Here is a 72,089-nt window from a genome sequence, read left to right as displayed (position 1 = left end):
GAAACAGATCTGGAGACCCCCATAAAGGAAAGCTTATGATGAATCGCTAGTAAACGTCACGTTGCTATATTGTATACGTCTTAGAACTGCATCCCGGAATGTTTTACATAAAGCAATTTGAATTATACGGCTTGCGAAGTCTCACGTAGGAGTAGCTTTATGAAGTTCAAGCAAGGAGGGTCACTCCGCTGCGAGAGCTTAGAGCGTACAAAGCGTCAGTCCGAAGCATCCGCCTCCTTACCGCGGGTTGATGGCGACTGTCTAACTGGGCTGGTCTTTTTTAACCGCTTTTTTAAATGGGACAGCTTCAAAGGTCCCGTCTTCCATCAAATGTGGGGTTGCGTTATAAGCGAAGTCACGGACATTGTTGGTTTGGCAGATAATAGTTGGCAGGTTAAATGGCCGAGCGTGCCAATGACTTGTCGTTAGGTTGAACTTCGCCAATAAATCGGACATAATTTACTTAAATATCATGCCAAATTTGTTACTGTTACATTAATTACCCATGAAATAGATTATTGGCAATTCGTACAGATACGCTATGATGCCAAACTCTGGCCACTCATCCTGTCGACGTATACTTGCGACGCACTCTGCCAACGTGTACAGTGGCGTCACTCATGAGTCAAGAAATGCCTTCGCATTAGAGATAGCGAGTGAGCAGGGTACTTCTCTGTATCGTCCGTTGAATCGTGCTGTGTCTGGCGGGCAGAGTTGGAACGGGAGCGAAGACACCGTAAACTTGGACACGTTGAATTATGTGTGTATACCCTACAGCGAAACCAAATTGAAATACTGACTAACAGTTAAATGTTTGCATGTACACCAACGAGAGTCTCCAAGGGGAACCAACAAACGAGTGCAGTTAAATGTTTTGCGGCATAATATCAATGGTAAAGCTGAAGTACTTGAAAAAAAATTCATAAGCTTTGATGTCTGACAAGGTTATAGCGCAGCGTCGTCGTCAAACGTGCTGTTAGAGGCGCTAACCGAAGTTGGTTGATGTGCGCCAGTACGATTGTAGTAGCTTGCAATAGTCTTGAGAAAAGGAATCTTTCAGTCTTGTGACTGAAAAAAATGTTTATAGATGTCGATTATTACAGTTTTCGCAGCATGAAGGAAGCCATTCTTTCGAAGCATATAGCTAAGAATGTGGTTCGCATATTTTTAACCCTGTAATATTGAACTTCGTGGGGCTTAGTAAGCTTAACGAGGAGATAAAAACTACAAAAAATGCAGTATCCCAGCATATTGCAAATAGAGGCTGAAAGCTCTGGCTGCATAAAATTTAAGAATGTACGGATAGCCACTTGTTAACACCATACGTTTCAAAAGGGATTAATCGGCTTCCTTTCAAGCTCAATACAGCATTCAAGATAATATGTCCAGAAAAACACCTTTAAGTGTGTTCAGAGGTCCTGCTCTCTTTAGAAAAAAATGTCTATTCATTACTTTTGAAAATAATTTTTTTTTTTGCATATATGACCTGGTCTGACTAGAGGGAAGATGATCGTTAGCGGTCATATAGCTTAGGGGTGAATAATGCGCTGAAAAATCAACTACATAAGTTATAGGTTAAGTCAATCTATAACACAAGTTATCGTAAAACTTAACGTACAACATGCATTGCAGGTTAAATTTTAAGCTTGCGCACGGGTAAAAATGAAGAAGTTCGCACAAGTCAAAGGTTTCTCGCTTTAACATACAATTTTGTTGCCAAACGAAGCCATGATTCATATTCTCGAAACCTCCTTGTGACGTTAACCCCACACAGACCTTTTATAATTATCTGTGCAAGAGTTTTAGAACGCAACTTTCTCACTTATTGCATTGCTTCAGGCAATGATCAATATACCCAGAGAACTTTCCTTGCCATTATTCTGGTTGCTTTGCTGTGTATTATAAGATACAAACAAAATTGGTTTTCTGCAGCGATTTGCCTTATTTTTGATATGCAGGACAAACTTCAAGGCCTAAAGTTTGATGCGCATTAGAGGCGTAGGCCATTTATATTAACGCATTCATAAAAAAGTATCTTATAGTAATATACAGTTCACAGACAATTACTCTATCAAAGCAGCGGATGGTTTTTCCCGCGGAATATTGTTGAACAATTTCCGCAAAATAGACTACGGAAGTCACATGGACTCCACGAACGCCAGGATACAGCAAGTGATCAGATTTCGGGCACTTGCCTCACCCTGGGATGGATATCGTCGAAATCGAGGGCGAGGACATCTCGTCGGAAGAGCTAGGACCGCAGCAGGAATGGGCGCAAGCCTGCAGAAAACGAGGAAGCAAGCAGAACAACTACATTAGCGGAGACAACAAAGGAAGCAAAGATGGCGGTGGAACAAGTACCGAGGAAGCCAATATTGCTCTCCGAGTCGGGAGAAAATTGGCATAACGCTCAGTGACATCATAATAGCGGCGTATGCCTGCGGATGGCTATAAAATTGTTGTTCGCCCGTAAGGTGTACATCTAGGGCTCAGAAGAGTCGACTGTTGGCCTAGTTGTATACATGATAAGCGTACATACACGGCGCGAAATGAGCAGGACGAAAGCGCCTTGCCCATGCTTAATTCTTTGTTTCGCTCTTTTCATTTTGCACCGTGTATCCACATCTCGGACTCATTAGCGGAACGCAAATTCAAGAGGCCATATGAAACGTCGCTGCGCTCAGTGCCGAAGAAATATAGGTGGACATCATCTGCAAGAATGTGAAGCAGGACACTATTCTGGTTAGCACACTCAGTAGGAAAAGAGCAGAGCGCTTTTTCTGATAAAAGAAATTGAGATAAAATGAAAGAGCTGCGAGGCACCATAATATCTCAGGGCACCGGAGAATTGCGGAAAAGGGGTCTGAATGACCCCTGGACCACAGCCAAGATAAAATTGAACAACGCTTTCAACACGACGGAAACCCTAAGAGTCTCGGCGCCAGATGCATCGGCAAGACAGAATCCGTAATCGTACTTTTTGCGACGGAGAAGGTGCCGCGGTGCGTCATTTACTCATGCGCGCCGCACCGCTGCGCACTATACAAGAAGTATGAAGTACGTCGTATCTGCGATAGCTTGGATGTCGAACCTGACGTGTACTGATCCGAACAACCCAGTATGCCTAGGATGTGGCCTCTAGAACCTCCCGAAGAATACCAGTGTGACGCGAAGTGCTAGCTGTGCAGCAAGGGACAACTGACCAGCGCCAAGAAATGCAAGGAATGCTGCGATCGTCAAGAAACGACAGTGGGCGGGGAAACTCTGAGCCAAGGAAGAACAATAAAATAAGACCACAAGACGCTGGCGAGCCTACAAAGCGGATCGAGAATCTGGGGGAGCATCAGCAGTTGTTCTGACTCGAGCCTTTTTCCCGAGATTGGAGAGGATCCTAATCCAGGTCCAGTTTCGGGGACCGGACGAACAAATCCAGATGCCCATCGAGCTCTAGGAACAAATATGGAGGTCGCACGAGTTCTAGGACCCAATACAGGGACCTGAAACAATCCGAGGCGCCAAGGGATAACGAGGTGAGCTTGGCAGATAGTCTCCCAAAAGAATAAGCAGCCTACTGAGGAGCTAACAAAACGTACACAGTTAGCAGACAGACTACTCAGAAAAAACGAAACTCTTAAAAAGTAGGTTGAAAAACTAGAACATCCTAATGTATAACAGCAGAAAAGTGTCGTAGGAAAGCAGGTTAGTCCGAACGCTAAAGAAAAACATGTTAACAGAGAGGATGCCCCACCTACAGCGAAGAGAAAGGCGGAAGAACCAAAGGCCTAACACATGACGTTAGGGGAGGTCAGTAGAATTGGCGACCAGAAGCTAGAACAGAAATTCGACGTCTTCCTCAAGGAGATAGCTACAGAATTTGCTGCAATCAGGACGCCATTAAATGCGTGTACTCTCAAGTTCAATGATATAAATCCACTTCACCGCGCTGGATACGGAAAGAACCCCAAGAAACAAAAATATAGGTAATCGTGGGCATAAAAATAACAGGCATACTATTTGGCTGTGAAATGGTCGCTGATACTGCCTAAAAGGTCGGCTCTACAGCAACTCCTTAGTGACAACGACAGTACCGAACCAATTGCGTTACAAGAAGTAGGAATGCAAGCAAAGGTAACGGGTATCGATTGGCTTTCTGTACGGAAAAGGAGAAACAGCGGGTGGCTATACTAATTAAGAGAAACAACAGCAATCAGACTTGATACCAAGGTTGAAAACATTGACCCCATTTTTTTCGTAATCAAGGAAGCCTTTTCATACTGAATGTATGCAGCCCTCCGCGGCAGAGAAAGGACATATTGGGTACTTTTCCAAGAGAGTAAAACTTGTCAAACTAAAGCGGTGATCGTAATAGGCGACTTTAACTTTCCACATCCAGCGTGGAGCTACAGCTGAGAAGATATAAAGGGCCGGGTCCTCTGGCAAGACGCGCAACAGGCAGGTCTAACGCTGATAACGGATCCACAGAATTCAACTCGAAGCGGAAACAGCGTGACTGAAGACAGTTCTTCGGAATTGACCTTTCTCAGCCGTGCAAAAGACGCCACATGGTGTAACACCACGAAAACCTTGGCATTGACCACTACATCATCGAAGCGAGGAAAGAAGACCCCGAAGAATTTAATGCAAGGAGGCTAGTGCAGTTTAATCTGCAAATTAATATGGAAAACTAACAAGCCACCTTCGCAGCAATAATTGCAGTGCTTGGCCTGGAGTAGATTTATCCCCTTCTGGCATCTGCTATTTTTCCATCCATTTCAGCATATAATGAGATTCTGGCTGAATTTCTCGCACTTAGGAAGCCGCGCAACATAGAGCTTCCGGTGACGCACAAGGTAATGCGCCATATAGTCACTACCAGACCACGACAGATTGCTGGACAGGAGCTAGAAATTGCTCGCCGGGAATCGAACATAACCTCTAGTTCGGCATCATAAGGCTTTCTCCCAGCAAGTTATTCTCTGCGCTACATTTGGTGCCTAAACACTACACAGGAGCCTGGTGTCTTTGAGATGTTTACCGCGCCCTAAATGGTAGGACGATGCCCGATCAGTACCCACTACTCATTTCTATGACTTCAGTGCTCGCCTTGCCGGAACTAATATCTACAGCAAGATCGACTTGATGACTGCATATCAGCAAATTACAGTCGAAGCGAGTGGCATCCCCAAAACGCCCATTACACCCCTTTTGAACGTTTTGAGTTTGTGCGCATGCCGTAGGGCTTGAAGAACGTCACACAAATTTTCCAGCGGTTCGTGAACGAAGTCACTCGCGGACTGTCTTGTCTTTGTGTATCTGGACGACATCTTCGTGTCTAGCATATCAGTCCGACCGAACACGAGAAACATTTCTGGTTCCTCTTTGAGCGCCCTGGGAACACGGATTGGGGCTAGAATCACAGGGATTCATTTTCAGTGTGGATAGCCTCGATTTCCTCGGCTAGAGCATCCTGATAATGGATTTGCGAGTACAAGCAGTCAAGGACGTTAGCTCCTCATCTTTCAACAAGCTTCACGAATTCCTCGGCCTCACCAATTTTCATTGCCGACTCATTCCCTCCTATGCCCAATTTCTCCAATCGCTCACAGGCCTGCTTCGCGCTGCCGCGAAGATAAATGAGTTTTGCTGGAATCAGGAGCACGCCGACGCTTTCACAACAGTAAAGGAGCTGACCAACACAGCGCCCCTGATGCACCCCCTTCCGATCGCTCCATTACGTTGGAGTAGGATGATTCAACAACGGCAGTAGGGGCTGTCGATCAATACGACGGTCGTGCGTGGCAATTAGCAGGCTTCTTCTTTAAGCGCCTCCAGTTCACAGAGTGTGGTACAGCACATTTAGCAGAGAGGTGCTGGCTTTGTATTGTGCCATCAAGCATTCCCATCTCTTCCTCGAAGGCGGCATTTTCTACCCCCTCACCAATTCTCGAGCCCCCAACCTTCGTGTTCTGAAAAAACAGCTCTTGCTACTTTGAATTGTGAACTGTGATGCTGACCTTTATATCGAAATTCACCACTGACATCCGCCATGTCCCGGTGCTCAAGAAAGAAGCAACCGACACACTTTCCCGAATCTGCCAGCCCTGCCTTCGTGGATATCGAAGCACTCGCCGATGCGCAAGTACGCAAACTATGTGACGGAAAGTAATCGCGGGTAGTGGCGGAAATACTGCTCCCGAATACCATATCCAAGGCGATGTGTGATACCTTCAAGGCAAACTCGCGACCTTTTATACCCTTAAGTTTACGACAAGCGGTGTTCGATTCGGTAAACAGAATCAGCTACCATGGCATTCGCGCCATCTAGCGACTCATCACCGTCCGCTTCATTTGACCTAGTGTGAATGCGATGTGCGCCACTGGGGGCAGCCATGTCAGCAGTGCCAGTGCATTAAAAATTACTCGCCACACTTGAACGACGCATCGGACGTTTTATCCACCTGAGTCCCGTTTGGACCTCGCGTACCTGGACCTAGCAGGAACTTAGCCTCCCCCCCCCCCCCACCCCCCCCCCCCCCCCTTACCAAGGCTTCCGGTATCTCTTTACGTTCGTCAGCAGCTACCCTCGGTGTCCTGAAACAATACCTCTCAAACATTTCTGTGGAAACGATGGCTCAGGCTTTTTTTGCGACGTGGGCATGACACTTTGGGTCCCCTCTCCGGATGACAAATGTTCGGGGTATAAATTCCAAAGTCCCAGTTCTCTGCTCTTTCAAGTTTTCTCAGCACAGTTTCTCCGCACAGTTTCTCAGCACAAGGTTTCTCACCACAGTAAAACCTACCACACATCAAGTAACGGCATGGTGGAGTGCCTGCGCCGGCAGGTGGAAGCCTCACTAGCTGCGAAGCTCGACAGGCAGCACCGGGTGGAAAAGCTGCCTCTCGACGTCTTAGGTCTGCAGTGTATCATAAAGGACGACGCCTGATTAAGTTCTGCAGATATGCTATATGGAATGCCTGTTTGACTTGCCGGATATTTTTTCGGAAAGCTGCCACACGTCTTGCCAACCCTTGTGCAACACACAGAGCGGCTACAACTGTGGCTGCAACAACTACAGCCGCCCTTCCCCCGTGCCCCAACTGAGTAGCATGTGTTCAGAATTCCAGCCATGGACACCGCTAATGTATTTGTGCGCCGCGCCTTGGTAAAAGAACCGCTTACCTGTGACGGACCATTTCGGTTACTGAGGTTTAGCGAGAAAATCCCTACCATTGAAAAGGGCGGCCGGGATGAAATCGTCGCCCTTAATCGCGTGAAGCCTGCGCATTTAGACGCTTCCCTTATGTGCTCTTAAGTGCTTCAGTTCCCGTTTTTTCTCCTTCCTTTTTATCTATACTGGGATTTACTCCTATTTTCTTCGCAATTCGAGGGGTGGGGCAGGAGGCATGGGGGTCTGGGGAGACGTGCGAAAGAAGCGCCGTGGCCAGCAGAAGCCATCAACGAAGAGGCGATGCTAATGCGCTTGTTGGCCGGCAGCTCGAAGATGGGGCTCTGCGGACATTCGAGATGTTCTGCCGACTGCCCGGAGCGCGGGTCCCACCGAATGCCGAAGCCACTCTCTCCGGTTCCCCGCTTCCGCGCTCTCCCTTCGCGTTCTTTTTGCTGGTAAAATAATTGTCAGCTTTTAAATTTAGTTCTGGGTGGACGTGATTTTGTCTGATTTGCACCAGCACCGTGCTCGCTACAATATCAATGCATTTTCTCTAAATATATTTGGGATCTAATTTGTGCCCTTCTGGGGGACAATATTAATAGCCCGCGGGGTTATTTACTCACGAAAAAAATAGACTGCGCCCAATTCATAAATGTGGGAGTCAGCAATTTCCGTTTCATATTAGTGCTCTGCCTTTTGCATAAAGTTTTTCAATATGTTATAAACATCAGACAGAAAGGCTTTGCTAAAAAAAAATGAGATGGTCAATCAGGTGCGATACGCATTCCAAAAGGATAAGTCAGCTGATCATGCCTTACTAAACATTAGAAACGAAATAATACATAGTATGAAGCAAAGGCTGTACACTCTGGGTATATTTTTACATCTTAAAAGGCCTTGGATTCGGTGGATCATGAGATATTATTAATCATACTTTACGTGTAATGTATACGTGACATTGTATTATACCTACTAATATATTTAACGCATTGATCTGATATGCACAATAATTAATAATAATTCATGTTCGTAATTGTTAAACACATTGCACGGCGTACTGTTATATTTGATTACTTGTCCGATATAATTAAATTTATACATAAATGAAATCTCCAGTGTATCAAGTACACCACAATAATGTACTCAGATGATACCAATTTTTTGATTTCAGACAGATCGCTCACTCCACTTCAGTAAGCAGTGAACAACTGCCTGAACAGACTATCACTGACTAATAAATTAAGGATAAATGATGTCACCACTACGTGATCAGCAGTCTTACAGTACACAGTGAATAACTATCTGAACTCACTATCTTTGTGGTTTAATATCGATAAACTAAGGCTAAATACGAACGAAACGAAATATGTCATCTTTGCACCAATGCACCAATAAATGAGCCTCTATGTTCGCCGTATATTTGTGCAACAATATATTTGGCAAAGAAACTTGGCAAACATCTTTCACAAATACGACTTAAGTGGTCCGCTTGACGTTAAAGCTGTGACTCACTTCGAATTCCGCTACTGATGCCAATTGGCTAGTACTAAACAAAGCAACCCGGGCGCGCAATGCCTGCGAAACCTGCCGAGATCTGCCGACAAGCCGCCAATTGCATGTCCACGTGATAACACGCTCATAGAGTAATCGGGGTCGCTTTTGGCCAGACTTTTGCCGTTCTGCACACAAGCTGTCGTCTATATTGTCGGAACGCAGCAACACAACAAGCTTGAGACCGCGCCGCCCCTCATGTCCAACGGCTCCGGCTTGACTGAGTGTGCAAGTGCTCTGGCAGCCTTGTCTATAGGCTTTTCCCTCGCGAAAAAGGGGGTGCTTAAAATCGCATGCAAAGTTTTTTCCATTTTTTCCAAAGTTGCGAGGGGGGGGGGGGGGTAATTAAGAGCCGAAGCCTAACCTAACCTAACCTCCCCTGTTTAGGAATTCCAGTCTCTGGAGCTGTGCTTTGTAAGCTGCCCTCTTCATCATCTACCCTTCTTATGCAAATACACCTGAAGAATATATAGCAGGCAGGTAATTGCTCGTTAATAAAAAGTTTCAACATGTGGTCGCTTTATTAACAACTGAATTATAGAAGCTCAAATTTGTAACGGGTCGCTGCTAGCACTGCGCCACCATATGTCTTTCCATCCATTTATGCTGCCAGAAGGCTTCTTTTATGACAACCACGGACCGTGAAACGCTACATCGTATCTGCATATGCATGCAACATTTTAAAATTATATAATTGAGTTTACTGAAAAATTATATGAACTTCTTAGCTCACGTTTAATGTTAGGAGGTGTTGTGTTTATCGGCCAATTTGTTCTTCCGCCTTAAGCTCATCTGCTTCTCTACTTCCATACTTTCTTCGCGGTCATTCATTTTTTTAGCTATGTCTTTAACACCAAACGGTCTTAATGCGTTTAACATTCCTTTACTTCATTTTCTTCCTCTCGCGCTACTGTCATGACCGCATGGATTACTGACGTCAAAACTTAGATTTGGTACATTGTCAGCGCGGTCTTAGCTGAACAGCAGCAAAGAAAACCAACAACACAAAGAGATTTGCGCCTGAGTATCCAGTCTTTGCCCCATGAGTTAGCTTCGACTTCGTTTATAATATTTAGATATCAGCAACGAAAAGCAAAAAAAAAAAAAAAAGTAAACGATCTCGCTTCTCAGACTGTTTTTGCTTTTACGGTTAGTGAACTTTAAATCGTTAGGTGGAGCATACCTAGTGCTTCAGCAAGGACTGAACTTTAACGTCGTTTTGTGTGTTTATACAGGGTCTTTGCTCAGAACGTCTCTGCTTTTCCGGTTAGTGAACTTTAAAGCCTGAAGCATATCGTCGCTTAAGGAAGAGAGGATAGGATAGGATAGGAAATACGTTAGTTTCTCTAGGAAGGTCTTGTGCTAGTAGCAGAAGAGGTCCATATTCCGTCTTCTCACAGGGTCGGTGCCCCTATTCCAGGGCTCCGCTGAGCTTCACTGCTCGCTGGGCGTGCTGGATTAGACCTAGTTGGCAATCCAAATCGCCGCTGGAGAGCCGGCTCTCCCACTGTTCCGCACTCGGGTCTTTGCGAAAGCTATCGTTATTTCTACATTGCCACGTGATGTGATATAACGAAAGCTTGCTACCACACCATGGGCAGGTGTCCCGATATTGTGACGGGTAAATTTTGCTTAGGATATGCAGGTTAGGGAATGTTCCTGTCTGCAGTCTTCGCCAGTACACTGCCTCTTGTTGTTTTAGATCCCGATGAGGCGGCGGATAGCGGATCCGTACCCCCTTATAGTAGTTCAGGATCTCTGAGTACGTAGGGCCGACTCGCTCGGGTAGATCGTCGGATTGGGAGGAAGCTCGGCTCGTGTACCCTCGAGCTACCTGATCGGCGCGTTCGTTCCCCGCTATGTCGGCGTGTCCTGGCACCCAGTAGATGTTGTGTTTGAATTTTGATGGGGTCGCGCTCTGGAGGAGCCTGAGCGCGGCGCGACCTATGCGGCCGTTCATGTAGTTACGGCACGCTTCTCTCGAATCTGTAAGAATGGTAAGGGACGTGTTGCATCGATACCCGGCTACCACGGCAAGAGCAACGGCCAGCTCCTCCCCTTCGGTTACCATGCATTCCCTGACTGAGGCCCTAGCTAGTTTCTTTAGGTTGGAATCAATAGCTACCGCCACTGCGCTATTATGTGAGCTTCCTGTATACGGAGCCGCGTCCGTGTATACTGTTGTGGATCTTTTAGCTAAATTTATTTGTACATACTTCTCCCGGGCTGCCCTACGGGCCACATGCAAGTTGGGGTCCATATTCCGGGGAAGGGAGCTAACCTTTAGCTTCTGGCGAATTGCGTCCGGTATGCTCGCAGTACGATTCTCGATTTCCGCAGTTGCACCTAGCCCCAGTCGCCTAAGAAGCGAGCGCCCCGTAGGAGTCTGCTGGAGCCTGGCTATCTGCTTGACCAGTTGGGCTTCTTTGATCTCTTCGAAGGTGTTGTGAACGCCAAGAGCTAGTAGTTTTGCTTTAGAGGTGTTCATTGGTAGGTGCAGGGCTGTCTTGTAAGCTTTGCGGATGATATCTGCACTTTCCACTTCTCCTTTGTTGAGGTTGAAATACGGGAGGAAGAGAGATCGAATGTCGTTTTGTACAATTTATTGGATAAGTTCATTCAACTTCTTCGTGCAGTCACATCAGCGATTTTACGAAACATAATGAGCATATAGATTACAAGCCAGCTAAGCGACCTTTAAAGAACTAGAATGACACAAGCCATGCCGAAAGACAAGTCGCTATATAGGGCGTTGAGGGTGCGCGAATGACTACACGCTGCATAATAGGTATGAAGTTGGAAGTATCAGAAACAAGCAGTATAAAGCAATAAATGGTTTGGCAAGAGTCTCGAGAAAGTGGCATATTTCTAGACCCGGAGCTTTCCTTAGAACGGGGTTCCTTTACGTATTCATAAAAGCACTTCGAATGAAAAACTGAGCTTCCGTTTTGCGTTGCCTGAAACAAATAATAGTAGATCTGAAATATCATCAAATAGTTGTCTACAGGCTGCAGATAGACGAGTATAGGAGTGGAGTAAAAAACCACGAACAGCAAAAACTGTGAGTTAGATGTAAAAATGAAAATCTAAAACAATGGCAAAGAACATCAACACGAGTCTTTAAATCTGAGCAGCACAGATAGCCTTGTTGTCGTGCATCCGTAGACAGGATATGTCTACGGATTCTTCATTTATCTGATGCTCAAGCGCATGTCTTGCAAATGTACATGAGTTTTCAGTTTCCCTTTAAATTGGCTGTGCGACTTTAGGTAAGCATGTCCGTGCTCTTTACACATTGTATGCATAGCAAGACACCGCTCAACTCTTACTATTAAGCAATTAGACATCTCAAAATACGCTCATGACGTGCTGATGGTTGTGGAATTCAGGAGAAATTTTGGCTACCGCAGATTGGGTGGCAGCAGGATAGGCTGCTGCTTTAACGATTATTTGAGCGCCCAGTTTTATTTTTGTCCACTTGTACTCGCTAAATGGATCCAATATATGATTTTTTATGGCTGTAAAGATTTCAAAAAAGACGAATTTTGAAAAGAAGGCTTGAAAGCGAAAGAAACCTGATAAGGACAACAACAGAGGCAGAATTTTACATCTAGCTTCAAATTATTGTGCAGTATAGCACTGCGTGCTGCTCGTTCCGAAATCAGAAGGCAGCGGAAGAAAAGCAAAACGCAAGCAGATACACCCTAGTTAAACTGTGGAAAGAAATTCTGAACACGAGGTGAGCCGGTGAGCCTTTCAATCTTACCAAAAAAGGTACATGGGGGAGTTTCTTTCCTTGAGTTTGTTGCCCCTGCCATATTCAACGCGTTCGCGAAGTCACGACTTCGTCAAAATGCGTGAGCTGTGGCTTGCACTGTGGAACCCAGCACCACGCGCGTGTTTGAGGCTTGTTTTCGATTAGTAGCACCCTGGGTGAGTGAAACGGGCTTTTGCCCCATGTTTTCTTTTTAAAGTTTCTAAGTGTAATAGCTCTCGTTTGGAGTTTCCGATTCCAATGTTTCTTTTTGCGCTAGTGTCAAGAACGCACCAGGAGTTCATTGAACGAGAGTATAATGGCAGTGTTCCAAATGTCGCGGTGACCTTAAACATTTCCACAGAGGAAATCCTCCGGACGGACCGTCTGGCACACCAGCTCACCTGAGTGATATGGGAGCAAGATATCGAAGATGCTTAATGCGGTTTAGGAATATCTCACCTTCTCACTGCGCTTTGACGGGAGATGCTCTGAAGGGTATTTTTTTATCGACACAGTCCTGTTCGCCGCTGACGTTACAATTTTCACGGCAGCTGTCAATCACGCCGTCTCAAATAACAATGTCGATTCAGAATACCGCAGAAAACTAAGATTTTCATGCACACTGAAGATGTCCACCTGCCCTTTTTTTCTGTCGTGTTTATAGCGCTCATTCTCCGCTTCGTTGTGAATCTAGCTCTGCACCATACGTAATGTCTCCAGGTTAAGCATTACAGAAAGACCTACTTAGTGAGGAAATCATTACAAGATGAGTGAGTGCACAATGAAATACAGTTGCTTTTACCAGTGGCGTCGAGTCGATTTCTAACAGGGCGGTGGCGAAAAGAGGACGGCGCGGTCAGGCTGGCTCGTCAGGTAAACCTGTGCGACATCACGGTGTGCGTGCTTCGACAGATAATGCGCAAGCTCGTGGTAGCAAGATGTCTTCGGATAATATGGAATACCTCCTATACTGACGTACAGCCTGTTGAACTGCTGGAGGGATAATATCATTCGGTCGCAAATTAATGGTCAATTATCTACTAATCACTTGATCGACAAAGACGTAAATGAAACTGCAATACGATTCACAGTGGAACTAAAATGCAATGAACGGTTCTCTCACGAAGGCCAGATAAAGACACAGTTCATTTGCACTTGGACGACGTAATGACCTTTGCCTGGAACACGTAATCGACCTCGCCCGTATTTCCTTTATGGTAGTAAGACTTTAGATCTTTTTTTTTCTCGCATTTCATTGTGCTCTTCGCGTTTTAATACACGAAAACATTAGGAAAGACTATGTCGGTTAAATTTCGGTTTGAGGCTTCCAGTAAGGCCAAAGAATGGGAGACAAAGGTCCTTAGCGGAGGAAAGAACGCAAGCGGACTGTACCACCTAGGAGATTTGATTGATAGCGGTGGCGTCAATATAAAAATTAATTGAAGGCACTTAGATCTCTTTTAAGTGCGGTAAGGCGAAATACTTTTCTGCCCCTCTTTGCACTCATTTGCCACTTTTTTACTCACTTACTTCTGTTTTTTGCTCCCATTTGTTTGCTTTTTCCTTCCTTTTTTACACCTACTTTTATCTTTTGGTTAATTTTTTGTTTCGATAATTGCCACAGTTTTGCACAATTTTGACGTATTTTACACAACAATTTCGACGTCGGTGGCTGTATTGAAGCCTGCACTTTTTATCGACATCCTTGGCTATTTTGATGTCTAATTTACTTTTTTTGCTCTAATTATTTAAATAATTTTCCACATCAACAAAAGTTTGCACAGAGACACATATTTTCACCCCATATTATCAAACAACCATTCTCTTACTCATCAGTCATTTCATTTCTGATTTAGTAAGAGAATGGTTGTATGAGACAGGTGGTTGAGAGGATCAAATAATTCATTTCTTGGCGTCTCTCATAGCCTGAGTCGCTTTGGGAAGTTAAACCCTACAAACCAAACCAATACATTTCTCGACAATAACAGTGGGACATCCTCCACGGATACACTAATCTTGTCCGCAGGCTTTCGCCATAAGATATTAAAAATACGGAGGATACTACAAGGTTCGCCTTTGAGGGTATGCGCGACAGCGTAGGCTACCATCTTACATGTAAAGCCCCGTTTAAACCAAGCCGTATGAACGTGACTACATGGCTTTGTGAATGCAAGGGTCCTGGTAGGCTGGTTCTGATATCACCCTCTCATACGAAAGAAAAGGTTCAAATTTGCAGTTACTACCGAAAGTGACGTCAGGCAACCCTATGGGCGTGTCAGCGTGTGCTAACAATTGTGTAAGGGAAGAAAAAGGGACTTCGACGGTGGGAGGGCATGCACGTACATTGTTTGACGTTTAAGGTCATTGGGGAATTGTTGCACCATTCTCAAATTCTATTAAGATCGTTTTGGAGAGCAGATTGGTCAGATGGGTTATTAATAGTGCGGTAAATGACACAGTCGTCTGCAAACATGCGTATATTAGAAGAGACACACTGAGGTAAGTCATTCATGTATATTAAAAACAACAGGGGTACAAGGACAGATCCTTGGGGCACGCCGGAAGATATTGGGAGGGGGCTAGATAAATTATTGTTGACCGAAACCATTTGCGTACGATTAGACGAAAGTTCCTTTATCCATGTAAGAACGTTAGGGTCCAGGATCAGCAGTTGAAGTTTTAGTAGCAAGCGCTGGTGAGATACTTTATCAAAGGCTTTTGCAAAATCCAGATAGATCGCGTCAGCTTGCAAGTCATGAACAAAAAAAAGCTAATTGGGTTTTACAGAAAAAACGTTTGCAGAAACCACGCTGTGAGGGGTGAAAAAAGCTGTTACAGTTTAAGAAGGAAATAATTTGGGAGTAGGTGACATGTTCCATTATTTTGCATGTGATGCTTGTTAATGAGATAGGTCGATAATTTAATGAAGAGTTTTTGTTACCTGATTTGTAGACTGGAACAACCTTTCCCACCTTCTTCTTAATTTGTGATTTCTTTATCTTTTGTGTTGCGGAATTCGTAAATGTTTTTGTGCTTTTTTCTCTATTCTGTTCTTGTATCTAAATCTCTCGGCAATGCACTCTTTACCATGTATTTCGCTATTTATTTTCCGTGTTGCTTCATAAATTTTCTTACAATAATATTATTATTTATGTTGCCTATATAAATTTATTACCATGGGAGGTCCCATCTGCGGTCTTCTACCATGGGACCTCTCGCTGTATATTCTTGTAGGTTGTTTTTTGATTCAAAAATAAACTTTCAACTTCCATTTCAACTTCAACCTTCCAATCATCCGGTATGGTTCCTGAAGAAAGTGATTGTGAGAACAGCAATGACAAGTATAAAACAACCTTAGGTTTCATATGTTTCTCAGAATTTTAGAGTTAATACCATCGATGCAAAATGATGAGGACAGCTTAGACTTCTGGATTGGGGATTAAATTCTGTCTTCATGAAATGTATTGCTTGGCATGGTACCTTCCACATTGACAAAAGGAAAAGAAAATGGCGTTCTATTTCTTTCGTGAAAACTGAAGCAAATGCTGAGTTAACGGCGTCAGCGCATTCATCATTGGTAATAACTTCGTGTGAGTCGTTAAGGAGGGTAATAGCGCAAGTTGGGTGTGGGTTAATTGCTTGCCAAAATTGTTTTCGGTTAGTACGCAACACATTTCGTAGTATAGTAGTATGGAGCGGGAGATCAGCGCGCTCGCTTTGGGTCTCTTGGGCCGCCGCCAACTTCTGCCCCCAGATTGGACAATTTAAGTCTCAACAGTTTCCTGGTTTATATAAGCAGGAGTACTGCTTATCAAAGGGAGAGACCTTCGACAGCGTACGTCGAAAGCTGTGCTTCTCGCCCGAAGGTCACGTGGCGGAATCTCCCTGGCCGTCGCTGTGTGAAGACAGTCGCGTGTAGCCAGTAGCTTCGGTCCCCGTTTAAATGCCGTTCTGTTCTGTAACATGACTATAAAAAATATATAAAGTCGCCGTTTGAACAGGTTATCTCATGGGCTCGGAGCCTTGATACCCGGGCTAGGTTCTGAATCGCGACAAAAGTGAGAAGGCGGAGCGTCCGCACAGCTATAGCCGAAACCTCTCTCTCTGTATGTTAGTGAGCTTGAGGCCTAGAAAGAGGAAGGGTGACTGTACCTGTCCCTATGGGGCTGAGACTAGTAGGTCAACGCCGCTTGCGGTGGGGGCTAGCCTGCAACCGAATTTTTATCTGTTGTAGACCGTCATTGCACCCGCCACCACTTCGGTGGTGGACGACGGCTGTTGCGGCGTGCCCGTCTTTCTCTCCTTTTTCTTTTTCTTTCGTCTCTACTTTCTCTCTTCTGTCCGCACGAGGCAGCGGAGGTAGCTCAGCTACAGAGCCAGTAGCAGGCCCGTGCATTTTCTTTTTCTTCTTCCTACAATAACAACAACCCTGAACACCTGTACAGCGCCGCAGATGCGGGGAGGAAGGTGAGAGTGAAATCGGAAAGAGAGAAAAAGGTGCCGTAGCGGAGGGCTTCTGGGTAATTTCGACCCCCTGGGGATCTTGCACTGACATCACAAGAACATGGACGCCACTTCGTTTTCCCCTCCATCGAAACGAAGCAGCCGGCGGTCAGGATCGAACCTGGGTACTCCGGCACAGTAGCCGGGCGTCTTGCCACTGCACAACCGCAACGGCGCGGAATTCGGGTTAAAAACCCAAATTTCCGTCCCCTGGTTCATTCCACGCTTTTAACTCAGTAAAAACCGCAGTAATTTAAACACAATCTTCAAGCCATGCTGAATAAACGCAGACAAGTATCCTTCATATCAACAAAAGGGTTACGAATACACTTTTCAGGATTATAAAATGAAGATTATTGATTGTCGCAATAAATCTTCAAACAGGTGTATAGTTCTTGTTGCGCTTTTCCTATAGTGTTTGTAAATTTTTTGTTAGTCTGCAACCAACTTATGCTGCTGCCTTATTAAAGGCTGCTGGGCTCATTAAAGTTGTTGGATGCAATAGCCCGAATACCATCCAGGGTTTGGTAAATAAAGAATTGAAATTTCTTGACTAGAGTAAGGACGCTGGAGGGCGTTGAGGGAAACGAAAACACACAAGGGTGATAATAGATGTAAGGCTGTTAAACATTAAAAGGAAAAAGGAAAACAAGTCACAGAAAAATCACAGAAAATTTGCCACATCGACAGGCTCCTATTCAGTAAAGTTACAGCCCAGGCCCAGATGAATAGGTATGGTAAGCGGCACATAGTGTGAAAACCTCTGTTCACCCACAGCTACCAGTGCCACATTACAGCTGCTTTAGAATTGCTGTGGGCGGATCAGCTGCGTGTTACAATTTGAGTGGTAAAATACAGGAGACATCTGGGTTAAATTTTACGGTTATGACACGACGGAGTTACGACACGACGGAGCCGCATACGGGAGGTATGTGGCTTCTCGTATATCCTTGTTCGCGTACATTCAGTGGTCTACGCAAACAATCACCAGCTACTTAATTATTCCTCTCTGTTCATGACATACTGATCAGGGTAAAGTCTTGCTTCATTTTGTGAAGAATTACCCGACATAGATATAAATGACTACATTGATCAAGTTGTACGAGCACGCCTGCGTGGAGTAAGGCAGAGTGTTTAACTAGGAATGAACAGCTCTAAAAAGGTGAATTCTGATTTCATTCTACGTTGTCAAGCCCACCAGAGCAGCTCATGCAGGTAGCTTGGCCTTATATCTTTATATTTATTTTCACAAAAACACTTTATGTATCCGCGAACCTCTATACGAGTTCTTCATGACTTGGAGACAGCAGAAGATTGCCAAATATAAAGAGACTGGCAAAATTTGCCGGGTCTGTCAATTGGAGACAGATGGCGGCCCAGGAAGCGTAAAAAATAATTATACAGACTTAGACATTTCAATGGTTCTTTTTGCTAAATACAAATGTGCAGCAGTCAAACAATATAGATTCAACTCTCTCCACAAACCTCCGGTTAAGGAAAACTGCTGTTTAAATAAAACGCCTCATTTGAAAACTAAAATGTTTCTATACCTTAACACCCCAAACCGCGGTGTTTGTTCGCATACAACTATGATCCACAAAACGGAAGTTAGCTGGGGGCGCTTTGGCTGTCGCACAGAATCAAAGTTCATTAGCCGAATAAAACTCCCGCTGGCTTTCATGAATTACAGAAAATTAAAATACCAGCTGCATGCATAAATTTCTCAGCAGCGCGCTTGAAGGCGGCGTCTTTAGCTATAAAGCCTCACCTTTAGTTCTTTTCTATCGCTGGAATCAGCGCACTGCGCCGCTCTCCTCGAGTAAACTTGTTCCGAAGCCGAATGCATCTCGGTGCACTTTTCTTCGCAGCAAATATGCTATTTATCTTAGCCGTGATAAGCCATGCCGTCGACGACAAAAGAGAAGACGACGTAAGTAAAAAACTTTAAGTAAAAGAAAGTCGTATATGACTTAAACAACATGTTAAACTGATAATTTACCATACACCATTTGGGTATGTACATAACTCTGGGACGATGGGTATATTGCTTAATGGAACGTTTATTCTTCGGGAGATTGTGTGCACGAAAGAGGGGAGGGGGATGAACCCGCCCCAATTTACGATAGGTGGTTCTTGCGAAACCGGAAGCATGTTTGGAGAATATAAAGACCAAACGCGATACTCGTGTAAGCACTGGGACCGTTTTAAGGAGGCCTGATTTATGTCCTTACCCTCTTTAAATCAGCTGCAGGTCAAGGCGAACATACTTTTCATAGTTGCTTCTGCCTGAAAAGTAACAAAAAAGCGATGAACAATGATGAAAGTTTCATGGAGTTATGAAACATACTGCAGTAATAAATTTTGCTTCTATATATTTCACTTTGGTGCGCCTGGCGCGGTTTATCAGTTGTTTCGTTTTCGTTCTAGTTTATCAGTTTAGAAAACCTTTAGGCTGCCTCTTGTTTTTCATCTGTATCTTGAAGCTATTACCAGTCTCGTTTTTCAGTTAATCTGCAATAGAACTCATGCACACATGGCAATCGGAATGTCTTATATGTTGCTCAGAGCTGATGAAGAAGACAATAAAAATGAAGGCATGACTGTTTTGGGTTGGGTTTATAGGTTTTAAATTTCCAACTTCACGCGGGCTATGAACGACGCCATAGTGGAGGGCGCGGGAAATTTCGACCACCTCGGTTTCCTTGTGCACTGACATCGCGCACCACACAGGCGGCTTGCGTTTCGCGTCCATTGAAAAGCACCCGCGGGCGGGATTTGATATCCTTGTGTTCAGCACTCGAGTGAGCCACCGCGGCGGGAATGTGCCAAGAAAGGTTTCAAACAAACCAATGGTGCTGATGGCTATGAAACCAGTGTACTTTAGTATGTTGATAGGATGATCGGCTTAAAAACCAGTGTTTCTCAAAAGTGGTTTGTGCAGTCAAGAAAAATTTTTGCCCAAATGTGTAGGCAGCCCATATTTAGGCATCGTCCTTGCATATAGGCATTCTCCTTGCCCGGAAATATCAAGCAGCCCACATTCAAACGAGGCAAACGAATTGGGGAGGGTCCCAATGAAGCCGATGTTGGCAAGGAGGCGCGTACAAAATGTCTAATGAAAATATTGTTATGGGGTGGCAAGCTGATGAACACAGAGATAAGAGAGATGTCTGATGACCATGAGATGATTTTAATGGATAGCGGCGGGTCTAGCAGGAGCGCTCCTGCCCGCGCCACTGCCCACTTCTTTCTCATCCGTAACATTACCCTGGACCACTGAGAGATCGTCCCGATCGTGGACGAGGAAGTTTGTCAATGTCGATGAGATCCATGTCATGACGATGGATATGACAAGATGGCTGAAGATAGAAGTGGAATAAGGGAAGAAGACAAAGGCTTGTCACCACGATGATTCCCCGATGAAGCCTGGATCAGGACTCTTTCGGGCAACTGGTCGCCAAAACTCGTTGGCCGAGGCCAGCGAACGCACCCTATGGCATGAGCAGGGGTGATGTCTTTATGTGTAGTGGTGTCTTGAGTAGTTGGTGTGATGATGGGGATCGCCACGTTGTGATGGCGGTGATCGCGAGTGCACGTTCGCGGACGTGGCCAGTAAAAAAAGAAGTGTGGCCGCGTGCGGTGCGAGCCAGTGCGCGTGAGTTCGTTCGAGGCGGGGAAACAGCGGCGCTGGGCGGTGCTTGTGAAGTTCGATGAACTTTCGTGCCATTCGGTTTCCCGCATAGAGCGTACGAACCGAGGTAGATATTTTGAGATGTGCACCTGTCCCCGGTCGAAGGATTACCAAAACTGTGGAACCGCGGACGCACGACGGAGGCTCGTGGCTGCTCTATTGTTGCCGGCGTCACTCGCCGCTGCAGAGCGCTCATTCCTTTCTCGTCTTGCCTTCCTACCATAGCTGTCACTCCAGCGCGCAGCTTTGTGCAGTGTTCAGTGTTGAATGTCATATCGGGGACCAGTGGACGTTTTCTTTTGTATGCATTCTCGTATTGCTCCCTGCGCGTCTTTCCCTCTGCTCATGTGCATACAGCCTTTGTGGGGTAGCAGGTGTGCGGTGGCTGACCAGTGCGCGATGAGGCGCAATGCAATATCCCATCCTACATGGCAACAAAGGGGTGTGAAAAGTCCAACAAAAATGATCACTAATAGATCCAAAGATGTACAATAAAGAAAGTTCATTCATGCAAAGCCGTACACACGTTTAGTCCTGCATTGTTGCTAAGCGCCATTTTCTAATGGTTTTTATCATTGTTCTTCTTTTTTCAATATTCAAAAGGTTCTCGCTTAGTTCGTTAAATATGACGGGGACATGATACTTCCTTGTCTTTTTACGTACATAGCTTGTGAAAACTCTAGGCTTAACGTATCTTTCTGTGTTTCACAGTGCCACCGTGTTACGTCTTTCGTGACAGTATAGTTTTGAAATCACTCCAGATATAGTGCCGCGCAACCACGGAAAAACGAAACATTTCCTGCATCTTTAGTATCCCTAGTTTCGAGTACTTTTCCTTTGTAGAAACCTGATGTAGGTCTGCTCCATAAGTGATGCTATTTAATATTCTTTTGATGAGCTTGTTTATCGTTTGCATTCTGTATTCTGAGCATGTTCTATATAAAGTTAGTCCATATCGCAAAACTAACTTTACAAGCGCTTTATATTTTATGACCCTTAAACTAAGAGGGCATTTTCCACGCAAACTGTAGATGAAAGCCGCCAAAATTCGTAATATTGTACGTAAGTGCCCCACATGGTTATAGTTCACAGCCTAAATAGTTTACAGCTGATTCTGGTTCCAGTGGCACACATCTAAAACACGCAGAAGCATGCAAACACAAGGGTCTGTTCAGTTTTACAGTCTTGTGTGGATTTCTGAAACAATAAATTTTCTTTTATGAGGATTGACCAAAATGCACTTTCCTTTAAACCAGTCCCCCCCCCCCCCCCCCACCCCTTCATAACTTGATATATATTATCTTGTAAGCGGGGACAACCAGACTCATAATTCTTAGCATCGAGTATAAGCGCTGTATCATCTGCGTACTAAAATATTTTAGAATTCAGTGGTAACCCAAGTCAGTAATATATATGTTGAAGCATTAGCCCTGAAGTGCTACCTTGTGTACACCATATTTTAATATTTTATAATCACTCAATTCACTTCCAACTGCAGTCGATTGAAGAAGTAGTTGGAAAAGAACCTGTTAAATGGACCTCGAAAGCCCAAGCTATTTAACTTTGTTGTCCATAAAAAGAACTATAGCGACATGGTTGTTTTCAATAACATAGTTAACGTAATCAGAAAATTCTTCCAGAAGTGTGGCTGTGCTATTGTTTTTTGTGAATTCAAATCAAACTGGATTAGAAGAGGAATGCTTCACAAAACGAATGCATCACAGACGTAATATATTTTTCCATTTTTTGCGCTAAAGCAAACAAAATTGAAATTAGTCTGTAATTGTTATAGTCGTATTTTTCTACTTTTATGGAGTGGCCTTACGATGGACACTTTGAGTACTTGGTGTATAATGCCGTTTTCAAGTATGCCGTTTAGTATCTTTAGGATCACGCGTTTTAGGTAACTGAAATGAAAGTGTAGGTCTCGAAAACAGGTCTCATCTATTACCGGTGGTTTGACCAGCATGATTGCTTGCATATGTTCCAAAGTTCCGTTTCATCTATGGGTGGTAGAAAGGCTGTCTGTGCGCATGCGCACTGTGGTTTGTATTCGCTCCCTGCTGCAATCATTCTTTTCACGTATCTTTCCCACAGATCTTACGAACAAGTCGTTGAACGCATCACATAACTCCTGCATGCTTTAGTTTTAAAATATTTTTTTTTGGCATCTTCGATGCTCAATTGCTTCGTTCTTCCTATAACCTCACTTGCTATTTTCCACGTCTTGCTTGTTCGCAGTGAATCGATGTAAGTAATATCCTCCTTTTCCTGCCGTAGTTTTGCTGTTACAAGATTTTACAACATGCGGAACTCCCGTCTTTTTTCCTCATCTCCTGGTTGTGTCCGGTACCTTTTCCAAGTCTGGTCTTTTAAGTAGCAGAACTTAATTTTCTTTATTAATTCATCTGTGATAAGGATTCCTTTGCTTCATTGTGACGCATCTAGTCGCATGGTCATACATGTCCTGAAATATTTCAACTATTTTTTTGTACGCATTTAGGTGGTGAAGAGCTAATAGAGGGCTTCAGTTAACATTCTTGATTAATTCGCCAACTTCTTTAGTGTCTATAAAGTGCCGTATTGTGTGACTCCTTTCACCACTGTTATTTTGCTCTGAGGAGTTCACAGATGTTATAAAATAATGGTCGGCTAATTTCAGATTGATCATACCTGACCTGTAGGTCTGTTTTTCCGGCTAAGTACAATGTTATCTCTGCATGCTTTTGTGATTCTTTATCCCAAGTAACTCTCCCTAGTGCAGGCGCTCTGTAGTTATATACTATACATGTGACTTCTTGTTTACTAATAGCTAGCGCTATAATTGCGGCGTGATTGAAGTTCACATCAATCCTAGGGCATATACCCATGTGCTTTTTTTTACAAAAATAAGTACGCCCTCTCGTCTTCGAGTTTCTCTGCATAGCACAAAATTTTCATAGCCATCCAAGCCATAGCAAGCCAGTATGGTTGTTTGAAGTTTAAGCTGTGTTAGAACGATAACATCGGTAACAATCCTTCCCGACAAGTAAATACATAACTGATCCCAATGTTTTTTTATGCTTCGAACGCTAATATGCAGTATGCTGATTTCTGGGCTTAATCCGTCTTCAGACATCGCGTTCTGCACGCTTTTATCCCTTTCACCAAATGACTCAAACGATGCCATTAAACTATTTTTGCTAGATCATTCTCTCCCTCAACCTTAATCACTGATGCACCTTCAATCTTACTTACGAAAGTTTTACCATGCCACATCCAGACAAACATGTAGTCCTTCAGGCTTGAAATTCCTCTATATTGCCAGAACAGCTTTTTCTGATACCATGCCTGGTTTTGGTTTATGAAAATATCTTTACTCCGGAGGGCGTTCTTTGTTGATAGCCACAGGTCTCGAGTGGCTTGGTCGGTGAACCTGATAATGAATAGTGAAACTATGCTTTTTTTTTTTGCTTTCATTCTGTAAATTGCTTCACCCGAATGCTTTTCTGGTGCCTGTATTTTGAGCTTCACGCTTAAGTCGGTTAACATTTGGTGCAAATCTTGTTCCGCTCTTTCTGGCACTCCATGTATCTGAATATTTGTTAGCCTAGAATACCGCTCGGTGTTGTCTACGCTTTCTTTAAGCAGTGCAATTTGAACGTCTTTTTCCGGCATTTATTGTTTCTTTAGAAAGCTCTTCTGATGTTTCCTTCCGCTTTTCAGTTCCCGCTTTCTGATTATGCGTCTTTTCGGAAAGGTCATTGTATTTTAAAGGTGACATTTCATTGATTTCTCAATTACCTCTGATTTAGTATATTGATAGCCTACTTTCTTTTCAAGACCATCCTAGGCGCCCGAAAACTGCTACAAGCATTTTGTTCATTGATGAAAGTTCCTGGCTTAGTCCGCTTGACACCTCTCAACTTTTGTCTCTTGTCTGTCTTTGGTCCTCTTTCGCACTGCTGTTAAATTCTGAGGAATGACTGTCTTGTTTTGCGCTTTCACACGACTCACATTTCCAGCCCGAGATGCCTTTTTCTCTCATGTGTTTCAAGGTCTATTTCGCCATTCCCGAGCCCTTCTCAGCATGATACCAGCTTTTACACAGTTTGCAAAAAACGTGCTGGGAATTAATTTCAAGCAGTTTGGAGCATGACATACAATTTTTCCCCCGACATCTTTAACACATGTAATCCCCACATGTACAGTCCAGTGGAGCATAGAAGTAACCCCAGTTGTATCAAAAAGTGGTCTTACATAGGGGCAAGAAGAAGCGGTCAGATCTGTGATCGATGCTCCACCGGACTGCAAGGTGGGATCTTCTGCCAAGTCCTTTTTAAGGTTTGAAAGAGCAAAACCCGTGACGTCAAGCTACTACCCGTTGCCGCGGCGTTGTACACCCCGGCTGTTCATAACTGCTCCACGAAAACTGCGCAGAACACTGCCCGTAATTCAGGAACTTCGCTGATCAGCGGGTATCCACCGGCATCTTGCTGTAGGTGCCAAGTTAATGCTGACGCCAATACGTGCGAACGGGCCTAGGGACAAGAAAAAGCGGTCACAGCTGTGCTCGATGCCCCACCGTATTTATGGGTCAACAAATCAGGAATGTTTTTAAGACCATTAAACTTTGCAATCAGCTTACGCATCCAGTCCACCGGCTACGCGAGGGTCACGTAAGCAAAAATTCTTTACACAATTCTATACATTTTTCTATACTTGTCACCAAATACATTAGATTGAGGTTATGCTTCATACATTGTACTAGGCTGCTCCTTAACGTGCCTTTAGATTCGTCCTCTGCGCGCCTATACACTACGGGGCTATTCTTGCCCCTGGGAGACTTCATACAGCAATATCGAGACTGACAAATAGCGCGTCTTTCTAGCAAAGAACTAGGACATTGTATACTTCAGCAGATTACACTCAAACCTATCAATCTCCCTATCATTACCCCCTTTTCCCCGCTCCCAGATAACCTGAGAGGAACCCCCATTAAAAAAAAAAAAAGAACATTACAGCCTATCTAACCCAAGCAGACATTCCGCTCGCGTTTCCAATCATGTTCACCCTACTGATTTTACGATCGTCTACACAGATACATAACGAACTAACGTCGGAGCTGCTTCTTTCTCAGTTGAGAGCTGTAGTGACGTAGTGACACATAACCCTTAGTCCTTGCATAGATCCTGCTCCTACAGCGGCTCTAGAGACCATGCCAATAGTCGCCAGTATTCATGAACTTGCAAAAGCACCCCCTAACCCTTCAGTATATACAATATACACTGATTCAACACAGGCTACGCGCCATTTATACGGGTCGCATTCCTGAGGAACTATATTATGAACTATACACAGAGCTCTTACCAAACCACGTCCCCACATTGTCACTGAGGCGGATTCCTAGTCACGCTGGATTTCCAGGCAATGAGGAAGAGGACGCTACTCTTCACTACAAAAAGAAATGAATCCTCACTCTGAGAACGTTACAGAAACTTTTCGTATACTTTCTCTTCAGCCGAAATCCCTTACAACAGCACAAATGCGCATTATACGACGCATGCGCCTAAAATGGTACTGTAATGATACTTTTGACGTCCTAGTGCCCAGCGAGGGAGACGGTCTGCTGGGTTCTGCAACCATGAGAGCCAGAATAAAGACAGGTAGTCGATTTGAATAATGAGCCAGGTTCCATCTAAGTACACATAAATTTTCCGGATGATATTCCGCCTACGTTCGACTGTATGAAACGTGCACGTTTGGGCCGCAATCTCCGCACTCGAAAAAAAAAAAAAAAAGAAGATAAGCAACATATTTCTCTGCACCAACGGCTTGCGCTTGCTTCAGGTTTTTAATTCCTTTCTATCAGCTCGCTTACCAGGTGAAGTCACCTTCGCTTTTGTTTCTTGGGGGATTTCAACTCTTTGTGCTCTAAGCTTACGAACATTTTGCTGGCAGTTTGTCTTTTCTGCTCGCCACTGATGGAAGCGGAACAAGCCAGCTCCAAGATGTGAATATTTGGGTTGTGCATCTATCAGGTCGTCTTGTATCAGGAGGTGAATGTGACTGCACATTTCTCACCGAATCATCGATCTTTGTCGACTGGGGATCTGGTTCGAAGTGGTGGCCCTTGTTCCAGGCGTTATGTCTTGCGACGGCTGAGCGCTAGGCCCTGCAGCTGTGCCTCGTCTGCCCCCCGATCTCGTCGCGATAGAACTTAGCTTGCCATTAGGGTGAAATTCTGCGCACTATATCACTTAGAGGCGTAGCTGCTGTAACCTGTCGTGGAGGAGCACAACAGTGATTCTTGCGGGCTCACCTTAGATTTCTTTGGCGGTTTATCGGCCGTCTCCTTCGCTGGCGACATACTGCAGGACAGCGCATTTACGGACAGTTGCCGCGAGGCTGTTTACCGGCTTGTGTGTCAATGAGTCAATCGGTGTGTGTGTGGGGGGAGCACAAAATAAACCTCTTATGTACTACACATGAGCTCATGAACATGTAGTCTTTGTCAAAAGTGTAGACATGAGCTCATGAACATGTACAGTCTTTGCCAAAAGTGTAGAGTCCAGGGGGTCTGCTTCTGAGCCATTTCGTGCGGCTTCTAATGCATTGCCAGTATTCCAAATATTCATGGTAAGAAGAGTTTTGGTCCTACCCTGTCCGATGGGAAGGGACCTCCATTGATGATAAATCAGCGCCGCTACATGGCCCAGAAGCAGGCACCCTGGGCTCTACATTTTTGACAAAGGCTGTACATCAGCTTATGAAGTAGCACTTTGACATGTAAGAAATGTCATCTTGACTATCTAGGCTATGACTCTTCCAAATTTACGGCATCTTAATAGGAGCACAATACCAGTCTGGAGCTTTTATGTGCGCAGTTGCATTTCTTGCTCGTAACCAGTGCCACCATTTTCTGATCTTTTATGGGCACTTTCAACCAACTATTTGCCCCACTGTTATCTAATACGGAAATACTATTTTAATACCATCAACTGGAATGAGACTAGATGTGCAAAATTACACGCGTTTCTCATGTCGCCTAATTCCTTCATGTTAGATGTGACGTGTGTGTTCAAAAAGACCTCAATATTCAGCAGATAAGGAAAATATTCTATGAATCTGAGTCTGTTGTAAACTTTTTAAAAGGGTCCCAAAGGCGTAAACTGAGAGTTATATAGTCGCTTGTCCTACGTGATCTATATTTCAGCTGGATAAAATTGATTAGTTTATGCATGCCAATCGACTAACCTTCTAGTTATTGGCTTGAAGAAAAAAGTGTGTGTGTGCGGCAAAGTAGTTGATAATCTAAAAAAACAGCGAGGTGCGGCCTTTTAATCAAACGACGATTTACATAATTTTTTTAGCCTTCAAACATGCTTACCGCGTCACCAGGTGCTGGCTCATATCTTTGCCCCAGTGCGCGCGTATATGCTCATTGGGTAGAGTAGATCACGAAAAAAGCGATTCCTTTCTCTTAGACAGAATTCGGGAGGTTGTAGTAGCTCCATTATCACTAGGGCCTTTTTACATTTAGCGAGATGTGGTTTAAATCAGCTAAACAAGTTACTTAATGTACACAATAACATGGCGGAAGCCATTTATACAGCTGTCTTTTACTTTTGCATTGATACTTTTTTCTTCAACCCATAAGACAAAACGTTCGCTAGTTAGTCTTAACTAATAGCGTACGTTGAAAAATAAAAAAAAATAATCAGAGTGGAAGGTGAGTCTCTAAGTCCGTCTATTGGTTTCACTGCGGCTAGGACACACCACCCTTTTGGAAACCTTATTTAAATGTAGCTGCGACAATTGGTATACGCTTTTCACTGTGACAAGACTTTCTCTCTTTTCTACAGGATGACATAGACTGGGGACCTACTGGGGTCTGTAACTCTAAAAATGACTGCCCTCAAGAACAGTGCTGTGTCTCCCGAAATGGAGCTACTGAATGTGTAGCCTATGCTGGAATTGGACAATTTTGCAGTTCAACAGATGGTATACAAGAAATTGGAGACCGCTGTCCATGTCAGCCAGGTCAGTTGCGAGCTACCACTTAAGTGTTTACTGGGGCTAATTCGTGATTTGATATCTAGAGCCTCATTACATGCCGAAATGGACTAGAGAAGGAGCGCAGTCATGGAGGGAGCCATTATATAGCTTACTCTATAGTGGCATAAATAAGTTAAAATATGCGTATCAAATTGATCAACGTTGCATAGATGTCGACAGGAGCCAAAAGAATAAGGTGACAATAGGGAAACTAGTCACGTGGACCACCGGAACACACTTCGGTAGTGAAAAAAGCGGCGAAAAAGAGCTTGACAGTGCGGCAAAGAAACAAAATTAGCCGGTTTCAACTAAGGATAAGCCGAGTTAGGCTTGCGGAAGCAGGGTTTAATTCGGTTGAGCTCTTGCTCGGCGTATGTTTTTTACTTTAAATTTCGATTTGGCTATGCTCTAGGATATACATACGTTAGCAAATATGTTCACGTTTACGGCGTGTTCTCTTCCATTCCAACTCAGCCCACCGGACACAGCGCGTTTCTTCAGCCGAGACAGTAGAAGGACCCGGCTGCCCTAAAGGTAACATAAACTCACTGAAACCGGCGATTGTTGCTGAAAGCTGTCTCTGAACGCAGCCCAAAGGTAACATACTCTCACCGAAGGCAGGAAATGATTATGTGAAGGTAATTGTAACCGTTGTCATACTAGTTGTTGCAGAAAGGTGTCTCTGAACGCAACCTAAATGTGACATACACTCACTGAAGCCAGCAAATGATTACGGTGAAAGTAATTGCTCTATGTAACCGTTATCATACCGTCAGCTCGGGGCGTGTACACGGCTAGTTTTTTGATATTAAGGACCAAAAACATCAGATAACGCAATTGAAATGGGAACACACCCCAGGAAAGTTGTTGGTAAGTTATTTATTGCTGTAATTAAAAACAATAATCAGCAAAAAATTGCAATACAGGACGCGAACAAATGTTTTAGTGGCATCGTTGCTGAGATGAGTAGAGTTAATTCATTGCGCCACAAAAACGACGGGAACAGTGGAATTTAAATGCGCTCTTATCCGTTTTGACAATATTTCCAATATTTGTCGTCACGTGACGCTGCTTGCAGCAATCACGTGCTAGAGCGTCGTCTGCTCGAGTGCTTCTACGGGATATGGTTCGGTAATACGAGACGCAGCTTACACGCCATCCTGTCATGGTCTGACGGGACGTAGTGTAGCGCATAGCGACGCTGTAAAGTGGAGGCGCTAAGATCGGCCTTCCCAGCCGGCACAAGAAGAAAATAGTTGAACGGCGTGTGCACTGTGCGCACGCACAGCACGAGCTCTTCGGTTCGAGAAGCCTGCCACGCTGGTCTTCTTGTCCTGGTGCTCCGCCGCGACCCCGTAAATTCCCTACAATGATGACTCCGGCCTATAAGATGACCGACCACAGCAACATACCGTCCTCAGGCGACCCTCCGCCTGACGCTACCTTGTGCCCACGGGACGTCGCAGCTATTCAGCTCCGCTTGCTGACATTCTGGCCCAAGCAGGCATAGATCTGGTTTGCCCAGGCGGAAACCATTTCCATCTGCACCACGTCACCTCGGAGGCATCTCGATTTTGTCACTTTCCAACCTGCCTGCTGAGGTAGTTTTAGAAATGGCGGATGTCATCCTTGGACCCTTAGGCGATACTCCGTGCCAGCGAATTAAGCAGTGCATTCTGGATCGCAACACAGTGTCACTTCGCGTCTTCAGCAGCTGCTCACCCACGAAGAGCTTGAAGAGCGCCGCCCCTCCCTGCTACTCACTAGCACGCGAGCTCCTAGGCGAAAACAACTCCGACTCGAACGGCGCGCAATTGAGAAAACTCTTCCTGCAGTGCTTGCCGCAGTCCACCCGCCTCGTCTTGGCTGCTGCGGGGGACTTGACCCTTGACCACCTCGCTCAGCTAGCGTATCGAGTCCATGACGCGACTTCTTCCGTCGCCCCCAGAGGCCTCCAATATTTTACGACCACAGACCGAGGTCGATCAGCTGGCCGCCTCGATGCTATTCGGAGATCCTCTCATGCCCAGCACGGGTTTGCTCAAGTCCTCGTCGCCGTTCATCTTCGCCGAGAGGTTCGTGCTCTGTGGCGCAGTGGTTACGACGCTCGACTACTGTTCCCAAGGACGCGGGATCGAATCCCGGCCTCGGCGGCAGCTTTTCGATGGAGGCGAAAAGCAAGGCGTCCGTGTGCTGTACGGTGTCAGTGCACGTTAAAGAACCCCAGGTGGTCGAAATTTCCGGAGTCCTCCACTACGGCGTCTCTCATAGCCTGAGTTGCTTTGGGACGTTAAACCCCCACAAACCAAACCATCTTCCAGTCCTCGCCGTCAGCGCATTTTCTGGTATCACCGCACTTTTGAACACCGCGCCCGCCAATGCGCTCCACCATACCGCTGGTCGGGAAACGCGCTGCGAGATCACTGACGGCGGCATGCGACCTCGCCATTTACCCTGGCCGCCTTTTCGTAGTCATGGACCGCATTTCCGGCCGGAGCTAACTCCTCGACACTGGTGCCGAAGTCAGCGTTCTGCCGTCCACCAAGGCTGAGCGTACTTCCAAGACACCTGGACTTACTCTCTCTTTGTGCGGCCAACTCAACCTCCATCGCCACGTATGGTCTCCGGTCTCTCACTCTGGAACTTGGCCTGCGGCGCACGATTTGATGGATCTTCACCGTCACCGACGTCTATCAACCCACCTTTGGATCCGACTTCATGACACATCTTCATCTGAACGTCAGCATGCGTTGCCATCGTCTTATCGACAGCACGACGCGCATTTCCATGACTGGCGTTATAGCAGCTGTAACTTTCAATAGCATCCGCACGTTGATCCCGTCATGCCAGTACGCCCAAGTCCTCCCAGATTTCTCTAGGTCACGAGGCTTTGTAATCTCCACCATCCATCCAACATGGTAAACCCACCACATTTTCACGCGTGGTCTAGCCGTCGCAGCTCATCCGCGCTGCCTCTTCGGGGAGCGTCTGGCGATCGCTAAACTGGAATTCGACTGCATGCTCCAGGTGGGTATTATTCGCCCTTCGTCCAGCACTTGAGCCTGACCGTTCCATTTGGTGCCCAAGAAAGAACCGGGTGACTGGCGTGCGTGCGGCGACTACAGGGCTCTCAACACTTTCAATGCTCACACGGTCCACGACAGCTATCCACTTCCAAGCATCCAGGACTTCTAGACATCTGGTCGGATGGAAGATCGTTAGTAAAGTGGACCTTGTAAAAGCGTACCATCAAATACCTGTTGAAATTGCTGATATCCCGAAGAGGGCCATCACTACACCCTTCGGCCTGTTTGAGTACGTGTGCATGCTCTTTGGGCTACGCAATGCAGCTCACAGTTTCCAGATATTCACTGCTGAAGTGACGCGTGGAATCCCAGCTGTTTGCCTACATTGATGACATCCTCGTAACGAGTCTTACTTCACAAGATCCCGAGCGGCACCTCCGGGAACTCTTTCAACGCCTTTAAGAATTTGGCTTGGTCGTCAATGCCCAGAATATGTTTTCGGCTCCTCTGAGCTTGAGTTCCTGGGCCACCACGTCTCGGCGCATGGAATTCATCCATTGCCTTCGCACGTCTAAGTTGTTAGACTTCCCAGGATCCACTGCCCTACGCAAACTCCGCGAGTTCCTCGCCCTAGCAAATTTTTCCCAGCGTTTTATCCTGTAATGGGCCAAGCTTATTCACCCACTGACCGACCATTTCCTCACAACCAAATCCTCCTCCTTCGAGATTTTCTGGTCTCCTGAACCTCAGGCTGCTTTCACGGCTTTAGAACAAGCACTCATCAATTCGACCCTTCTCATCCACCCAAGGATATCCGCGCCGCCCGCGAGCACTGTGGTGGATGCTTTCAGCGAGGCCAGTGGTGCTGTTCGTAAGCAGAAAATTGACTCCGAATGGCATCCACAGGGTTTCTTCTTTCGGAAGCTACAACCTGCCGAGACTCGCTACAGCGTATTTTTCCGTGAGCTGCTCACCATCTACTCCACCATCCAGCATTACCGCCACTTCTTGGGGGGCGAGCCATTTTATGTTCTTACGGATTATATGTCTGTGGTGAATGTGTTCTGTATGAACTCCCCCAAGTACGTCGCCCGCGAACTGCGTCAGCTGGCCTACATATCGGAGTTCACAACAGATATCCGGCACATCAAAGGCATCGATAATGAGGCAGCTGATGCACTTTCACACATCACCTCCATCGGCGTCTCTAGATCTGCTGTGCACTGGGAATGTCTGGCCCGGGCGCCGCTAGAAGACCCTGAGCTTCAAACCCTGCGTGACCACCCTCGTGCCCTCCATCTGCAGCTCGTGCCTCATCCGCTTGTGACCGGATTTCTCGGGTGCGACATGTTATCAGCTCTACCGCGTCCATTCATCCCGGAGGCCTTTCATCCTGCCATTTTCCATTCACTTGACGACATCTGCCATCCCAGCATAAGAGCCACACTGAGCCTCGTTGCCCACCGTTACGTCTGGCCGAAAATTAACACCGACTTTCGCCAGTGGGCCCGCTCGTGCCTTGCTTGTCAGTCCGCCAAAGTGACCCGCCATACAAAGACTTCCCCGAGCCTTTCCTGCCACCTGGTTGTCGTTTTGACCACGTTCATCTTGACAATTGTCTAGACTACTACCTCTCTCTAATGGCTTCCGGCACATTCTGACGGTGACCGACCGCTCCACTCATTGGCCAGAAGCAGTGCTGATTCCAGACATTACTGCGGAAACAGATGCGAAAGCCTTCGTCTCAGCATGGGTTTCCCGCGTCGCCTGCCCCGGCGTTGTTACCACAGATCGCGGAGCCAGTTTGAATGCACCTTTCCCCTCCCTCACCCGTATGATCGGCACTTAACACTGCCGCACCGCAGCATACCATCCCTGTGCCAATGGCTCTTCATTGGGACCTTGGCTGTTCGGCAGCCAAACTCGTCTTCGATACAACCATGCGGCTTCCCGGAGACTTATTCGTTCCTTCGGCTCCCTCATCCCATCCCATCCCATCCCTTGCAGTATCTTCAAGGCCTTAAGAACTGCATTCAACACCTGCGCTCAGCCCCGCCTCGATCATCTGACCGTCAGGTCATCGTGCACCGGTACCTATCGTCCTCGACGCATGTTTTTCTAAGGCGAGATGCTGTTAAAGCGCCTCTTACACCCCCATACGATGGACCGTACCGCGTCCTCAACGAGATGACAAAGTCGGCAACTATCCTGCTGGATGATCGAGGAGAAATCGTCTCCTTAGATCGCCTCAAACCCGCATACATAGAGACACCTCCCCAGAACCTCCCCTCGGAGTTTGCTGGCTGATCAGGGGGAACGGGCTGCCGCCGAGGCACCCCCATCCCTGCCCCGTCGGCGCGTACATTTCACCGTTCCGTCTTGACGGGGGCCCTGTAGCTCACAGCGACGCTTTAAAGCGGAGGCGCTAAGATCGGTGTTCCCAGTTGGCGAAAGAAGAAACTCAAGTTGAACGGCGCACGGCACTAGCTGTCAAGCTGTTCGGCTCGAGAAGCCTGCCACGCAGGTCGTTTTGTTCTGGTGCTTCGCTGCGACTCCGTAAATTCCTTAGAGTAGCAATTGCGCTGTGCGCCTACGCAGACAATCTTGGCGCGCCCAAGATGTCAGTCGCATCGCGTCGGAGTTGAATTACTGCAGGTGTTATACGAGCGAGACAATCTTGAAGCTCATTTCTTGTTCGATCATGGCATCTCCAGACGAGTGGTTTATCGGCGCGTTGTTTGATGTCACGAGGAAGGAGCTGCCAACTCGGACAGCTACTTTACATGAAACAGTGAGGTTTGAATTGAAAACGGGTCCCTTGCACCATTGCACCTCGCACAATCGCGTCTCGGAAGTAGCATAGGGAGTGTAATTCTCTCACCACCAGGCTATGATGATCTGGTTGGGTTTGAAATTTTCATATGAAATGTCGAAGGCTACTGGGCATGTTATGTGATCTAAGTAACCTAAACACAAATTGCCAACGCGGAATAAATGGTGAAAAAATGAACCATAATACCACTGTCAATTTATTTGCATTTGCTACTACATGATCATGTAACGTGCTCTAGAAAAGCGAGTTCTATCATACAAGGTGCATGATCCTTATTGACCATCGGTGAGTTTCTTTTGTACTTCGGTGTCGCTTGAAGCGATCTTCTACTCTTCATAAAGTTTTAATAGCGAGTACTTTGTCAATCTTGCATGAAGGAGTTCACATTACTTAATTGAATAATTTGTTACTTTTCAGAATTCACCTGCGTTGCAAAAGGCGATGGATATAATGTGTGTGAAGCGAAAGGCAAATAAATACCCGTATTGCACCTTGTACAAGTCATGGTCATGCGTGTGTTCCACGTGAATGCAAAACGATTTCTCCAAGAAAGTCGGTATTGCAAATCAACAGTCTCCTCGACGTGAACACCATTCAAGAATAAAACGACAGCGTAGAAATGGCACTTCGTTCCTTTAAATAAAGGATGACAGTCGCAAATTACTTTAGCAAGAATTGAATTCCAGCAAGAACCGAAAAAAATTTAAATAAAGGAACACGGCTGATAGATATTTTTCCATCAGTACAGTCATTATATTACATTGATACATGGGATCAGCGGAGCTTTGTCTCACGTATATTGAAGATATGGCTTATGCATTGAGAACGTACCTACCTGCAATATCATAAACGTGCTTGGTATCGTTAAAGCCCGCCTGGAAATTATTATGTTCACTGGTGTCGTCTGCCATATACATTGTGGAGGCTGCGGTGGCGCCGGCAATGGTCAAGCGTTGACTCAAAGACCACCAGCGTGATTTAGAAAACGAAAATATCAGAAAACGGCGTACATAAGTAGCTAAACTAGCAGCAACAAGACGTCTTATCTTACTTGACATTATTGTTGATGAATTATACGGGCAAAAACGGTCCATGTCAAAGTGCCAAATAGTTTTAAAGTGGGAATGACCTCAGAAAAGTGATTTGTGTAAGAAATCGTCTGAAGTCAGAATACCTGTGAGTATTTTATCTTCTCTGCCGTTGGTCTGAATGATGAAGGTTCCATCGTGGAAGTTCTTCAAAAGAATGTATTTGCAAGATATGGAGCTGGGATATGGCTTGAATCCTATTGCTCATTATCACATTAAGTTCGGCACCTATTTGAAGGTTGTGACTAATGTTTTACTACGCAAAGAATTGATATCAAAGACGTTCTGTCACCAACATCTGAAACGCTGAGGTTTGCAATTACGGGAAGAATGAAAACGAAGTAATATTTCTGTACGGGAACAGAAACAGAGGAAAAGAGAGAGAAATACACTTTAATTACTAACGCAGAATAAGTGTCAAGATATTCATACCTAACTGAACAAAGCAAGCTAGTGACCAGTTGTACAGGCGATGCCAGGCCCACCAGGAGGCGGCTGGAGGGAAAGGCATATAAGGGCTGCATCTGGCGACCGGACAAAAAGACAGTGTTCTTGATTGGCGTACAGAACTGGGCAGTTGTGTTCGAGGGGTCAGAACAAAGGTCAAATAGAATTTCCTTGAAGATGTAATAAGGCTATTTGTTTTAATGTTACAGGAGTTGATACTCGCGAAACGCTGAGATGCGAATAGGGGGGGTACTTGTCAGTATAACCTTTTAGTTGCGAGCAGTTTTTATAGTTGGGTGTTTGTGGGCCGGCGTTTCGTGCCAGCACTACAGGGCTTCACAAAGCGGTCATAAGCGCCTGGATGTGAATATCGTGGGCTAACTGAAGAGCCACATTCAACTGTTCCGCGTCGGCTGACTTCTTTTCGCGTGAAATCAGAGCTACATTGCGCCCTCCTTGGCTGCATCATCAGTCACCACACCCCTTTTGTGCCCAGGGTGTGGTGACTGATGATGCAGCCAAGGAGGGCGCAATGTAGCTCTGATTTCACGCGAAAAGAAGTCAGCCGACGCGGAACAGTTGAATAACCGTCATGGAGCCAGTTTAAACGATGTGCGAAGAGGTGCGAGGAAGCTCAGAGAAAGGGGAGGGTGATATGAATAATAGCACAATGTCTAGAGTAACAATGGGAGGACGAATGTTCTACGGGCCGCTTGTATGAAAAGGATGATCTGTCTGAAAATGATTGAAGGTGACATGTGCCGCTGAACCGGTGTTCGATATGGTATATTCTGCGGTTGTGTAGATAAAGGAGGATTGTGGTTGGCTGCTTATAGTCACATTGGCCATCGTTCACATCAGCGACCATATGATAGGGTATTGGGGGTGAAGCGGGCTTTTCACGGAAAGAAGCCAGCGAAACTGCACAGTACCGGACAGGCGAGTCAGCGGCCTATATTTGTGGAGAGTGAGTAATGTGAAGAGGGGAAAAAGAGGGCAAAACCCTAGAGCCTCTTGTATGAAATTCAAACAGGTAGATTCAATGGTCCTTTACATAGTGTGTTGAAAATAGTAGTGTGTTGAAGCTTTCATAATTTGCTCTTGAGTTAGTTCGAAATACTGAAGAACGTATAACATTGTACTTAGTGCTAGGGCGCGGACTAACTGAAAGGCTTGTTTTTCTAGCAGTCCGGCTTGGCATGTAGCAGAACGCCTAAGGATATCAGTGATCGAGCGGCACGTGCTTACTACCGAATCTATACTCAGCTGCACCTTCAATGAACGCGAATTTCTAGATTTTCACCCGAATAAGCCTGAAGAATGATATATTCTGCTGAATGAAGGAAAATGTGATGATATATTGACCTCTGATGACTGGTATTTGATAAAAGCGACCGCTTGGACTTCGCTTGGTCTCGCTTGTGATCTGTAGAAATCAGAAACTTAGATATATTAACAAGGCATTTTTAAGTGTGGCTTAGACATCACCTGTGGTGCCGTGTGTGTTGTCTCGTATTTGTCCACGTCGTTTTCGCGCTGCTTTTTTGTTTAAAATATGTACCAACACGCCCAACTCGCCGCATTCACCAGATTCTGAGTTCTTCAGGCAGAACGCGTGGCACAGGTATAATATTTTTTGAAATCAGCAATAACGCGGTGGACATGAATAGATAACCAGTGGAAAAAAGAACAATATCTTGAGGTATGCCATGGGGGAGAGCAAAGGAAAGGGAGTATTTGCCTGTTGTGCGGGAACATACAGTGGAATATTTCTGGAAGTAACGCGTTTACGTGTGCAAAGCAACAAACAATCAATTTGTTACGCAAAAGGCAGGATATAAAATTGGAGGAATTAAAGAGTGCTTTTAGCACATCAATTGATAACGCGGGAGAAACAATGTAGATTCAAGGTGATGTTTAAGATAGTGCAGTACCATCCTTTCCAGCATTTCACTGACACATGAAGTGAGAGAGGTAGGAGTGCGGTTTTGCAATGTGGTGGACTTGCTAGCATTTTTTAGGTCATCTTAATGGTAGAGTACATAATTATGGGAGGACGCTTTCATCAGCCAAATGTGTATTTACGACAGAAAGTACCGTACTTGCTTCTTGTTATGTTCGGGAATGTTCCTGAACATTTTGTAACTGGTTGCATTAAGGATGTTTTAGAGAATCTAGTAGCAGCTCAGTTCAGGTCCTCCAGGATGAATGCATCATGAAGGGCCAATAATATCTGGCCCAGAGTATGAAGAGTTTGAGCAAAATATGCAGAACAGTGATCGAGGTATACAGGAATACTGCAAAGCTAAGTTTATGTTGTGGTGGGTCATGTGTGATTAAAAATTTACCTGCAGTTTTTGCAGAGAGTAGATGAGGTTCATTTAAAGCAAGAAATAAGCGCCATGACGATTTTTGATGTAAGTTACCACCGGTATAATTAAATATTCTAGTCGAATTTGAGCTCTCAAAAGGAGGTACAGTGTTTATTTCATTTCATTTATTTTACCCTCAAGGCCCGAGGGCATTTAAGAGGGGAGTGGTAGAATACAACAAATATACATACAGTGCAGTAGATATATGCAGTTATGTACAGGGTGTTACAATTGTAATCATACAATATTAGCTAACGCGGAACAAAAACGCTGATGATCAATGATGGAAGCAGTAGTTCCGCGAAGGTGGTTCCAGTCCTTTGCTGTTCGAGGGAGGAAAGACTCGGCTACATGTTTAGTTTTTTAAAAAAAGGAATACCGATTTTATGTGAATGATCAACTCGTGGCGAAACATATGATGGGAGAGGTATAAGATCACTGCGCAGACTGGAGTTATGAAACATTATTTTATGAAGTAAACAAAGACGAGCGTACTTTCGACGGCTAGCAAGAGACGTTAACTGTAATGTACTCTTCATAGATGTTGCGCTGGCGGTGCGGTTATAGTTCCGAAGCATGAAAAGTGCCGAGTTTTTCTGAATTAGTTCGAGGGTGCTGATTAGGTTTTCAGTAAAGGAATCCCAAATGAATGCAGCATATTCCAACTTACTGCGAACTAGAGATTTGTAGAGCAGAAGTTTAAGTGAGATGGGAGCAGAAAAAAAGTTACGACGAAGGTAGCCGAGAGCGCGGTTGGCATTTTTAATTACGGAAGTTATGTGAAATGACCAAGTTAGATCCCTTGTTATGTGAACGCCTAAATAGTGGTACGAAGACAATAGTGGTACGAAGACACTACGAAGACACTCGATATTATTAAGATGATAAGAAGTGGGCTGGGTCAAAATGCGCGACACACGTAGTACTTTACTTTTGGTTATATTTAGTTGCATTGACCACGTGGTACACCATTCACAGATTCCGTCAAGGTCTTTTTGCAAAAGACAGATTGAAGGTGTAAATATTATAGTCGTGGCTCCCAAACGTCGTTGTTTTGGTGTTCTTCACTTAACGGTATGATCATATGTTTGCGGCACTTAAACAGGTTGATTAAAGGAGGTTCTCGATTAAAAGCAGTGATCGTCATTTCTTCGTGGTTGGCTACCTGTATCTATGCCTAATTTGCATATTCGACCCCCTGCTGATACATGCCGCTCAGTGCAGCGATTTCAGTTCACAAAAATTGAGCGGTACTCAATCTAAGCCGCGTGTTTGACATCAGTGTTATGTTTTCGAGATGAGATGTCATGAGGAACAAGGAGGGTGTACTGATCGATAGAACGTTGTTCTTGAATGAGTCCAGAAGACATGTGCAGCTACCTGAAGCAGGGTGAGGTCAAGGGTCCTAGATAGCTGACGACCTAGGCATCCTCTGGCTGTGCTGTCGTGGTTGTTGATCATACTGAGACGATATAGCTTAACCCACTAGTAGAATAGTTTGTGTTGACGTAGGGTGGTCTGATAAACCAAGCTTAAGGGAAGGGCTTTGGAACAGGCGCTCAAAACATATTTCTGTTTCTGACGAGTTCAGCAGTGCGGTTGAAAAGGGCAATGAAATGTTTGTGTTCTTTAGGAGGATTGTACAAACTTATTAGCGTTGAAAGGTTCATGTTTGAGATTCTGTAGAGTGGGCAAACAAGCTGGGCGGCAACTGGATGAGCGTGAATGTTGGATATGAAAGAATATTTAACGTGTAACGGGTTTTATGCACTAAGGTAATCTTAGGAAGTAATAACGGAGTGCGAATGGAATGACAAACGATGTGCCGTTGGATTTTAGGCTTCGGCACTCCAGCTGAATGATGTAAAATTCGAAGGGCCAGTAGTGGAGAAGAGTGAAGGATGTTATGAAGAAATGATGACCTGCTTTAAAAACTCAATTGATCAAAGCCGTCAGAGAGATCAATATGTTTTCACAAAGTTAGTGATAGTAAGAGAGCGAGAAAAGTCCTTAATAAAGAAACTACCATCTCGGTGGGCTCTGATATACGACGAAAAAGAGGGTCAACAGTATACATAACGGTATAAGCCATGCTTGCCAAGTTTGTTACGCATTTGGAGACTGGATATGTGGTGTTCACAGGAGGTCATTTTTCTTTAATAAATGGGAATTGCATGCGTAATGCGCTGCTGATAGAATCGAGATTGAATTTTAAGGGATGCATTAAACAGTTGCGGACTACTTGTCCACGTTGTTGCTTGAAACGTTGCAAGTGAGTTTGCAGGCGGTGAAGGGGAGCCCCGTTCCGAGGATGGTGCGTCCTCAGTGGGGTTAGTGTTCGAAGCCTTGTAGTCGATACCGGGCTTCATAAGTGTCCCAGTTAGAGACGTCAGAATAGTCGCTGGAGAATCAGATTTAGGTGAACTGCTGCGGTGTTTCAATTTCAATTGCAGTGGGCGGACGAACGGGTTCCCATATCGCCGTTTGTAGCAGCAGGGCCCACGTTGGCGTGGCTGTTGACGCCTGTTGTGTTGTGTGGTGTGGATTATGTACAAGATTGCTGGTGGTTCATTGCAGGGCGGGCTACGCATGTCGTTTAGTCAGTGCTTCTCACAGCGACTGTGTTTGTTGCAGCGTGTGTGTTGTCTGCTATTGCAATACTTGGTGGGCGATGACAGCAGTGCACTGGTTTCTGCAGGGTCTTGTGAAAGTGTACTCGCTCGTCGAAGGCCGTCTTGATACTGCTTTTGTCTATAGTAGTACTATGGATGTGGGATCGAAACAGGGATGCGCACCACCATAGTAATAGCACCAGGAGGTGCATTCTCTGCTGTCTGACGCTGATGTAAAGAGTGGCTCACGTAGGGCATTTCCAGAAAGTAGTCACCTTTGGAAATTCGGGGACTGATGGCAGTAGGCTGCATATTTCACATTTCAGGGCTTTGAGAATTAAATGCAGCTCCTATACGATGCCCGCTGTAAAAGCCCTATGTGGGAGAGTGGTTCCTTTCGATGTCATAATTACTGTTTCTACTTATCATTTTGGGAGTTCAAATGGTGACTTCGTATGTGTTCCCAAAATAACAGCTTGAGGGGCAAGTTGGTGCTGCATAGTACCCAGAAATGTGGCGCAACAAACACAATCACGTGAGAAGAAACACAACACAGGCGCACACTACCAACTATAATATAGATCTGAACATACACTTCCTCTTCACCACACATCCTCTTCTGCAAGTACATCTTCTTCACACACCTCTTCTTTGCCCAGGAGATAGTAGAAAGTTCTTTCCCACATAACTCAAACATCGTCCAAGCTTGAGATTCAGAAATTCTACACTCAAGCACATATCCACAAACCTCTTCTTTGCCCAGCAGCTATTACCTCAATCATCCAAGTTTAACACAAGCGTCATCCAAGCAGGACAGTCACTAAGTCCACCACATAGACACGCACTAGCAAAAAAACCACACATGTGCAATAAGACATGCCCATCCAAACCACTTCACTTATGAAGTCGTGAAGTCGTTTTTTCGTGATGTATATTTATTTACAAGATAAACTGCGTATAGCTATGTGCCCACAGATTCAGGGGATACAAGTGAAGGAGAGCCTGCATGAAAACGAACCTGTGGGACTCTCCACAACTTTTAATGACAGTACTCTGTACAAATACAATATTGCATCAAAGTGTATTGTATTTGGTGAAATGATCTATATACAAATAACAGTCAGCTTTCACACATCCTGCCAAGGCAGCAAGCTTCACGTCAACACAAATATTACATAACTAAAATATATACCTGTTACAAAAGAACCCTTCACTATACCAACCGCAATAACACGTCGAACATCTGAACAGACTCGAATACTTACCTTTTGTGCCTGCGTGCTGCATTCGCATAAGAAATCGGCCTTTCTTTGCCTCGCAAACCATCGAAGCCTAACTCGTGCGAATAAAGAAAATATTTCATCATATACAGCACCACTGCACACTGCCAAGAATGTTCTACTTTTTCATCAAGGATGGAGTAAAAAAAGGGCTTGACCGATATTGTCTTGAGACAAAAGACTCTCAATAAAAGTCTTAAAAAGGCATTCACACGCTCCAAACATAAGCAAGAAGTTGTCCCCATGACGATCTAATGCCTGTAGCCATGAACACCAGTGCCTTATCGCAGATTCGACCCCTGCATGCCACAGTATTCCACAAGGCCATCAAACGTATTGAAAGGTGTCTTGAAGGACTTTTTCTGAATGTACACCTCATCAAACATTACAATGCATGCACGCCCTGGTAGCGAAAACGAAGCTCCTTCTTCTTACTAGTTCAAATATTTAAGGAAAAACCTAGTTTCAATCGAACAAACCTTATACCAGACCTGCAGTGTCCTGATTTATGTTCACATGAAAACAGTCTAAATTATCTATAGCCTTTTTGGGATGAAAGTGAAGTTCCAGCGCAAACGTTTTGTTGTGGCTGCTGCGGTCTCCCTGCATGCTAGTTCCACTAATAAATTATATGGGAATGCGGATGGTCGCCATGCAGTTTCATGTGTAGAGCATTTATTATAAGGCTGAGATTCCGGAGCGCCGCATCATTTGCGTTGATGCGAAGGAATATAGGCCTAGCCATGCCTGTAATGGAGCAGCGCAAGGGCACAGCCGGTGTTCCGCCGAGCAAGAGGGCTGCAGCACTGTAAAAAGGTAGCTGCATCTAGCGTTTCAAGCGTTGCGAACTCTTATACTGTAATGATGAAGCTAAGGCCGGACCGTTCTCGAGATTCCGCTAAACAACACCCCGCACAAAGCATGTAACAAAGTGGCGACGGGCAATACTCTGTTGCTGCGGCATCGGACGCACTCGAAGGCTGTAGACAAGCGCCGTCGGACGGCACTCTAGACACTGCCTATTTTATGTGTCGCTCTGGACGTGTGAATTAGTCCAAACCGCGTACTTTGTTGAAGCGGGCTAACACCTATGATTTTCTTCCCTCGGGTGCCAACGCGCTGCAGGGCGACGGTGCGCCGGCGTTCTGTCGCGCTAGTGCTGGCCGCTCGAAGTTCGCAGCAGAAGTTCACTCGATGTGGGCAGCTCACAAGAAAGTGGGTTGTTCTACTAATGCTGGTCAGTGAAGGCGAAGGAGCGGAAGCGGCACGCAGAACTCTGCGATAGACCGCAAATATGAAATAGTAATTTTTCAGCTATACTGGCAAACTCTGACAGCTGTAAAATATCCCGCAGCCCTCAGCGGGGAGTAAATTTCCTCAGCAACAGATTGAAGGTGACCGGCAGAACTAACTGCACTTTCATGGCTCTGCTGTTGCTGGGCGAAGACAGCACCTATCCAACAACTTTGCTGGGAGATGCGAGTGAGTGGAGGGGCGGTTGCATGAAAATCGACAAAAACAGGTGACGTATTCTTCGTGCGATGTATAGCGACAAGAGTTCCTCTTCGACGATGTTTCTGTGCCACATGATGAATCGTTGACTGCTTTGAAAGCGTGCATTGGATAAACGAGAGCAGTGCTTTTGCATAAGTGTTAGTGTGACTATTGAGCAGGTTTTCAAACTGCTCACTCTGTTGTGAAAGCATGCGATAATTGGCCACAGAAGTCATTTCTATTTTCAGAAACGCAGGATTTGCATCGAATTTAGATTAGCTTTTATGCTCTGGGAAAACATGTGCTCAAATTCAGTCGATTACTGCAGTGTCAGTTGAGCGATGAGTGCATTGGCCGCATACTTAGATACGTCGACAGCGTCCATGTTTTTTCCCCTCGAAAAACGGTTCTAGTTTCTCACCCGAACCTAAAACAATTCATAGTGATCACAAATAATTGAATTGCGCCTTTAAGCTACACGTTAATGTTTCCATTCAATTTTTAGACACGCAATATTTTTTCGTTTTGGACTTTCACGCTGCTGTGTATAGGAAAGTGGTGCTGCTATCGGAGTCGTTGCATTTCAAACTCTTCATGAGTGAGAAAGCACCTAAGTGTCTCTAATCAGCACTATTTCAGCCCTGTCTGCCCAGGTTTGAAATTACTTTTGATCTCTTGTCTTAGCACACGAAGAAGCTGGTTACTCCAGCGGTGCTCCTTAGGATTCGCTCATTCTTTCAAGAAACTGTCACAAAACTTTACAAAAAGCGGTTCAGGCTTTCAGCGATGCTATTGTGAAGGGTTCCGCCGAAAAATGAATACACCTAGCGTTCTTTAACGCGCAAGGACATCGCGTAGCACCCAGGCGCCCTTTTGCCTTTCCCCTCCGTCGTATAGCGCCCATCATAGGCTGGAATTAAATAAGCCTCCTTTGGTTCAGGTACGAAAAGAAAACCACTAGTAAGACAGAGCAAAATGTACCGGCCCATAAAACATAAGGCGCTCCAATGCTTTCATGCTCAAGTCAAGTAGGCGTACTTGTTAAATGAGCGTCAGAAAGGCTTTTGCGGGGTCAACTGCTGGCATGTTCAATGGCGGACGTTGTCTCCACACTCGACCTGCACTTCTATTTCAGCTCGACGTTTCAAGTGTATTTAACAATGGCTATCATGCGGTAATCCGCAATTTAGCATGATTTTGACAAGCTGACGCGCTCACGAACGCCACATATTAGCTTTCTCTCGCGGAAACTCACTCACTCTGGGATGATGTATCGTCAGGCAGGGTTTCACGAAGGCTACTCTACAAGTGTACATTGCTATCAAGCAGGGGATAGAAAAATTCTCAGAATACAACAAACTCCTACATATAACTTTCTTACACCGGGATAAAGCATTTTACTCAGTGAGAACCTCAGCCGTCATGCAAGCATTGCGGAATCAGGGTGTAGGTGGGCCATATGACAAAGTACACTGGAAGATATGTACGAGTATAGTGACAGCACAGCAACGATAAACATTCATATGGAAATAAACTTCCAATAAAAGGGGGGGGGGGTGTTAGCCGAGGAGACACAATATCTGCACAACTGTTTCGAGAGCTGGACCAGGAACAGTACGGGAAAATAATTGTCAATACCTTGGTAATCTGATATTCGCTGATGACGTTGACTTGCTGAGAATTACAAATGATGATCAGTGACATAATGGTAGGCCTATAATTATTATACAGACAACTAATGCAATATTCAGCAGCCTTGAAAAGGAACAGCTGATTGCGATAAGTAGCGAGGCGCTCTAAGTGGTAAGAGAATACATCTATTCAGGACTGGAATGGGTCGCAGACCTGGACTGCGAAAGGAAAATGGCTACCATATTCTCCCAGTTTATTGCCTATCTCCCACTTCCGGCAAAGTATCGATTATCTCACAACAACCAAATAATCGCCCAATCTTAGAAAACACTTAACTGTCACTCGCGCTATTCGTGAAAAATACCCTCCCGAACGTAGTGACAAAACAACAACAAAAATTTGCGACGGAAAGGAACCATTTTGTTCATGTATCTGCCTTCGGCGTTTGACTCTTCGCCTTTTGCTGGCTGGTTTTCGTTCGAGCTTTTTTTTTTTCCTGGTTCGCTTTGTAAATCGGCTTAGGGCTCAGGCCACTTTGAAAGCTTCTAACTGTAATGCCTCTCTTTCAGCTTTTGCTTAGTTTATTATTCTTTTTGTTTCTAATTTTATGTTAACATCTTTTATACTGCGTTCTCTTTTGGGCACAGGCTGATAGCAGTAATGGCTTCAAATTGTGCTCTTCTGGCCCTGCCCTGGAGCGACTCGTCCTGTGCCACCAGGAATGCGTATGAGGGCTGCAGGGTCTGCGCGCTGGCTTAGCTCATCACGTGGCTATGAAGACACTTGTGAAGATATGCGCTGCTCGATTCATACTTCGATATTTTGTTTTGTGTCGCCTTCGGGCTGTAGTCTCCGTTCGCCTTCGTATTCTCCCTTTTAGTGTCAAGGTCGAAGGAGTGCGAACAATGGGAACTAAAAGCATTTCATATTTAAAAACACAAGATTCACATTGACGCTGCGCATTATCTTGCAGCGATCAGTATGCGATTTGTAAAGGCTTCAGTCTCGCATCCATAAAGTCCATTCTTTAGGTGCCATGCTCATACATGGCTTCTAATACTGCAAGACGCGGCAAAGCTTAGACAAGAAACTTGCTTTAATGCCAGATTACAAAGGCCACGGCTCATACGGGCTATTGCTTTTCTTATTATCTGATATGTGGCTCTGATTTCGTCTCAATCGGCACTGTTAAAAAAAGGTACTTTTTCTACAAAGATAACTTTACTCTGATAAAGACAAAATACTGAATACCTATTGCGACCTTGGAGTGAATATTAGAGATCACTTAAGCTCGAACTCTGCAAGTTCGTACTGGGCAGCAGCGCCAGACATGTTAGTTTATTACTTTATTGGTTTGTACGAATAAGCACAAAGTGATAAATATTGGTTAAAAGCTTTATTCGTAGTTTATTTGGCGCTATCACTACTCAATTTGTATTCGATTCATTACGGAAGCTACGCTATTCGTATTAGATTCGATATGACAGGTGCACTATTCATATTCAATTCAGATCAATATTCGGATAATCGTACCGAAGAGCCAGGCATATGTGCAACCCGTCTACTGTAAATAAAAGATAATAATAATAAAACAAATTCTTGGTCCTCCTCCTAGGCTATTTCGCACATGCACGAAGACAGACCACTCAAGTAATAAGAAAGTGGCAACGATCTGCGGACTAATTATGTGGTTAATATGCGTGTTTGAATAACCATGCAAAAACATTTAAATTAGATACGACTCTTCACACGGCTATACGCTCTCTGGACAAGTATCCAGTTGTTATAGCATTTGGAAATTCGTCTTCCAGAAGGTGGCCGGAGAAACGATGACAGATTGTCAAGCAACAAATGTGTTTGGAATATTTAGTAACATATTGCGTTGGTTTTCCTTTTCATGGAACACGGATCTAAAAGTCGAAATGTCAGTGCGCGGATCTGCTGTATGCAAGAGCGGAGTGAAATGTAATTGCCTCATTAGACAACACGGCTTTTTGTGCATAATATTATACGGGATTTATCTATATATACGTCATATGTGCACTAGTAGATACCTTAAGGCGGGCCACTACTTCTTTGTCTATTTCTGTAGCGACATCAGTGTAATCTTTCTGCACACGAGACAGAAGCTGTTCTGCAGAAAGATGATTCTTGGTGCACTTTTTTTCTTAGCTAATATGCTCATTTTTTCGACATTTATCAGCTACTCCGAAGCTGGGAAAGAAGAGGTGAGTAAAATGCTTAATTACGCAGAGATGCGGCGGTAGGAATGCCGAATACATGGGACAGGGATTGGCGCAAACGCATCATAGGTGTGCAGAACCGTTGGGGACAATAGGCCTGACTAATAGATACATTCTTTGAAGTGAAGTGAAGGGAAGCACTAGTACACTAAAATAACTAAGCCCTCCTCGTGCAGTGTTCCCGCCCACGTGGAAACACTATGCGTTTCAGAAAGGTATGAAGGAACGTTGCAATGTGCAGGTACATTAGCCCTATTGATAATCATCATTGGCGCTAAGTTATCTTTACTTAGTGATTTGGATGTTTCCCCTAGGGCTATACAAAATTAGAATGGGCAACTAAAATCACACTTACTTAGGCAGAAATGTGCAGAGAGAAAATCAGGGTATTATATATATATATATATATATATATATATATATATATATATATATATATATATATATATATATATATATATATATATATATATATATAATATCAGTTCACAGTTATTTCGGCGATGTCGAGCAACGCGAAGATGGGTAGTGAAATTTACCAATGAAGCGATATTTACTTGCGTACTAAGACGAAAGAAACGAGGACCCTGACAAAATGGCTCACTGATTAGGCTATCACCAAAGGACGCGGGATGAAATCCCGGTCGCAGTGGCCGATTTTTGATAGAGGCGGAAAGCAAGGCGTTCATGCACTGTGCGATGCCAGTGCATGATAGAGAATCCTGGGTGATCGAAATTTACGAAATCCTGCGCTACGGTGCCTCTCGTAGCCTTAGTCGCTTTGGGACGTTAAACTTCGGAATCTAACCTCGCTGTTATTCTTTTATGTACAATCTCTCACTAAATAAAGTTTCCCAGATATTATGCAAGATACACCGGGCCTGATATCAGTGCTGGAAACCATATATTTCGGCCAGCAATAGAGTATCAGCAGAATGAATCTTGAAGAATGCGCAGAAGAAAAAATCTCGCATTCCTGCACCGCAGTAAGCGGTCAAACCTGTTCTAACCAGTGAAGATCCTGTTGGTCTCTTATTTTGTTCAGTGGTTTACTATTGGCTATGTGCGAGACCCTGCATACAGTTTGATAATTAAGGAGAGACGGCGAGTTATTGCATGGCTCTTATTAGCCAAGTTGCGGCATAAATTGTTTAGCCGCGGAAATGTTTGGCTCCCTATATTATGAAGCGTTCGGCTGGAAGTAAGAGTGCGAGAATACGGCACCTACAAAATTTGAATACATCAAAATAGAGGAGGATCCATCCCACTGACGCTGAATTGGCTACATAGTACACGCAGTAGTATTATGACGTCCATGTCTTTTGAGCGGTTCAAGGCTTACACAGCACATTTAGTCCGCTCAAGTCGGAGTAGACCATATTTCTTTTCCTAAGCATTGATTGGCTCAGCGGAAATCCAAGATATACGCCAGTGCAAGGATTGTAGAGAGACCCGAGAAGCCATGGCTAGTAGCCAGCATGAAGGATATAACCTTGCTCCCCCCATATTTCTCGCGGTTGCAAGTTCAAGATTGTAGGCAAGCTCAGCAACAACCGCTGAATAGTTTCACTGAGAGCCAAACGAGAGTGGAGTGAGGTAATTCACTGTTCGCTAGTTGTTCCAGAGCATGCTTCTATTTGTTGTTATTATCATTTGCAAATACTGCAAGCCATTTAGGCCCGGTCAGAAGTGCACAACACACAAAAACTAGCTGCCATCTGGATGCACAAAACACAATGCCCCCCCCCCCCCCCCCCCAAAGAAAAAAGAAAGAAACGAAACGCCAAACATACAAATAATCTTGGAGAAAACTATTATGAATGGTTCACAATCGGAATACACACTAGAAAATTATATTATTAATCTTCAAGCTGTTTTGCAAAGTTATTCGACTGAGTAATTTTTGCTGGCAAGCAATTACAATCTCCAATGGTTCTTGGAAAAGTTGTGTTTGAATGCTTCTGTTCGCGCAAAAATTGGTTCTAAGGAGTTATTGTGGCTATGTCTGGCTTTCGCGCTGTAGACCGCTTTATGCAATTACGTGCATGTATAGTTAGCTTACCTTCAAGATTTTCATGCAAAAATATTAACCTGCTTGGTTCTTTACGAGTCTATACTAGAGGGATACCTTTGTGTTGGAAATAACTGCCAAGATGAAGACAAGTCTCCTCGTCGAAACGGTGGCTTGGCTTGCGAACTGAGGCTCCTCCTAAATCTTTCGTTGGTTCTTTTTCGTGTCCTAGCTGTCACTGTCACAGATGTAAGACAGTTGTAGGAGGTAGTAAATATGACGCCCTGTAACTACTACAGTCTCAGCAGAAAAACTTCTTATTTGCAAATTGCTGCGCACGTTGTGGGTGACCTCCAGCGCTGACGATGTTTTTTTGGCCGTCTCGTGCAACGACCTTCTGTCAGCCCTTCGACAGCTGTTAAAAAGTTGAAAATGTTCCTCCATTAGAGCAGGGAGAATATTACAAACACTGTGGTACTCTACCCGCCGCTGGTTTACAATAATGAGAGCCGGCTGTACTAGCGGCGAGATGCCAGAGGTATCCTAACCGCGCTGCAGCCGAGGCGGCAAGAAAAAAAATCTGGATTAATGCCCTTCCAGTAGTAGCTAGTGGACAATGAAGGACGATTTAGAATTCGACTATAACATACACGTACGGATGAGTCGGCGGAAAATTGGGATTAACTGCTGCAACGCAGCTGCATGCTAGCACTCGGACTCAAAGAAGCGGCTAAGCTTTCTGTCAGAGGAAGTGCATCTTTCAAATATACAGACACTAAAGGTATATTACTTTATCTGAACTATTTACATCTTTATTTGTACCACAATAAAAACACGAATATTATACTTTTATTTTTTATATTGAAATTAAATAAAATACAATTACTCTAAGTGGTTAGTGGGGATTTGCTATTCATTCTGTGTTTAAAAGAAATGCTCACAGTGTTGCAATAAGGAAAGCTGCGGACCAGAGAGAGTCAGAAAGATGTAGTTCACATGAAACCTGGCGCGAAATGTTCGGTTTTCAGATGAAATTACCCTGGAGAGTAGCTCACATGGTTATGTGTGCACAAGGCTGAGAGCTTAGTACTATGAGCAGGAAAATGGCCTTAAATCTTTATGTGGAAAATGATATAACTTTCTAGTTTGGCAATGAAACCACCGTTTACATTTGTGCAAATTCATGCCGTTTAGGAACGTCTGCCTAGTGCAAGCAGCAAATTGACTTCCAGGGTATGATAGAGAATAAGCTAGATAATAAGCGAAAAAAATATGAATTAGGCGCAACCCATTCAGCTAGCAGTCGCAGAAAAGGAAGAGGAAAGTGACAATGTCGAGAAGAATGTGATATACAATAGTTTCATGTTTCTAGTAAAAAGCTTGTGTGCCATGAACATAAAATTGTACAATATATATATATATATATATATATATGAGCACATGATAATGTATTGATACTGCAGCTAAAATGAAAGCCAAATATGGGCTAGGGTAGAGCTGTCAAAGGAGAAAAAAACCACTACCGATGCTTCATTGAAGGGTCACTGTCCAGGGTATGACCTTTTAAGCAAAGGAGCCGAATGCTTCGATCAGGTACCGGAGATTGTGCAAAGTACCACACCGATACGCGCATCGCAAAGCAGCAAAAATAAAAGATCTCTCATGCTCTCCTTCGGGAAACTAGCTTTCCCTTTCTCTACGTTGGCCCGTCGAGCCGTGGGGCTGACGTCAGAATCGCAACGACGTCCATTGGGCCGTCTCGCTGACTGACGGGTGAAGGTTGGGCGTACACCACTCATTGTGCCCGCCGCTCGCTGTGCGCTTCTTCCTCGCCACGGCCGCACTGAATGCCGCGGCGCGCGCTCCCTCTCCCGTTTCGTTTTCGCGCATGCAGAGTACCAAGCCCCACCTCCAGTCAAACGCGGAGGAAGAAGGGGAATTTGGCTTGCAGAGGCTAGATGGCCGGGCAGGAGAGTGGAAAACTTCTGAGAGGAAACGGAAGAAGAGAGAAACGTAAAATCGTTTGATTGCAGTGGCTGCGACTGCGTAATTAATTACTGTTTTCAAAAGCTTTTTGCGGCCTTGCGTTCTGGGGGCGAAGCCTCACAGTCACCGGGGAAGAAAATGTTTTCGACCACAAGGTGGACAGTGGCCTTTTAGGCAAGCGACGCTGCATAGGGTAGGAAGCACGGATGAAGGTGAGATAATAATGATTTTGGGGATAAGGGGGTCACTGCTAGCCCACTACTGGCTAACACCATTGCCAGGAGCCTTTGAGCAGAGATGGACATAGCTGAGCATCCTGTGACGGAGGCTTGAATCTCTAGATTCGAATAAGACGAGAATTCGAAGCGGAAACAAATCACAGGTACTCAACCGTACTTTCATCTAAAATCGCACAAAAGCAGTGCGATTATATATATATTTCGGATTCCAATAGCAGAAACCTTTTCAACAGTATATGACGACGCTGTAGCATAAAGTTCAATTTTTATCATAGTCAATTTTTTAGCGGTAAAACAAAACTAGAAAGAAGGACATAACTTTTCCGTCTGGGAACTATCCTTTCTTCAATCTGTCGCACCACATAGGTGTGAATCGCTATCAATGATTATTGTAAAGTGTCGCCAGGTGCCCTCTGAATATCGTAAGAGATTTCGGATGACAGCAACCACATGGGAAATGGACCGTTACGTTTGATGTGCAGTTGAAAACAAAAAAGGAAGGCTGGCAACGAGTCGAATAGAGGGATGCTGCGTATCAAAATGACAATGGGAATCACGGGTTGTCATCAGAGACCCGCAGGTGCAAGCAGCAGCGTGAATCGTCACGATTTGGTTTGGAGTAGAAACGAAGTCTGGGCGTTAGCAGAAATGAAGGGTGTCGTACTATTGGAGAGAAACGCTGAAAGCATTTGAAGGGAAAATTACACCATAAGACTGACTACTGAACAATCCCCGAAGAATGCACTCCTGTGTTTTGTTTTTTTTTCTCGGCTGCCCCTCAACCAGAATCAGGCAGCCGCTCTTATGAAAGACTGCTCGCTGATGTATACCGTCTTGATGGGTGGCTGCCAGCAGGCGCCTGGGAGCGAACAGGTGCGCGCACTAAGCTGACGTCGGAAAAAAGGGTTGCGTTTTCGAAAACGCACCGATACTCTGATCGCCTCAAAGCACGGGCGAACCAGCTTGACCGATATGAGTCCCCTCTCTTCTTTTTGAAACAAGTAGAAGGGTACTGACGGTGCAAGTTTTGGGTTGGGTTGGGTTGTGGGGTTTAACGTTCTATAGCAACTCAGGCTATGAGAGACGCCGTAGTGGAGGGCTTCAGAAATTTCGACCACCTGGGGTTCTTTAACGTGCACTGACATCGCACAGCACACGGGCGCCTTGCTTTTCGCCTCCATTGAAAAGCGACCGCCGAGGCCGGGATTCGACCCCGCGTCCTTGGGAGCAGTAGTCGAGCGCCGTAACTACTGCGCCACCCCGGCGGGGCGCTGCAAGTTTTGCTATGGTTTGCTGTGAGAAATGGCTGCTCGTTGATTTAATGGCATTAGCACACGATCGCGGCCAGGATAAGGCTGCGCAGGTGGCACACGGCGTTCCTGCGGATATTTTGTTGCTGTTTGTTTCCCCGGGAGAGAGTTCTTCGCACATGATGTCGAAGTTATGGGCGGAATGGGGGATTAAGCAGGGTAATCGCGTCGGCTGCACTATCTTTGCATTTCTCATTTTTTTATTAGCGAGAGTGCGTTGAGCACTGCTAAAACAGAAATTGTGAGATGCAATCGTTGTGATTCAGAAGTGGGCTGGACCTCCAGTGTTTACATCTAAGCCCGGCAGTCCACTTTGTCATTCTCCACAGTTTTTAGCTCGTTCCCAGCTTGTATATTTTTTTTTGCCTTGCGCCTATTTGCCGCAGTCATGTCTCGAAATTCCTAAGATTGTTATTATGTGAATATTGGTACATAAATGCTCCTGTAATGATTCATCACTACTCCGGCCATAATATTCGTCGTCTCGAGACCGTTTCTTAATGGCACATCTGGTGCGCAAGCCTCCAGAAGTATTCGAAAACAACGGACACTTAGAAAGTTGCTATTATAATATGCCATCCCATGTGTAACAATGAATAACATGACTAGCAAGTTAAAAAGTTAAAGGCAAGGCTGAATAGTCGAAATTGACGTCAATAAAACCTGCATGAATCAAAGGTTAGGAAAAAAGGAAGTCTGAAAGCGTATGAAAACGTATTGGCGTTGCTGTGCCTTTGTAAGCCTAATTGAGCGTGTTTGGCTTTGTTGAGCCGAACATGCCTGGTCATACCTGCAAGCCCACAATCTGAGCTCATACCAATACTGAGTTTTGTACGCACACCGATCCAAATTACACATTTTTAAGGCGAATTAAGAAACTGATATTAAGAAGATGATATACCCGGCGAACGGCGAGTGCTTATGCGGTTGATTGCGGCGTCTCCCGCCTGAACCTTGTATGTAGTTCGGTCGCTTAGTATTGTAGTACGTAAAAGCGTTTCGAGTTGCCTCTTGCTCCCAGCTGTGGCAAGAGGTTAATAAATAACTTCCATTTGGGCGTGTGAAGCATCAAGCACGGGCAGAAACTATACACCCCAGTGTGTCAAACGCGGAATGAATTTGCACATTTTACCTTTAGCTTATATATGCATGAAGAAGAGTCTTTTACTCACCGCGAAAAATGTGATAAACCCTGTTCGATGATGAAACACCCGCCCTAACTGCAATACAAGCGGTGCAGCTGTCTTGTTTCTAAGTTTATTAATTTCATTTCTTTTTTTTTTTCATTTATTGTTTCCTGAAGGGTCCGAAGGCACTACATAACAAGCGGGATATTGGCCTCCATACGGCGAACTTCGTTGAAAAGAAAGCATAACACAGAAAAAAAGAAAGAAAACTAACTACACAAAACAACATGCATGTCGCAACAAGTAAAATACCAGTGTTCTACTCAGGGTGGCTCAATACTAATAAAAGGAAATTTGGCAGTAGTTACACACAGAAGTGGTGAATGCTCAAATTATGAGGATTTATTTTCTCGCGGAATGCTTTATGATCAGTGCACGAAGCGATGTCATTCGGTAAATAATTCCCGAGTATTATTGCGTTGAGGAAGAATGTGTAGTTGTAAGCGGACCTGCGGCCGCTTTAATTTTTCCGCGCTGCATCAAATACCAAGGTTCGCATTGGAAAGCCTGTGACTCTGCTATGACGGCTTGAAATGCGCATTTCTGCTGTGATTTCTATTGACTGACGTAAGCTGTGAACCATTCGTGAGAGTAATATTTTTGAGGGGCGAGCACTTCAATGAAGGAAAGACGCCAACATTCGGCGAGGCCAAGGAAAGCGAAGCAGATTTTATTCTTATTTTTACTTGTTAGTGGTCTGAATTTTTGTTGCAATGAGATTAGAGAGAAATACAAATGCAAAGTTGAAGGACCACAAAAGAGCCGATGGTGGGAACAGAATCTACGACCTCCAAATACCACGTCCGAATGTTCTTACTAACTGAGCTACATCGACGGCTGTCCAACATTCTACTTGTTAGGCATTAATGCTGCCTGTAACTGAACCCTAAAAGTGCTCATCAGTGTCCCTCTAATCCATAGCGGCGAACTTGGAATGTCCTGTGATACCGCAAGCCACATGAAACGTGATCAACAGTGTGGGTGGAAGCTGTGCGAGAACACTCTTGCGCTACCTTTGGCTTCAAGGCTGCTAAAACTGAATGCACACACATGTCTTGAGAAATTTAAAGCATTTGCCTCCTACCCGATTCAAAGCACGACATGCTTAAAATCAGTAGCTGTCAGATGCGCGCGTGCATTTAACTTTACGCAGACGTGCAGTTACATCCATAGACCATTTGCGGCATCGAAAAAATAGTAGCTACGGCTTTTTTTCACAGCCGAAGCCACCTCGCTTGTAAAACAATCGTTGTGAAAAATATTGCCGACGATTACTTTACTTCCTAGGGTGAAAATATGAGCGCAGCTCATCAGCTGTTTCACCTTTTTTGATAGATTGAGGCAAAGATTCGAGCAAGACATGTGTTTCAATTACAGACAACTATTTTATTTTTTTACACATATTCCTTCAAGAAACACTCCACCAACAGTTTTTGATCTAAAAGAATATTTGGGCTGCGCTACAACAGGAAAGGCTGTGGTGGCACTGCGCGGAGTGACCATGCACGCAGCGGCAGACGAAGGACTTCCACCGGGTGCCTCGCTCATGGCTCAGAAAAAAAACTGGCAGAGAATTGACTACCTATATAGGCAGGAGGTTCGCAGTGGCGAACGACGGCTATTCGGTTCGGCTAAAGTGGCGTGGGCTACCGAGCGTTACATTGAACGCAACCAGCGTTCGGTTGAATGCATCAAAGCTCACCGGCGTTTTAGGCAGAATCCACTTTTATGCCGGCCGACTCTTTCCTGCTCCACTCGGTCCGCCCTCCGCGGTGGTGTGCGCATGCGCAGTGCAGAACCTGGTTAAGAGGGACAATGCCGGCGGCGACGACGCGAAATGCAGGAACGGGCATCAAAGAGCTGCGCTCTAGAAAGTATTGCTGCCAAAGCTTGGCCTTGATTTGCAAAAGTCAAAATCATTGCCTATCGAAGGTGCTGCAAAAAAGGAACATAGACAAATTGTATTCAAGGTTGCCTTATACGGCGATATTTTTAATCGCATCTTTAAGATTCTATAAGTTACAGGTATGGGAACAAATGTAAACAGCGGCATTTTGCCACCGAGAAGCCATGTCTAATACAGCTCACCTGCTAAGACGCTACCGGAGATACGATAGCGGGCTTGTTAAAATGATCAAAGCAGAACGTCAGCGGTGCCTTGTAGTTATGCTTTGTTCTTTTGCACAGAATACGTAGTCCGATTCGACGCCGTATTTGTAGAAGTGAAGTCGGAAGTGGGGCATGGTTGTAAAACGTGCGTGAATGGGCAAAGCGTCACCTTAAAATTCTTGAGTTCGCGAGTGACCATGATCTTCGGTTAAGAGTTAAAATAAGTATTGCTATTGATGTTCCTTCGAGTCTGCGTCGAGTGTTTCACTTTAGCCCTTAGTGGTGTAATTAGAGCCGCTTTACAACACATCGCGCCTGCCGCGCAACGCCGCCAGCAGCAGGTTGTTTCGTGTACCGGTCTAGATACACACATGGGCCTTTGTATCGCGCCTACGCTTGCTCACAAAGGTCTCGTAGGATGAGTAATAATACCGGTAATACCGTACATGTCTATACCTCTGCACAAGACAACTCTCGCTGATTGATTCTTTGTCACTTGCCTATTTTTTGCAAATTTGATGTATGACTGGCCGTTATCTTGCTGTTTGCTGGCTTGTAAAGGGTCGGGACCTCGTCAAGCTCTCCTAGGTTTTAGTTCCTTGCTCCTCCTTTTCAAAGGAAATAAAGACGTGATTGATTAACTGAATAGACCTTTAGGACGCACAGCCCAACGCAAAACGAGGCTAGTTTCTGTCAGAGCATTTCAAGAGCAGCCATATTATATTTCCAGTGGTCCGTGAAAGGTGTGAATGGCTAAACCTCTGTCCTCACCTAAACCACCCACTTCCTCTCTAGGCCTCAGGTCATTCTTATCAATATTTATGAATGAAATAGTTCTTTTTCTTCTCCACTAGGAAACCATTGAGTGGGGCTCGGGTTGTGGAAGTGATGATCACTGCCCTATAGGGCAGTGCTGCGTGGAGAAGGAAAGCGGAGTAACTGATTGTGCACTACTGGGTAGCATTGGCCAGCAGTGCTCTCCGAAAACTCAAGGGAATGCTGTTTCCAGTCGATGTCCTTGTCAACAACGTGAGTATTTGCTCGCAGAAAACCATTGAATCCGTGGTGTAATTACTTCAGGTTTCTTTACGCTTCAGTGCGTTCGCCGGCTGCAATGACTCCATTTTTTGATTTCAGTATCGACTGGCAAATAATTTCAGCGATAATAAAGCACAGGAATACAACACCAAGGGTGTCGTTCCAATGTACTGCAATGTCGCATATTAGCATCTAAGCATGCGAGCAACCTCGGAACAACAACGACTAAATCGTTTGCTCACATCTGAAATTATATCTTGGTGCATCATTCAGTATCGTTTATAAACAAAACATCACGCGCAGATAAAAGGGCCTTGAATTGAACAGACCCCACCCACACCTCTGCGATATTTGAATTTCATATTCACAGGCAATCAGATTCAGTGGAATTCGGTCATGATCGGATGATTTCCAAGAAATTACTACACGCTTGCAAAAAAGTGTATAGAAGCACCACCACCCGTCATCTATCATCAATGATGCAGTAAAAGGGCGGAAATAAGTAATCATTATCACGCGTTGAGGAATTGCAGTCAAGATCACATCGCTGTACTCTTCTACTGATGTTCACAAACATCATAATAATAACAATATAAAAAAATAGTTCAACATCAATGACCGAAGTTACCTGCTCATGAATTTTGTCTCGCAGGTAACATACAAAAGGCCAAAAAATTTATAAAAGCCTGTTGTAAATTTAACCTTCAATAAACCGATGCCTGTGGGTTCCGCAGCATGCGGAAAAAATGGTTGCCAAATCAGCAAACACACGCAAACAAGAACACTGGACAAATGTACCCTTTCAAACGTTAAACATTTTATCCGGGCAGATTTAAATTACGATTCTAGAAACACTGTTTACATGCTAGAGGGTGGCGACTGTCAAGTGGACAAAAAAATGTAATAACCACCGCTAACATGCTAAACCCATTCTAAGCCAACCTTTCTCAAAACGCCTACGCGAGAAAGGCCACGAGTATGATGAAATTAATGCAAACATAACACAAAATTGTTCCAAAACACTCGTAAACGCCAGAAACAAGGACCATACATTATTTTTAAAATTAACGTTCTGAAAAGAGGCACAAAAACTAGCCGCAGTGTAATGTCCTCTCTTACAAGGCCAGAGAGCTACGAAACCGTTGACTGCGTAGTCTAAGGTCGTATTCATTTAGCATGCCTCATCATCATCATCATCATCATCAGCCTGATTATACCCACTGCAGGGCGAAGGCCTCTCCCATATCTCTCCACTTAACCCGGTTCCGTGCTAGCTGCATCCACTTGACCCCTGCGAACTTCTTAATCTCATCCGCCCACCTAACTTTCTGCCGCCCCCTGCTACGCTTTCCTTCCCTTGGAATCCAGTTTGTTACCCTCAGCGACCATCGGTTATCCTCTCTTCGCACTACATGTCCTGCCCATGTCCATTTCTTCTTCTTTATTTCCACTAGAATGTCGTTAACTTGCGTTATTTCTCTGACCCACTCTGCACGCTGTCTATCTCTTAATGTTACCCCTACCATTTTTCGTTCCATAGCCCTCTGGGTTGTCCTCAACTTAAGTAGAACTCTCTTGGTTAGCCTCCACGTTTCAGCCCCATAGGTGAGTACAGGCAAGATGCAACTGTTGTATACTTTCCTCTTGAGCGATACCGCATGCCTGGTTCGGGCGTAATCTCCATGTTCCCGTTTACTGCATCTTCTAGTCTCGCGAAGGCAAAGTACTCCATCCTCTTTTCCTTTCTTTGCAATTTCTCCTGTCTGGCTACTCTCTACAAGGTGCGACCTTTTACACTAATCTTTGGATTGATCGTTTTTTTCTGGTTCCTTTGTGGTTTGGTCAAGATCCCTCCCCCCCCCCCCCCCCTCCCCTGCCATAATTGCCTATATTAGTGACAACGGCTGCGTTTGTCCACGAACACATGTTCTCGACCATCCCAGCTCCACTTAACGATACAGTCAAAACCAAGCATGCAGTAATTAACAAAACAAGGGTCTCACTTGCATACTGTATATTTCCCTACTGCTTACGTGATCTGCGCAATCTTCATTTTTTTATTATAGCTCCATCTGATTTTTCTTATACATGTGTATTTCATTTTTAACTTTGAGCTGTTTAGTTCTGTTTACTTTACCTGTATTCTTTTTTCGCTCATGCAACCCCTATAAAAGGGGAAACACGAGCGAAGACACACCACTGTTGAAAAATGTCGGCCCTCCGAAGGAAACATCAGGTCATATAAAACGCCTCCTTTAAAGAAGCGTATGCTGATTGAAAGGAGTACATTTTGAGGGTAACATTTAGAATAGGTGAAACACATTTATGCAACGTCTCGGTCGTGGCACGACCTTTTTCAGCTTGTTTGTACAGTGCGCTCAGCGTCTTCTAATTATTACAGACGAAATGAGGAGAGGGGGAAAGAAAAAAGTTAGGAGGGAAGGGAAGAAAAGAAGCAAAAGTACAGAGATCAGCTGCTTTCCGCCACGTGAGCACACAAAGCACAAACACAGCTACTATATAGGCTTTAACAGAGTTACGCGAAAGCATCGTTTAAGCAAAAAAGCTGTGCAGTGAAGCCATACGTACTCTTTGCAGGAGACAATCTGCCAGAATGGAAATCAGTCTAGAAGGAATTACTTTGGTTATCCTAATCGAAATAAGCCATCGTCCCCACAGCTCTCACACAGCGCGGCACGCCGCACTCACGACGGATGATGCAATGCAGCCGGGATGCCCATAGAGTTGGCTTCATGGTGCTACACGATTGCTTGGCGGCAAAAGAAAGGAACGCGAAACTCTGGCAAAGCCTATATAGTAACTCTAACAAACACAAGAGAGGAGTGACTCCATGCGGAAAAAAAAAAGGAAACCTTTGTAGGTGGGCAACAACAACAGGTGACCGAAGCGGGTTAGTGATAAAGGAACACTACCGGCTTGAGTCGACACGCCCAGGTTGTGTGGAAGCTTTAGATGTGTATAACAGGTAAATGCAACCTTAATCAAAGGTTATGGTGAGGAAGAAATTGACACAGTTTTTTCAGCGGCGCGCGAGATAGGCCACAAATATTGAGTCGTATTTCCAAGAGAAATCGACTTTTCAGATTTTACAATCTGATGCGGCTCTCAGTCATGACCAGCCACTAATCTCTACTTGTATTCATATGCTTCAAAATAATCGTTAAGAAGTTTCTTGCCATATACATCTCTTTCTCTTCTTTTTTTGCTATTTGAATTTCTTACTCTCTACTTGAATTCATATGCTTAAAAATAATCGTTAAGAAGTGCAGTCATTTGAATTTTGTGAAGAAAACTTATGCGTAATCTACCCGCTTTGGGAAAGCGTCTGTCAGAAATGTTAATAGCGCGTCGACTAATCAATCTGTACAAGTTAAAAACCGCATAGGTCGATAAAACTAGCGCGTGCGTGTTGAAAACGGCAGTTGAAATGGCAATGTTGCCCTACTTTAGAAGTCGCGGTGAAATAATGTTTTTTCTGAGTATATTGACTCGTGACAAACCTTTCTTTTTTCAGCGTTTTTCTGCAACCACAAGGGCGAAGGAGTACACATCTGTGAAACTGCAAAATACAGCCATTTTTAAGCGCTAGGATGTCTGTATTTTTTCGCTTTCTTGTACTGAGATGGTAACGTTTGAAAAATATTCCAAAAGCAAATATCAATTATTTACCTATCTACTGGATACATTAACCTGTATTACTGCGCAAAAGTGGAAGTGAGATCAAAGTAAAAGAGGGAAGGTAATAGGGATATGTTATACACGAATAAAAGAAAAATAGCAGTGCTGTCGCTTGCAGTGTTGTTGCGTATTATGAAATTAGAGAAGCGCTCAAGAAGACACGGGAGAATGGGCAAGACGACGTAGATGAGGACAACGAGGTATCTATAAATAAGTTGAGGAAAGGAAGCCGTCAAATGCTGCTTGTTGCCAACGCCAGTTTTGTGCATTCGCTTCGCCTGCGATGATTTCCGCGGCGATATTTTTCACTCTGGAACAGCGATGATGTATAGGTAAAGCATTGTCTTTAACTGTAAGAGTACCGCAGTACCAGTACCAGTGCCGCGTAATTCTTCGTCGACTATGAAAACATATCTGCGCGTCCATAGATCACGCATAAGAAGGCGTGAGGTGCGTTCTCCTTCCTGTGACCGCAGCTGACAACACTCCGCTTATCCTATGTGACAAAGCTTCATGAATGCAATATGTGACCACCTTGGTGAAGCAATTAGCCTCTGCCTCAAAAAGAAACGCGTCATTTAAAACCTCTTCCAGTCTCCAGCGGCTGCGGAATCACTGATCAATGTTGATATGCAATGCAGTGGAGAGGGTTATGATATGGGCTCTTGTGTGCTTTCTATTACAGACAGACGTTGGGAACGCTTAGCGCTAGACCGTTAGTATATGATTGTAGGCTAGCATTGCTCTTTGAAAAATTAGCGGGTATTAAATGGGATATCATTGTCCTTAGGCTCACGAAGAGGACATTTGAAGCTTATCCAGTGCTAAACGTCGGGCAGGTAATATGACTATAGGTGAAAGGCTCCTTGTCAATAAAGATGTAGCCAGTCGCTTAGGAAGAGTTGTATACAGTTATCAACATGATGACAGTTGTTGAATTTATACCTAATTAGGGGTACAAAGTGACGCTACAGACAAGCCTTCGTGCTTGCATGCAGCCATGATGATAAGACTGTGGCGAACTTCCATGCAGGCAGGCAATAAGGCAGACGTTTTATTTCATTGACGGGCATATTTTAAGTGCAAAGAAGACGCAGGCGGGAGACTAGGCAATGGGTGACAGTGTAATCAGTAGAGCTTGCGGAATGAAATAATTGGCAGATATATAATGAATTTTTTCCTCCTCTAAAGAAAGAACTAGAAATAGCCATAGGAGAGAATGAATGGGAAGGCTAAAATGACACGGAATTCACATTGGGCCGTCACTCTAGCCCCGTGCTGGATCTTGGGGTGTTCGCCAAAGAACGATACAGTGACCGTGGCTGGGGAGGTATAGCCTAGACTGAAATTAGAAACCGCAATCTGGTGAGGCACTATGGCGTGAGTCAGAAAAAATGCGGGAAAACGCAAACATTGAGGATGTCGCTGCAAGACGGACATCTGGCCTCAACGCCGGATGATCACTTTGTTAAGGTAGTGAACGGTAATCATGGATGTGAAACATATGGCATAATGGAAGAGGTATTATAGTCTCCAGCTGGCTGAGGTCGAAGGCGTGCAGCACGCGCTCCACGCCGACGACATCACCCTATGGGCCACGCAGGGCAGTGTGGGCGATATTGAAACCTGCCTGCAAACAGCGGCAAGCATAGTCGACCGCTATGCCCGGCACTGTGGTCTTAATGTTCCCCTCAGAAATCACAGTTGGTGCATCTCCGCCCCTCTCCAAGATGCACCACACAAATCTTGCGCTCGCTTGCCAGCATGCCAAAGAGCCTAATCTTCGACAAAATCTCATTTATGCCAATTGAGTGTTTCACTGAGAGTAGTATGAGCAGACCGACTTTGAACCGTAGTGGCACTCTATGTGCTCTGACACACCTTCCGTCTAGTTCACTGGTACTCCGCATTTTTTATTAGTCTGTATATCTAGGTGTGTTTCATGGAGTTTCTTAAAACCTGTGTACATATTTCCCACTAATATAGCATATCGTCAGTGTGATAAATAGAATGCTTAAAAAAGACTGCGTAGAGTAGTGGTTTGTGCGCTCGGCTCGGAAAAGGAAGATGTGGTTCGACACATAGCGTGGGCACTGTTCATTCGTTTTTACTTAGTGACTGTTCTTGAGGACGCGCCGTGGTGGCAGCTCGTGTACACGCCCCTCATGAAGCAGAAATGCTTTAGAATTAAACTTAACACAAATATACAATAGCAATATGCAGAGGCGATAGTGCAGACTCATAAAATGCAACTATGATACATATCCAAAAAAGACAATTTATAGGCCATTGCCTGTAAGCTTATTTATTGGTGCGTATGTTGTTTTGGCAACACTGAACTGTAGCTTGCTTTTCTTTACTCATCTAGACTGGTGGCACAAATAACTTTGCCAATGTGTTCAATTTTCAGGAGTGATTATTTCAAGAAAAATAAGTTGGTATCATATACACACATAATCAGTTTTAGGGCGTCTATTGTGAGCAGCGAAAGTCCAAGAACGGATCATTGAGGTATTCCTTAGACAGATAGCTTTTGTCCTTTCAAAAATGCCGAGCTTTCTGGACCCGCTTAATTTATATAGAAATACATCATCGGATGCAGGATCAGAACCTTTCCGCAAAAATGACTGCTTGTGGGGCGACTTGGTGCATAATAATCGTAACTGCGGCGCAACTAGAACACGTTTTCTCTCTCCTAGTTCGTCTAGTTGGGCCGCTGTTCTGGATTTTTCCGCAAGGTACAATATAGTCCTAGTGCATTTAATCTTCTGTTACAAATTTATTATATCATTATTTATGTGAAACAAAGCTGAATATCAGGGTGTATTTTTGTGAAATGTTTACTGTATATCACTAATTATAGTAAGTTTAACAAAATATTTCACCACCCTGAGATTTTCGGCATTTTCAACAAGCTTAGATACGGCTGGCAGGACCTAAATAGGTCGGTAATTAGTCAACCGCTAGGTCGCCACTCCTAAACACAAGATGTACGCGTGCTATCTTCAACTCATGCGAAAACACTCCGGTCTCAAGCATACAACTTACTGCCACGAATATAAGGAACAGATATAATATCAGCGACTTGTTTAGCGCTGTAGAGGAAGTGCAGTCATAACTAGCGGCTGCGTTATATTTAAATACATTTATAACTCATTTCACCTGCGAAGGTACCACGGGAGTTCATATGAGAGAATTCAGCAGGAACCAGATTTGGATTTTCGATTTTTATCTGTATCTTCTGCAAAATGCTCAGAGTAGCTCTTCCTGGGGATTGCAGTTACACAGCCAGACAAAACACCGTTAGATGCTCTGACTCGCAAATCAGATGTTCTGACGCGGCTCCTTATGATAGCTTAGCTTTCTAACTTCATCCCATATCTTTTTGAGATCGCTCCTAATCTTTATTAAAACGTCCTCGTAATAGTGAACGTTGGCTTGCTTAGCCAGTAAGTTCACCATATTGCTATACTCTTTGAAGCCTGCAAACTCTGAAGCACGCGAATTTGAACAAAGGCATAATATATACTATTCTGTTTGCCATCTTGAAAACGAGCTTCCTAGGCAATGGTTCTCCTACGTTTTTTATAAGGCTGTTTATGCGCCTTCACTGGAAACGGCTGATCATAACATCACACCCTTTCACAAAAAAAAATAACAAAAAAAAAACATGGTAGGATTACTTTACATCTTCGCATAGAACAGATCGGAATTCGGTGTTACTAATAATTCGGCGAAAGTTTTGAATAACATGCTCAATCATAAAGCTTCATTCTTTTTTATCTTGTGGTATGTATGTTTAAAGGGAAAAGTGGACTTGAGAAATTACATTGGTAGGTGATCGTTAATTTCTATTCTTAACAACCTAAAGTGCTGCCGGGGGAAAGGATCATGGTGATGCAAATATGTAGTAGCGTCGCAGAGCTGAGAGTCGGAGACCTCGTGTAATAATTTTACACACGCGGAAAATATAATCAGTTCATTTATCTGTATTTGTGCATAGATCATCTAAGCGCATATAAATATTCACATCACCCATGACTGCAAAATCAAGTCCTAAACATGGTAGCGAAGATTGCCTTCGAAGCGCTCTAATAAATGCAGCTTGTTTGCTCATGGTGGCCCGTAGACGCCTAGAACTACGGCTACATCTACTCTCAACGTCAGACATTCAATATAATCTGCTGTGATAACGAAATATTAGATAATGCCATGTTTCTGTGACCGTAGAGCATTAATAGCCAAACTTTCTCCTTGTTTTGTGAGGAAACTAATACATTGTACCTGCAGCTTTTCAAGTGGAGAGGGACATCGTGCAATTAAAGCCAGGGTTCAGGATTCAAGTAGATTATTCAATTTGTTGTGCTCAGCGCATGTGCTGCGAGCATTCGCAGGTAGCGTCGTATGAAGTTTCATAGTATGGATATGAAACTTTTGTCGAACACCTTTTGAAGGCTTTCTTGCAGAAGACTAACTGCTATAGCTTTGTGCACGAACGCTAGGGCGGGTGCCCCTCCAATCCATACAGAAACCTGATCTCTCCGCTTTTCTACATGGGCGTATAACAGAAAGCCAACCGGAACTACAGAAATATCGTAACGTTCATTCTTATTATCGAGACACTGCTTATCAAGATTTACACTTTACCAGGCTGATCGATTGCACTCTTCCTCGCTTTGCACAAGCTCGACAATTCGCATTTGGGTACCCGCATATGTTAAGAATATTTTCTTTCCCGCATCGATAACAAACACTTCTTATATTCAGCAGTTTTATTTATTTGCTCCTGTCGCATGCTTTCGTTTTCGTTTTATTATTTCACGCGTCACATTAACTTTGATCAGCCGCTTTGTGCGCCGCTCTTTGGCTTGCCGAACCGGCAGCTCTTTCTCGAGTGTGATTATTATCTGTTGTAGGCCGTCATTGCACCTGCCATTGCTTAGGGGGTGGACGACGGCTGTTGCGGCGCGCGTCTTTCTATCTTCTTTTTATTTCTTCCCTATTTTCTCTTCCGTCCGCACGAGGCAGCGGAGGTGGCTCAGCTATGCCCGTGCATTTTCTTTTCCTTCTTTCTACAGCCGCTCGCGGCCGCCAGCCACCGAATTTTTATCTGTTGTAGGCCGTCATTGCACCCGCCACCGCTTAGGTGTTGGACGACGGCTGTGGAGGCGTGCGTCTCTCCCTCTTCTCTTTCTTTCTTCTCTACTTTCTCTCTTCTGTCTTTCTTTCTTCTCTACTTTCTTCTGTCTGTGCGATGTAGCGCACCCGCCGGGGTGGTGCAGTGGTAAGACGCCCGACCACTGTGCCGGAGTACCTGGGTTCGAACCCGACCTCGGCGGCTGCCTTTCGATGGAGGCGAAACGAAGAGGCGTCGGTGTGCTGTGCGATGTCAGCGCACGTTAAAGATCCCCAGGTGGTCGAAATTACGCCGTAGCCCTCCACTACGGCTCCTCTTTCTCTCTTTCTACGTTCACTCCCACCTTCCTCCCTTCCCTTACGGCGTGGTTGCGGTGTCCACAGAAAACAGTGAGACAGTTACCGCGCCTTTCCCTTCCTATAAATAAATTAGTTAGCGCACGTTAAATATTCCCCAGGTGGTCGAACGTAGCCCTCCACTACGGCTCCTCGTTCTCTCTTTCCACTTTCACTCCCACCTTCTTCCCTTCCCTTACGGCGCGGTTGCGGTGTCCACAGAAACAAGTGAGACAGTTACCGCGCCTTTCCCTTTCTATAAATAAATCAGTCTTTCTTCAGTCTGCACGAGGCAGCGGAGGTGGCTGAGCTACAGAGCCAGTAGCAGGCCCGTGCATTTTCGTTTAGAGCGCAGCTCTTTGGCGCCCGTTCCTGGTTTTCGCGTCGTCGTCGGCTTCGGCATCGACCGCGTCGGCCTCCTGACTAGCTCCGCCCTCCTTTCATCTCCCAAGTTCGAGCCTGGACGTCGGCAACCGGATCCTCGCAGGAAGAGGGGAGGGGGTACACTCAGCGACGAACGATGGGCGCGGAGCGCGCGCAGCAACCGGAGAACGCGAGGAAAGGAAAGGGGGGGGGGGGGGCGCCGGAAGCAGCGCTAGCAGCGACTGACTGATGCCACCGCCGCCGCTAGCGAGTGAACACAACCAACGCCTCCGTTGACACAACGTGACTATGTAGATTGATTTACAGAATGGGAAAGGCGACGTGACTGCGTAGATTTAATTTTAGGAAGGGAAAGGCGCGGTAACGGTATCACTTGTTTTCTGTGGACACCGCAACCGCGCCGTTAGGAAAGGGAAGAAGGTGGGAGTGAAAGAGAAAGAGGAGCCGTAGTGGAGGGCTACGGGGTAATTTAGACCACCTGGGGATCTCTAACGTGCGCTGACATCGCACAGCACGCGGACGCCTCTTCGTTTCGCCTCCATCGAAACGCAGCCGCCAAGGTCGGGTTCGAACCCTGGTACTCCGGCACAGTAGTCGGGCGTCTTACCACTGCACCACCCCGGCGGGGCTGACTGCGTAAATTATAACAATTGGTTCACTGGAAGGGAAAGGCGCTGTAACTGTCTCACTCGTTTTCTGTGGACACCTGAACCGCGCCGTGAGGAAAGGGAGGAAGGTGGGAGTTAAAGTGGAAAGAGAGAAATAGGAGCCGTAGTGGAGGGCTACGGAGTAATTTTGACCACCTGGGGATCTTTAACGTGCGCTGACATCGCACAGCACACGGACGCCACTTCGTTTCGCCTCCGTGTGCTGTGCGATGTCAGCGCACGTTAAACACCATCGCCGCCATGCAGAAAGAGGAGGAGGGGGTCCCCCTTTTCCTGCGTGGTGGCGAGGGTGCTCTCCGGTTGCCGAAACGCCGGCTCGTTGTCCGCGGATCACGGTGCGTACATCCCGTTCTCACTCGCTTCACTCGCTAGCGGCGTCAGCGGCATCAGTCAGCCGCCGCTATCTGTTCGTCGCGCAACGTTCCTATGGGCCCACGCGCTGCTTCCCGCAACCTTCCGATAACTCAAGTGCTCTCTTATTTGCTCTGACCACAAATCTTCTTTCATGACAGCCAAGAACTTTTAGTGGTGTGTTTCTTGATGGAATACGTGCGAAAAATTAAAAAAAAAAAGTTGTCTAACTGTACATACGTGTCTTGCTCAAAATCGTTGCCTCAATCTATCGAAAAGGTGAAACAACTGATAAGCTGCGCTCAAATTTCGCATTAGGAGGCAACGTAATCGTGGGTAATTTTTTCTTCTTCCTACAGCGACAGCAACGCTTGCCGAAGCGCCGGCTCGTTATCAGCGGATCACGGTGCGTGCATCCTAAGCGGAAACACAGAGCCACGTTTTCTTCATTCGCTAGCGGTGTCAGCGGCATCAGTAAGTTGCTTCTCCGACCACAAAGCTTCCTTCATGACAATCGAGGACTGTTAGGGGAATGTTTCTTGAAGAAATATGTGTGAAAAACGTTGGTGTAATTGCAGATATATGTCTTGCTCGAAATCATTGCCTCAATTTATCGAAAAGGTAAAACAGCTGATGAGCTGCGCTCGAATTTCGCATTAGAAAGTAACGTAATCGTCGGCAATTTTTAATAATAATAATAATAATAATAATAATAATAATAATAATAATAATAATAATAATAATAATAATAATAATAATAATAATAATAATAATAATAATAATAATAATAATAATGTGATTATTATTATTATTATTATTATTATTATTATTATTATTATTATTATTATTATTATTATTATTATTATTATTATTATTATTATTATTATTATTATTATTATTATTATTATTTACGTTGGTTAAGCGCTCCTTACCACACAATGTATGGCGTCTGAGAGACCATATCGCCGTGGAAGTGCTGGGAACGGAAGCGGAAAATTCAAGAAAATTCAAGAAGGAAGGTTCAATAAAAACAAACAAGTCAGGGACAGCGCAGGAGGCGGCTATCACCATGGCGACGAAATTGACGAAATTATTGACGAAATTAAGTGTGTTGACCCCAAACGCGAATACAAATGCAGTGAGCTGGCATTTCTTTGTTGCCTTCAGGACATGGCTCTAAACATCATGAAAATGAACGCTGACATTTGGTCTCATTCATCTTTCAATCATACGCGATGCACAGTTTCGACTTTTGGCTTTTAAAAAACTACTAAAGATCAGGAAATGCTGTTTAATTGAGAGGCCGGTATTTTCGTCTTATGCGAGTAAAAGGCATTATTTTTATTTTTTTCTCGTGATTGTAAAACATTTGCCGTGGTTTAACTCAGCTAAGCCAGGGTATACAAAACAAAATAAGTAGTCGCGTATGAGACCGAATCGTTTCTGTGTTGTTCTTGTCGCACCTGCTTCTCCACCGCCTGACGTCGTCGCTTTGCAAGTCTCTCTTCTCGCTCTTCGGGAGCTGTATTTTCTCGTTTAGATCTCCCAGCTTTATTTTTCCTATACGTACCGCTTCTTCCTGGCCAGGGATATCGGCAGGAGGAGTAGATTCGGCTTGTAGGCGAGCGTAGCGAACGCTTGCCCTAAGTGATAATGCCTCATCCATGGCGTAGCACTGCAGACTCGCCACAAATCTCAGTGTATACATACGCCTCCACAAGCGAGCGGCTGCTGCCGGGCTTGGTTGATTGATTTATAGGAAGGGAAAGGCGTGGTAGCTGTCTCACTTGTTTTCTGTGAACACCTCAACCATGCCGTAAGAGAAGGGAGGAAGGTGGGAGTGAAAGTGGAAAGAGAGAAAGAGGACTTGTAGTGGAGGGCTTGGGAGTAATTTTGACCACCCGGGGATCTTTAACGTGCGCTGACATCGCACAGCACACGGACGCCTCTTCGTTTCGCCTCCATCGAAACGCAGCCGCCGAGGTCGGGTTCGAACCCGGGTACTCCGGCACAGTAGTCGGGCGTCTTACCATTGCACCACCCCGGCGTGGCTGCTGCCGGGCTGATAACTCCGCTGTGGGGGCGCAGGAGGGTAAGTGCACCGCGAATATGCAGTGAGGCCCACAGCTTAGTGATGACGTCACGCGCGGCGCTCCGAGAAGCCTTGAAGAGAGAAGCCCCCTTAGAGCATAGAGTTCCTTACACTACCTAGAGGGAAAGCTGAGGGCGCTGCACTTCAGCCACCATGGGCGCGCTAAGAATCATGGGCCGGTGTGCTACTTGTTGCGGGACAGTCGGGTTTTCTCGGGTACGTGGAGTGGCGTTACTGCGATGTTTCGTTTTCGTCATCATCATCATCTGAAGGTGCGTAGATAGACTGCGAAAGCCATAGTAGCGAAGGCGCAAATGCAGACGTCGTCAATAAATGGTTTCTGTTTCCCGAAATTCCACTAAAAACTTTCTTAAGTGATTGTACAACCATAAATATTTTCATAACATTTTTTTTTATTTCAAAGTTTGGGTATTAGGTGCGAAATATGGGTATTTGTGCTGCTGAAAACTAAGCCAATAGGAGAAAGAGCCATCGCTTATATTGGATAAATCTCACACTGACATGCTGTTTCTCTCTCTTCTTGCAATTTATAGTCACAATATTCAATCTTAGGACATTATTTACGGTCGAACAACGTTTATCTTTGCATACGTTTTGGCCAAAAGTTGTAGTTCTGCACTCGGTAGCTCTCCGGCCCATGATGCTTTGAGCGCCCATGGTGGCTGAACTGGCCGTCTGGAAACTCCATGTAAACTCCCATAGACGGCAGCACAGCTTTCCCTCTAGGTAAAAAACTGATTTTTTTTTAAACTCTATGCCTTAGAGTGACGCAGGCATACATAATCGCCGAATATGCTACGCCACAGCGTTCCTCATCATCAGGACTAACGAAAAAGGTAAAATAGATGCTCTCATCAGGCGTTGCATCACGAGGGCGCGCTGGGTCTACTCAACTCCTCCTCTATGGACCGCCTGCTAGAAATGGGGGTGCCCCGCCGGGGTGGTGCAGTGGTAAGACGCCCGACTACTCCCGACTGTGCCAGAGTTCCCGGGTTCGAACCCGACCTCGGCGGCTGCGTTTCGATGGAGGCGAAACGAAGAGGCGTCCGTGTGCTGTGCGATGTCAGCGCACGTTAAAGATCCCCAGGTGGTCGAAATTACTCCGTAGCCCTCCACTACGGCTCCTCTTTCTCTCTTTCCACTTTCACTCCCACCTTCATCCCGTCCCTTATGGCGCGGTTGAGGTGTCCACAGAAAACAAGTGAGACAGTCACTGCGCCTTTCCCTTCCTACAAATATAAAATAAAATAAATAATTGGTTCACAGGAAGGGAAAGGCGCGGTATCTGTCACACTTGCTATGTGGACACCTGAACCGCGCCGTGAGGGAAGGGATGAGGGTGGGAGTGAAAGTGGAAAGAGAGAAAGGGGAGCCGTAGTGAAGGGCTACGGAGTAATTTCGACCACCTGGGGATCTTTAACGTGCGCTGACATCGCACAGCACACGGACGCCACTTCGTTTCGCCTCCATCGAAACGCAGCCGCCGTGGTCGGGTTCGAACCCGGGAACTCCGGACAGTAGTCGGGCGTCTTACCACTGCACCACCATAAATCAAAAAGGGTGCATAACAGCGGGACGGAAATTGCTGAAGCGATAAGAATCGCCCAACACGAATGGTTAAGCAGGACAAGCGCGGGTCGAGTAATCGGTGGCCAAAAAACTGTTAGTTGTACAGGCGACAAGTTCGCCCCACCGCAACAACGTCGCGAGAATATCATAGTCACAGCTTTCCCTCGCAAAATGCACCGAGACTACCATAAGAAGAGAAGAGAAAAGAGAGGGGA

General features: G+C 45.0%; 1 protein-coding gene across 1 annotated transcript; it reads left to right on the top strand.

Annotated features, from left to right (window-relative positions):
* The first annotated feature begins 18,740 nt into the window (after nucleotides 1-18,740).
* On the top strand, nucleotides 18,741-35,070 carry LOC146178230 (uncharacterized). Its single transcript, XM_084579721.1, has 3 exons — nucleotides 18,741-18,913; nucleotides 28,519-28,696; nucleotides 34,988-35,070. Exons 1-3 carry the CDS (start codon nucleotides 18,824-18,826, stop codon nucleotides 35,044-35,046), a joined length of 327 nt encoding a protein of 108 aa, XP_084435847.1. The 5' UTR covers nucleotides 18,741-18,823; the 3' UTR covers nucleotides 35,047-35,070.
* Nucleotides 35,071-72,089: the final 37,019 nt, after the last annotated feature.

Source organism: Amblyomma maculatum, chromosome 9 (genome assembly GCF_055883805.1).
Source record: "Amblyomma maculatum isolate TAMU_Amacu chromosome 9, ASM5588380v1, whole genome shotgun sequence".
NCBI classification, from domain to species: Eukaryota; Metazoa; Arthropoda; class Arachnida; order Ixodida; family Ixodidae; genus Amblyomma; species Amblyomma maculatum.
The sequence above is the reverse complement of the archived record's forward strand: the minus strand, read 5'-3'. Positions and strand labels throughout refer to the sequence as shown.

Bases quoted from the DNA above. Each gene is read 5' to 3' on its own strand.
- LOC146178230 (XM_084579721.1), top strand. From the start codon at position 18,824: ATGCATCTCGGTGCACTTTTCTTCGCAGCAAATATGCTATTTATCTTA. The intron at 18,914-28,518 runs GTAAGTAAAAAA...TCTTTTCTACAG, and splicing joins ACGACAAAAGAGAAGACGAC to GATGACATAGACTGGGGACC. The intron at 28,697-34,987 runs GTCAGTTGCGAG...GTTACTTTTCAG, and splicing joins CCGCTGTCCATGTCAGCCAG to AATTCACCTGCGTTGCAAAA.